This window comes from Urocitellus parryii, chromosome 1 (assembly GCF_045843805.1).
Source record: "Urocitellus parryii isolate mUroPar1 chromosome 1, mUroPar1.hap1, whole genome shotgun sequence".
Classification (NCBI taxonomy): domain Eukaryota; kingdom Metazoa; phylum Chordata; class Mammalia; order Rodentia; family Sciuridae; genus Urocitellus; species Urocitellus parryii.
In genome coordinates, this window is record NC_135531.1 from 194,804,228 (window position 1) to 194,876,316 (window position 72,089).

The window sequence follows — 72,089 nt, forward strand, 5'->3', positions numbered from 1 at the left end:
CTTCTATCCCAAGCATGTTGCATCCTAACTACATGAATAATACTGCCAAGTATTAAAGTGAGGGGTATCTGCCTGTTCTTAAACTCTAGTAATCTTTGAGTCAATTGTCCTTTCTAATCCTCGTTTTTTTCTGTAAGATGGGAGGAATTTCTACCATGAAGTCATATAGAAATTGAGAGGATTAAAGAGAATGATACATATATATGCTTTGTACAGTGCTTGTCATATAGTACTTAATTTTTTGTTCCTCTTCTCTTTTTAGGGAAGCTAGGTAAGTAATTCGTTGATTGATGCATAAAGTAAAAAGAGTTGAAATCTTTGAGTGAACTCCATGTCAGCACTGGCAAAACAGGAACTTGTGGTCCCTAAAACCTCTTTAGTGAGGTTGACTCCTGTCAGCTAGAAAAGTGTTTCGCCCCACGGGCGGGCTGAATAAAAAAGTTCTATTGTCACCCTTTTCTGTAAACTCTAAACGACTGAAGATACTACTTCTCTTCAGGCATCTGCTGAAGTACCAACGTCCAGTCCTGGGTTGCTCCAGGTCTTCAGCACGTCCCAACCATCTCCGCAGACCCTCTCTTCTGGCCCGAGACTTGCAACACATCTCCTCCAGCCGAAAACTGTAGAATTGTTTTGAATTGTCTACCCAGTGTTCTCGATTTTCCGTGGCTGTCTCTGTACAGCTGTCTTGTGTTAAGGTGGTTCCCAGAGTTCTAGGATCGCAACAGGAGCTCTCAAAAGTTGTACCTAGGCTTTCTAGAGACTGCTACAACCCCGTGGGAATCGTGCACAGGTTCCCTTCAGAGGATTAGACAAGTTAGGAGGCCTATATGAGTGGGCTTTTAAGCAAGGAAGTTTTCCTACTTGGAGAGAGTAGAGTGCCGGCAAAGCGAGGCCCGCCCTCTCTGGTGTATGGCTGCCGGGGCGGCTCCGTGCTCAGGGCCCGGCAGAGGCGGCGGCTTCCAAGACCCGGCGGCGGATCCGGGCCGCCCGGAAGTGCCAGGCTCAGGAAGGAGGCAGGAAGAGCCTCGCGAGCCGCCGCCGCGCACGCGCCTTCCCGGGCTGGGCTGGGACTGGAGTCGTAACTCGGAAGCCGGAGCCCGGACGGGCCCGGGGCGGGGTGGGGGGGCGCGCGGGGGCGGGAGCGGCGGAGGCGGCCGCCCCTGGCGGCGGGTTTGTTTATCCCGGAGAAGAAGTTTAGGAGCGGCAGATAGGGAAGGAGGGTGGACTGGGGCGGAGGGATGCGGCTCGGCAGAGGCTGCCGCCACAGGGACTCGCCGCCATCGCCCCCGCCGCCGCCGCCGCCGTCACAACCTCGGCTCCCGGGGCCCTCTCGGCCGCCGCCTCAGCCGGAGAGCAGCCGCCGCGAGGATTGCTCGCCGTCGCCCCGCAAGTCCTGGTAGGTGCCCCTCCCCCGTCGGGGTCCCAGCGCGGCCCGGGTCGCTCGCTCCTCCCCCTCCTTTCTCCAGGCCCGGCGGCCTTCTCCGGGCCCTTCGCTGCGCCCGCATCCCTCTTGGAACGGGAGCCCGGCTCTTGCGGCGCGCCTTCGGCCTTCACGGGGGTTGCCTCCAGCCCCATCCTCCGCCCCCCGGACCGCCCTCCATCCGGTGTTTCTTACTTCCTCTGGGGATGTCCTCGTCCCTGCTTGGTTTCCCAGCCTCCGCCTACCAATAGCCCCCTTAATTTTCTCCACGACCTCGCCCCTTTTACTCTTGCCGATCTCCCTTCTCTCATACCTGTGTATCTCCCCCTTTATACCTTCTTTTCTTGCCCGTCCTGCGTACTGCCCTGAGGGAGGAACTGGCCCCGCCGCCCCACAGCGTCCACCTCCATACCTCCTCATCCCAGGCACGGACCCTTGAAAGTATCGTTCTTTTAGCTCCTTTTAGAGTGCGTTCTCAGCTTTCCAGACCACTCAATGCCTCTACCCAGTGGTCTTGTCCTCAGTCTCCAAACACACATTTGCCATCTCATAAATTCTCACTTTTATAAGGGTACATTAAACTAACCGTGTGGTTCAGGGATCCAAGTCTTGAAGAACCAAATTTGACTCTGCTTTGCTCTCTTGCTGCTACCCTTTTCCCTAAATCTTCCTCTCGGATCTGTTTTTGTGCACTGACTAACATAAAGGAAAGGGGTAGTAGAATTTTCTCCCTCAAAGCAGTCATAGAGCCCAGCAGAAATAAGATTAATCTTCTGCTTATCTTAACTTTTTGCTTAATCTTCCAAAACCAAGACCGTGAACATTATCATTAAGCCCTCTGCCATCCTTTTGAAGCTCCTGATGCTTTTTTTTGGTCTGTATTTGCATAATCCTGGGCCTAGTTTGCCCCAATATAATACCCTTCTTCCTTATAATGGAATCTTGGTTCTTGGATAGGAAACTGAAGGAGTAAAAGGATTATACCTTAGAAAATTACATCTCTTCACCATGATGGAACTGGTGGGATATTTCAGATTATCCCATCATTCTTGAGAGAAATGTTGCCTGGTGGTTAAGGGCTCAGATTTTATAGTGTAATTGTCAGGATTTAAACCTCTACTCTACCACCTTCCAGCTCTGGCTTTGGGCAAATTATTTAACTTCTCAGGGCTTTAGTATCCTTGAACTGTAAAATGGGATGGTTCTCATAGGGCAGTAAGGATTGCACATGTTAATACAAATAAAGTACTTAGAACAGTGGCTCATTAATAAATATTAGCTTCTTAGCTTGACTGGATTTGGCTATTAGGTTAATTTTGAGAGGAAGGTGAGAATGGAATGCTGTTTTCTTACTCTTATTTGACACCCTTTCTGGTGTTACGATTAGATTATTTCATTACTGTATTAATTTCTCTTTATTTGAAAAAGGCAAGATTTTAGCTCCCTATTTTCTGTTTTTAATTTTGTACTGGGGAATTGAACCCAGGGGCACTTTACTACTGATCTACATCCCCAGCCCTTTTTATTTTTTTGTTTTGAGACTGGGTCTTTTTAGATTGCTGGCCTTGAACTTGTGATACTCCTGCCTTGGCCTCCCAAGTCTCTGGGATTATAGGCTTGCATTACCCAGTGGAGGGCTAGATCTTGGTTTTCAAGTGAATTGTCGGGCTACAGATAAGTCACTTCTTATTTTGTTTCTCTATTTGGAAGTTGTAAAATTTTAACTTCACTTTGAGAATAAGTGAGAAGTTGAAGTATGTAGCAGATTTATCATACTGGAAAATGAAGATTTTATGCATAGCAATTTTAGTATTGGAAGTGAAATATTCAAAGCTGGTGGGTATCTGTCTTTTATTTTGAATCATTGCAGGAGAAAGCTTTGTCTTCATTTAGAAGACTGGTACTTTTTCTCAAAACCTGTTATGTTCTTTGACATTCACATACTTTAGCTCAGTATTTATCAGATTTTATTAACTTGTTAAAATGCTGTATTGCCATATTTGCTTTCCTCATGTGCATCATTATTTACTTAATACATTTTTATATGATTTACTTAAAATCTAAGTAGGTATTATTTACTTCAGTGTTCTAAATAGTAAAATCTGAAATATCAATTTAGCATCCTAGTTACATGTAAAATGGGTACATAATTATCAAAATAAACATGTTTACCATTTATAACCTAAAATCATTTTTGTACTGCCTGGCGCTGTGTACTTTGGGTGATACTGCCTTTGCTAAGGCTGTTTCTTGGCCTAAAATATCCTTTGCTCTCTCCTGGGTATCCATATTCTACCTGTCTTCTACCTTGTACTACTGCATAATTCCTGCCAACATTGTTTTTTTTTGTTGTTATTGTTGTTGTAGTTGTTCCTTTGTTGCCTAGTGTCTGCATTCTGCATTTTTGGCTTTGAATGGTATGGGCAGCACAGCTTGAAGAAAATGACTTTCCTAGAAACGGACTCTTGAAGTTTATAGAAACTTTGAAGTGGTAGAATAAAATTGACCTTTAGTGCAGAATTGCATTTCATTAGTTTTTTGGTTTTGTAAATATACATTCTCTCCAAAAGTATTTAATGAGCATCTGCTGTATGCTAGGCACTAGGGATACAAGAGAGTGGCCCGTCTTAGTCATAGTCCCAGTAAAAATCAAGTTATATTACTTACTTTGCTATGTACCTTTCATGATACTAGTTGTATACCATTTTTGAGAGAAATGAGTAAATAGTAACCCAAATGAGTTTTCATAGTCCATAATTCCTGTGGGACCCTGGTGGGAAACAGCTCTATCAGGGAATAATAATAATACAAACTCTGCTTTTTTGTAATTTATATTCTAGTATGGCATTGACAAACAGAAAAAATTTAAGTGAGAACTGTTAATGATAATGATAACTGCTAACAGAACACTGCACCAAGCACTGTCAAATTTAAATATTCATTTAAACTCATAGTAAACTTTTAAAGAAGGCTTTGTTAATACCACCATTTTACAAATGAGGACTTTGGAAAACAGATTACTTAACTACCACAAAATCTTAAGTTCATTAAGCAATGCAGCCGGGCAGTATGGCTCTAGAGTCTATTACCCTTAGACCTGTCACTTTCTTGTCTGCTTTGTAAAATTCTTTACCTTTTTGAAAATCCTGTTTTTAATGGAACAATGGACCTTTCCTGTCTTTTTAGGTGTTTTTTTTTTTTTTAAGATCAATAAAGAAGATATAACTTTTCTAAAGCACTTGGTACCCAAGCCTTACATATGGCCAGATATTGAAGGCATTTATATTTCTTTCTTTCTTTTTTTTTTTTAAAGAGAGAGTGAGAGAGGAGAGAGAGAGAGAGAGAGAGAGAGAGAGAATTTTTAATATTTATTTTTTAGTTCTCGGCGGACACAACATCTTTGTTGGTATGTGGTGCTGAGGATCGAACCCGGGCCGCAGGCATGCCAGGCGAACGTGCTACCGCTTGAGCCACATCCCCAGCCCCGGCATTTATATTTCCTCTACTCACTGTTTCCTGAGTTGGATTTGCTTGCTTAGCAAAAATTATTGAACAATTCATCTGTTCCATGTACTTTGCTAGGTTCTAGTGACATATGATAATGAAAGAGGGCAACTGAATTCGTGGAGACAAAAGTCAGTGGGGAAATAAAGAAATTAAACAAAAAAATAATAATTAGATGATAACTGCTGTAAAGAAAATTATTTAAATAATGAAAGCCCACTCATCCTTAAGAGAATGTTTCTCTGAAGAGATGATTTTAGTCTGTAACCTAAAAGGTGAAGGGTAGTTACCCAAGTGATACTGGCTATTTCAATTTTCTAGAATTGGAAGGTTCAATAGAGACTGGACCTTACCACAGGGTGGTTTATCTGAAATGAGGCCAAAGCAGATCACAATGGCCAAAATCCATGGTAAGCATTTTGTACTTAACTCTAAGGGCAACAGGAAGCCACTGTTTAATAACTGACTAAATTACACAGATTTTTGCATGAAAAACATCACTTGACTGCTCTGCAGAGCACAGATTGGAGAGAAGCAAGTGTAAATGCAGAGACCCCAATTTAGACCTGTGCTTCTCAAACTTAACTGTGTGAAGGACCAATTCTGTTTGAATTTTCAGTTTGTACTAGTACTTTAGTGACCTATAAAATGTATGTTTTGATCTGTCAAATTGTTATATAAAGTTTCTAAAATTTGTGGGCCAGTATTAGTTCACAGACTACACTTTGAATAACATTGAGTTCAGCTATTAAAGAGTAATCTAGAGGACTGGGAATGTTTCTTAGAGCGCTTGCCTGTCATGCACAAGGACCTGTGTGTTCCATGTGTGGCACCACCATAAAAAAAGAAAATAGGTAGGAGATTATGATGGAATCTTTAGTCCAGGATGACAGTCATAGACTTAACAAATATTTGTGAGGTAAAATTGATAGAATTTGGTGATACTTAAGATTAGATTAGGAGCCTAGGGAAAGGAGAAGGCTGATTTCCATAGATGTTTTTTTTTTTTTTTTAACCTAAGTTAGGAAATATTGGAGGAGGTTGTATGGTAGTATCAAGAAAGGGGGGAAGTAAAACTCATGGAGTTTAAAAGAGGGAGACAGACAAGTGGAGATGTCTAGTAGCAAGCAGTTGCATATGCAAGTTTGGAGCTCAGGAAAGAGATTTGGACTTTAAGCTTGGGAAGTCAGCCTATAGTTTATCATTGAAGCCTTGAAGTAGGAAATGAGTTGCCTAAGGGGGGAAAAAAAAACAGAAGATAAGGCAGCTTTGGTCTAAACCCAGTGAATCTTCCACATTTAAACATAGGAAAAAGGAAATGAAACAAAGGATATTGAGAAGGAGTAGCTAGAGACTAGAGGAGATTTTCCTTTGCATTACTGAAGCTATGGCAGTAAACTGTTTGAAAGGGGCAAGAGTGGGCAGTCAACTATTTTGAACGCAGCTGAAAAATCACATAAATTTTGGACTCAAGAATATACATTGGATTTAGCAACATGGAGAAAATTTTGTATTTCTCATTAGCCCATCCATAAACCATTTGATGATGAATTTTGTTTTAATCTGCCAAAGCTACATCCTGAATTTAGAATAAAATTATCATATCTATAGCATGAGCTATATTTTCCTTCCTTAGCTCAGCCCCATGTTTTCTGTTTATAACCATCTGGATATTCTATAAGTATCTCAAACTTTTTTCCACACAATGTATTTATTCAGACTATCGTTTTTAAAGATTTCACTATCATACACTGGATTCTAGAGTTTTAGATATGTGATTAGAACTCAGAGTCTAGACAGTTAACTATTAGTTATTCTATTGCAAATAGTGCTATTATATCAATTTATTTGCATGGCCTCTTAGATGCAGAGAAGGGGCACTGGGGAAGACTTTCAAAGGAAAATGACACTAGGGCAGAGTATTTCTGAAAGGCAGTTTAAACTTAGGTGGAGACAGCAGTGCAGTACTAGAGGAACATAAAGAAATGATATTTCAGTTATTCTGAAAGCATGCACAGACAAGAATTGTGGATACTGTAAGTGACAAAACCTTAATTGGTATAGTTAAGTTCCCATAGAAAATAGTGAGATAGAAGGGAAAATGATGTTAATAATAGATTGTTACAGCATAGTAAATGAAAGTTCTAGAAGGAAGGTATAGGCTTTAAAGTAAAAGAAGAGTAGACTATCAAAACCTGCTACTGAAATGTTTTGTTGAGTTATTTTAGAAACATTTTTATATTATTCTAATCTAAGGTAGACTTCCTTAAATTTTATGTTAAAAAATTATAACTTTAAAAATTTTGTTTTACAAGTTATTTATTTATTTATTGCTGCTGGGAATTGAACCCAGGGGCACTTTAACCCTGAGATACATCTCAGCCCTTTGTTTTTTTTTTTTTTTTTTTTTTTTAGGGTTTTTTTTTTATTGGTTGTTCAAAACATTACAAAGCTCTTGACATATCATATTTCATACATTAGATTCAAGTGGGTTATGAACTCCCATTTTTACCCCAAATACAGATTGCAGAATCACATCAGTTACACATCCACATTTTTTTGTATTTAATTTATTTATTTATTTTTATTTATTTATTTTTTTTAAGAGAGAGTGAGAGAGGAGAGAGAGAGAGAGAGAGAATTTTTATTTATTTATTTTTTTTAGTTCTCGGCGGACACAACATCTTTGTTGGTATGTGGTGGTGAGGATCGAACCCGGGTCGCACGCATGCCAGGCGAGCGCGCTACCGCTTGAGCCACATCCCCAGCCCTGTATTTAATTTAATCTTAATTTTTGTTGTTGTTTTAAGATGGGGTTTCACTTAAGTTTTTAAGGTTGGTCTTCAACCTGTTGTTCCTGCCTCAGCCTCCCAAGTTGCTGAGATTGCAAGGCATGTACCACCCTGCCCAGCTCTTTGTGGTTCTTACTAGTTGTCAGTTTTTAATATTATATTCTAAATCATGTAATATAACTGAGATTGGACTTTACATAGGCAAAGGCTAGCAGATTTAAACAGTTTCTGATCCTAAATAAAATCTCATTACTTCAAACTATGATTGGAATTGGTCTGCATACACCTGAAGAAAAAAGTACAATGGAAAAATACATCTGTGCAATATGAGTGTATTTATAAAATATGTCTACCCTTCTTTGGATTATTGTGTTTGTTTACATTCTATATTAGATAAAAGATAAATATAGTTAAGTATAACAATTACAAAGGTTTCATTCTCTTAATAGTTAATGCAGATCTGAAAGGTTGTAGTGAACTAAAAAAGTACTAGCAAGCTTTTAAAATATAACTTGAGGTTTGTTAATAAAGAAGGAACCATTGTTATTTGGTCTGGGTGTATTTTCTGAAGCAGATTTATTTGTTTTTATCTTGTATCAAATACACTTATACCTCTCCTTCCTTGCCCTGTACTCCAAGTAATTGATTTTTTTTTTAAATAGACTTAATTATTTTAAAAGCTATGTTAGATTCATAGCAAACTTGAGTAAAAGCTACAAAGATTTCTCAAATAACTCTCTGTGCCCACACGTACATTACATCCCTCGTTATAACAATGACATACCAGAGTGGTACATTTGTTACAGTGATGAATCTATTGATGTATTGTTATCACCAGTCTATAGTTTACATTAGGATTCACTCTTGGTGTTATGTATTCTATGAATTTGGGCAGATTTATTATGGTATGTGTCATTCAAAGTAGTTTCCTGACCTAAAAGTCCTCTTTCTCCCATTACAATGGCCATAGGCCCCTAATACCTAATTACTATTTATGTTTTTTACTGTTTTGTGTTTTAACAAATGTGATAGAGATGAAGTCATAATTCATGTATCCTTTTCAGAGTAGCTTCTTAGTACAAGTTTTCTCCATATTTTTTTTTTATGGCTTGATAGTTTATTTCTTTTTAATGCTGAACAATATTCCATTACTGGATGTACCACAGTTTGTTTATTGTATTACAGAACATCTTGATTGCTTCAAAGTTTTAGCAGTTATGAATAAAGCTGCTGTGAACTAGCTGATCTTTTTTATGAAGACAGATTTTTGTCTCCTTTGATTGGATGGTATAGTAAGAATATATTTAGTTTTATAAGAAGCTGCTCAACTGTCGTCCAAAATAGTTGTGCCATTTGGCATTCCCACCAGCAATGTATGAGAGACTTTCTTTTGTTCCACATCTGCATCAGCAATTGGTGTTAGTGTTCTGGATTTGGCCACTATAATAGGTATATGGTATATCACATTGTTTTAATTTGCATCTCCTTGATGACAGATGAGGTGAAGCTTCTTTTCATGTGCTTGTTTTACTGTATTTATATCTTCTTTGGTGTAGTGTCTATTAAGGAAGTTCCTATTTTTCAGTTGATTTGTTTTCCTATTACTGAGATTGAAGATATATATATATATATATATATATATATATAGTCTTTTATCAGGTATGTCTTTTACTGTAAGTATTTTCTCCCAGTCTGTGGCTTGTCTTCATTCTTTTGCAGAGGAGGAAATTTTAATTTTTATAAAGATTAGCTTATCAATTAATTGATGTCTTGTGCTTTTAGTTTTATCTCTAAAAGTTACCACCAAATCCAAGTTCATTTGGATTTTCTCCTCTGTTGTCTTGTAGGAGTTTTATAGTTTTGCATTTTACAGTTAGGTGTATCTATGATCTGTTTTTTGAGTTAGTTTTTATGAAAGGTATAAAAAAGTCTGTGTCTGGATTTTTTTTTCTTATGTGAATGTTCAGTAGTTTTGTTATAGGGGAAAGGTGTCTCCAAGAGTTCCAGGAGAGAAAGGGGGAATTTGACAGAGGACTAGTGAGGGTTATTGGTTTACATGATAGAAAAGAATTTATTCATGTATCAGGTAGAGGAATAGACAGATTTAGGAAAGTAGATACATTTTCAAGGGAAAATGTTGGCATTCTCAATGCCTGTGAGGTAAAGCAAGGAATACACATTCATGGGAGAATATGGGCCATCTCAAAAGTGAGAGAAATGGTTTTGGGGTTCTCCAGTTGTCTTTTAAAGGAAACTTGGTGAGGGGTGGGTATGGGGAAGTATATAGGAATAATATCGGTTTGGTGATGTCAGGATGGTTTCTGTGGTCTGGTCAATCTCAGGATTCTGATATGGTGGTGTTCATCATCTTATTTCCTTGTTGTTTCTTTATGTCTCCTTTCTACTTATTTCTTTGGGTCCAGCACCATTTGTTGAAAGGACTATTGTGATATAATGTGAAATTTAGCTTCTTTGTCTCCTGTTTTGTCATATAGCTCCTAGAACACTTGAAATTTCCTGAGTGGTAGAATATCTTTTTTTTCCCCTCATAATGAGCCCCCTTTTTAAACTTCTGAATATATGCTAATGAGGTTACTGAGAGTGGGCTCCTTTAGATAGCCTAAGGATGGGGCCAGTCACCAAAAGAAGTACTGAGCAGATTGAATGATTAGAGTTTCAGCCTCATCCACTTGACCTCTGGGAAGTGTGTGTGAGATAGGCTGAAGATCAAGCTCTGAAAATTCCTTTTTTAAAAATTTTTAAAGTTTTTGAAAATTCTTGAATAATATTTGATCCCTTAACCCATGAGATCTGATGCTCTATTTAGATAGTGCCAGAATTGAATTATTTATAAAACATTGAGCTGTTGTCTACTGGTGAATTGGTGTCTGGGAGGTCACCTAAATAAATGTTTTTTGTTGAGCATGAGAGCATACAAGTTTGTTTTTTCCTCTTACAACTGTATTTGCTACATTGTATTTCCTACATTGTATTTCCTTTGGTTCTCTGTCAAAGATCAGTTGATCGTTTGTTCTATTTCTGGGATCACTGCTCTATTCCATTGATCTATATGTATTCTCTTCCACCAATATCACACTGTCCTGATTATTGTGAATTTATAGTAAATCTTAAAGTTGGTAGTGTCAGTCTTCCAACTAAGTTCTCGTAGTGTTGTGTTGACTGTTTTGGGTCTTTTGACTCTTGACATAAATTTTAGAGTCAGTATCCACAAAATAACTTGCTGGGATTTCAACAAGAATTCATTGAATCTGTAGATCAGTTGGAAAAAACTGACATTTTGACACTTTGTCTTTCTGCCCTTTGATATGGAATATCTCTCCATTTATATAGTTCTTTGATTTATTTCATCAGAATTTTGTGATTTCCACATAGATCTTGTACACATTTTGTTAGATATATATCTAACAAATATTTCAATTTTGGGGGTGCTAATGTACATGATACAGTATTTTTAATTTCAGATCCTACTTGTTTATTGCTGGGTATTTAGGAAGGTAATTGACTTTGGCATATTAACTTTATGTCCAGCAACATTGCTGTAGTCACTAATTAATTCCAGTAGGTTTTTACTGATTCATCTGTGAACAGTTTTATTTCCTTCTTCCCAATCTTTATCCCCTCTGCCCCAACCTTTTTCTTGTATTTTTGTATTAGCTAAGCCTCCCTGTACAGTGTAGAAAAAAAGCAGTGGTAAGAGGGGACATCTTTCCCTTCTTCCTGAATTTACTGGAAAGCTTCAATTTCTTGCCACCAAGTATGATGTTAACTAGGTTATTTTTTATTTTTTTTGTTTGGTTGGCTTTTTAAAAAAATCAAGCTGAGAAAGTTTCCCCTATTTCCTAGTGTTAAAGATGAAGGGGCATTTAATTTTGTCAAATATTTTTTCTGTATCTATTATATGATCATGAAATTTTCCTTATTTGGTCTTTTGATATATCAGGTGATAAATTATATTAATTAACCTCCAGATACTGAATTAGCCAGTATTCCCAGGATAAATTCCACTTAGTTGTGATATCCAAGTTTTTAAAATATATTTTTAGATTTGATTTGCTAATATTTTGTTGAGGAATTTTCTCTCTGTTCATGAGAGATATTTATTAGTACTTTTCTTGTTAATGTCTTTGGTTTTAATATTCATACAATAAATTAGGAAGTATTATCTTTCTTTCAATCTTCTAAAAGAGTTTGTAGGGAATTGATAAAAATTTCTTCTTTAAAAATCTGATGGAATTCACCAGTGAACCCATCTGAGTTTGGTGTTTTCTGTTTTGATAGGTTATTCATTATTTATTGAGTTTCTTTAGATTTAGACACATCTTCGTGGTCTATTTTTTCCTTTCTTTTTTTTTTTTTTTGGTAGTACTGAGGATTTAACCCAGGCCTTGTGCATGTCTCTCTCACTTTTTCTTGGTTAGCTTGGCTAGAAGCTTTTTGTTTTTTCAAACAAAACAAAACAAAACAAAAAAAACCATGAACAACTTTTGTTTTCATTGATTTTTTTTTCTCCTTTTGATTTCCTGTTTTTAATTTTAGTGATTTCTCCTCTAATCTTTATTTTTTTCTTCTACTACTTTTGTGTTTAATTTACTTCTAGTTTCCTAAGGTGGAAGTTTAGATGATTTATTAAATTATTTTCTTTTTTAATAACCATTGACCCTTGATATCCGGGGGATTCGTCTTAGGATCTACTGTGAATAACAGAATTGTGAATGCTCGTGTCCCTTATATAAAATAGCATAGTAATTTCAGATAATCTATACACATTCTTCTGTGTACTCTGCATCAACTCTAGATTACTTATAATACCTGATATGAGGTAAATCCTTTTTTTAATTCCATGCTAGGGATTGAAAGTTGGTGGTGCTGAACTAATGAGTGACAATCCCTAGACCTTTTTATTTTTTGTTTTGAGACAGGGTCTCCCTAAATTGCCGGGACTGTCCTTGAACTTGAAATCCTCCTGCCTTAGTCTCTTTGAGTTGCTGGGATTATAGGTGATGTGCCACCATGCACAATGTAAATCCTATATAAATAGTTGGTATACTGTATTGTTTAAGGGATAAATGACAATAAGAAAAAATACTATAATATTCAGTGTAGATGCAGTTTTTCCCCCCAATTTGTGATTGGTTAAGTCTACAAATTTGTGGAACCCATGGATGCAGAGAGCCAACTATATGCCTCTGTCATTACTAATTTCCCTCAAACTCTGCTTTTGCTGTACCTCACAATTTTAATAAGCTTTGTTTTCATTTTTCATTTAGTTTAAAATATTTTTATATTTCTCAGTTTCTTCTTTGACCCTTGTGTTATTTAGAAATGTGTTATTTAACCTCCAAGTATTTGTACATGTGTCTCTCACTACCTTTCTATTTTATTAATTTCTATTTTAATACTGTTGTTATTAAGTTATATTTAATAATATAATTTCTATTTTAATACTGTTGTGCTGAGAGCAGATGGTATTTCTTAAGGTGTGTTTTTGGCCCAGGATGTCATCTCTTGGCCATTGTTCCATGTGTGCTTGAGAAAAACATTTATTCTATTGTTTTTGGATAAAGTAGTCTATAGATACACATTATATTCCAGTTAATTGATGGTGCTGTTGAGTTCATCTTATTTCCTAACTAATTTCTTCCTGCTGGATCTGCTCATTTCTGTTAGCAGAGTCCTTGTGTGTTGATATATTTCTCTTTACAATTCTATCAATTTTTGCCTCCCATATTTTGATGCCCTGTTGTTAGATGCATTCATATTAAGGATCTAATTTTTTTATTTATTTGTGAGAATTGACTCCTTTATCATTATGTAATACCCCCCTTTTATGCCTAACAAAATAACTGATTTTAAAAGTAAATATTAAAGTACTCCAAGTATTTTTTCAACTGTCATTTGGATGCAACTTTTTTGGTTTAGGGCGAATTCCCTTGAAAGGTAAATAGTTTTCATGCTGCAAGACAAAAAATAAAAATAAATAACAGTGAATATAAACTTGTTTTGAAATTGCTAAGAAAAGTACAAATACAACAAACACTTAAATGAATTGCGTTTCATAAATTGAATTCAATTTTGGGTTGGCATCTCTCAGGATAAGTTTAAACTTTTAAGTTCACAAATTCAACATCACAATTAAGTTTAATATGTCTAGTTTTACTGGAAAAGCTTTAGTGGAGCATAGATACTTAAGTAGAGTAAGTCCATCTTTTAAAACATGAAAATTTTAATTTGAGCATTTTTATCAATGGCATTTGAGAACTGGCTTGAATTAAGTAGTATTGTGGTTTATGCTTTATTGTTCATTTTTATGTTCTAACTTGTCTGGTTTATTTTCATTGTTGTTTTATTTGCCTCCCCTTCCCAAGTCTTTTATGAACAAAAATGTCCTTCTCAACTTGTATGGTGAAATCAGTATTTTTTTCTTAAGAGTTTGTTTGAACATGATCCTGGTTTATCCTAACCAGGTTAACTTGAAAATGAGCCTGAGAAATTAATAACTTACTATAGTATAAATATAGCTTTGCACTAAATTTCCTCATAAATCATTTTAATTAAAAGGAAAGACATGTCCTTTTTATTTTTATTTGTTTTTTTAATATATATTTTTACAATACTAGGAATTGAACCCAGTTGCTCCCTACCACTGACCTATATTCCCAGCCCTTTTTTTCATACTGGGTATTTAACCCAGGGGTACTTTACTACTAAGCCACATCCACAGCCCTTTTTATTTTTTATTTTGAGGCAGGGTCTCACTAAGTTGCTGAAGGCCTTGCTAAATTGAAGAGACTCTCCTCAAACTTGATTCTCCAGTCGTGGCTTCTCAAGTTGGTAGGATTAAAGGCATGAACCACTGCTCCTGACTCCTTTTTATTTTTTATTTAAGACAGGGTCTCAGGCTGGAACTGTAACTCAGTGGCAGAGCACTTGCCCAGCATGCATGAAGCACTGTGTTCAAACCTCAGCACCACATAAAAATAAACAAATAAAGGCATACTGTCCATCTACAACTACAAAAAAAAAAAAAAAAAAAAAAAGACAGGGCCTCCTGAGGCTGGCCTTGGATTTGCGATCCTCCTGCCCCCTCCTAAATTCTAGGGATTATACATATGTGCCCTGATGCCCAGGAAAACACATATAAAATATCTTGAATTATAATTGCTTGTCAATTACCAGATGCATTATTATTTTATGGACCTAAATAGAGAACACTGTGAATTTCCAATTGTTAGATGCTATCTATTTCAGAAATGTTAAAATGTGACACAATAGTTGTCTTAGAATTGGTGAAACATAGAATTAATACTGCCTTATTTTAGGATTGTCACTCAAGATCTTCAGAACAACTAAACTCCCAATGTGGAGTGAAGACAGGACAAATTTTGCTCAAGAACTTTCCAAGCACCATATCATAGAGGTTAAGAGCATATGCAACCATCCTGCAATTTAACAGACTTTTGACTTTAGGCTGGTTATTTCGTCATGGTTTTCTCCTTTGTAAAATTGAAATGATGATTGTACCACCTCCTAAGGTTATGATAACTAAATGAATTATATTTATATTTAAACTAGTACATCCCATGCAGTTAAGTTTTTGTATATTTTGTTAATTAAAAATATTCATGCCCAAGGTATACAAGTAGATGATTACTTAAAGGAAGAGGAAAAGGATCTTATCAAATGGTTCTTTCATATTTTGTGCACACAATAAAATAATTTCTTGATATGTCTTTTAAAACTAATGTAAGATTGTAGCCTTTACAATTCTGACATCAAAGTTATATTTTTATTTTCATTAAAAATAATACTGTGAATGTTTTTTCTGATATAAAGAGGCTGATTCATAGTGGGGTTGGGAGGGGAAGCATGTGAAGATTAGACGAATTCTAGATAGGGCAAAGGAAGGGAGGGGGCGGGTAAGGGGAGGTGTAAGAAAGATGGTGGAATGAGATGGACATCATTTCCCTAAGTACATGTATAAAGACTGGAATGGTTTGAGTATACTTTGTATGCAACCAGAGATATAAAAAAAGTGCTCCATATGTATATTATGAATTATAATGCATTCTGTTGTCATAGGTAACAAATTAGAATAAAAAATTTAAAAAATAATATTATGTAAAGGTTCTGCTGAGATCTGGTTTCCTTTTTATCTCTGATAATACTGATTTAGTCAGAATATTAATGAGCTATGGTAGTAATCTTAACCTTGATTGGCTTAACTTAAGATTTTTGTCAACTTCATAAGGAACTCATTCGTGAGTAATTTTGAAGTGTTTCAATATTGCAGACATTTAGTTTTAGTTAAAACATACCACTTTGTCTTGTGGTATATGTGAAGAAAGGTATTACTGAGGCTGTTTTTATTTTAATGGTTTTCTATGCACATGACTTGGTTTGTCTTTAAGATTTAAAGTCTTGTCATATTCCTTGGTAACAAAAATAGCTTAAGTCCCTACTTTGAACTTCTTGATTTTTCCCCCATTCCTATTTTTTACTTTTCCCCCATGTGTTTTTTTTTTTTAATTGAGGGGTAATAGCATTAATTTACTTTACAGATATTTATTGACCAATTATTAAATTCCAATTTCTGTGTTTATAATGATGAATTCACTCTTTGGGCTTTATAAATAGTTTCTTAGTTAATGAGTACTTAGGCATGGTGCTGAGTAAAATACATACACATACATGCACACACCCACACACACTGCCTCTTTGTTTTAATCATCCTAACTACCCTACTAGGGTAGGTATGCTTCTCAACTGTTTCTGCAAAGTAAATGGCAGAGAAGAGAAACTGTTGGAGATGGAAAAGGAGGTATAGATCTTAGTGTGGTCAGGTTGGTGGGGGAAGGGAGACCTTTGATATTAAAATTCTTTTAAAATTTTTTCAAAAATGAAAAAAAAATTCACTTTTGCATTGTATTGTCTTAATATAGTCTTCTTGGTTTTAATACCAAAATGTTTTAAATTAGCATGAGAATAGACAAATGTGTTCAGTTTTACTGGGTAAGGTATAGGCAATGGGAACAAGAATTTATTATAAACTTCAAGGTATTGGGGTTGCTTATTTATTTATTAAATATGTCTACTTTTTTCAGTAAACTTTGAAATATAATATCCATTCAAAGACATGTACATCATAATATAGCATGTATAGTCTATTCTGGTTTCTTACCCTGATTATATGTCATTGTGATCAGCCATGTCGTGAGTAGCAGTAGCATATTCATTCTCCTTTTATAGTATTCCATTGTATGACTGTGTATATATGTCATAATTTATCCATTCTCTTGATGGATAATCTAGGTTGTTCCAGTTTGGAGCTGTAATGAATAGGGCATTATATAATATTTTTATATTCCTGTACCTGTCTTTGGGTGCACAGATATACATTTCTCTAGGGAATGTATCTAGTAGTATAATTGTTGGGCTGTATATATGCTTTTGTTCATTTTTAGTATATATTCCCCAATGATTATCAAAATTATAATCTTCTAAATAGTGGATTAGAGTTGTAATTGTCCCACACACTCTGCAACATTTGCTTGGTGTTGTGTCTGATTCTTTAGCTATTCTGGTGGGTGTTAAAAGGGTAGTACATGGTGAGTAGGCTGTTTTCTTTAAATAAACACCATATTCCTTTTCCCATGGACACTTCCCATGTACACACACAGTGAAAGTGGAATAGAGGTCTGTGTTTTTCACAAAACCTGTAAGATGATTCCAACCTTTCCAGTTGGTAAGATACAGAATATAAAGTAGTAAGTATTATTTAAGGGAAATAAGACTGCCATGAAAATTATAGTGTAGCTTACTTCTTTTTGACAAATAGTACATTTTTACCTAGCTTGCTACAAAAAGTTTTAAGATTTTGCAAGCTGGTGAAAAGTTTGTAGCCTGTTTCATTTTATTTAGTAAGTCTGCCACATTGTCCAAACATTTAATTACTGAATGCTTAAATGCACTTGATCTTACTTGAGTGACTACACAGATTGTAGGTTATGTTCATTCATAATCTTATGAGGTTTTGCTACCCTTTAAAGAAGGTAAATGCTACATAGCAGAATTTAACTCAGTTTTTAGAAATTGTAAGTAATGTTGAGAAAATAATCTACCATATGCTTACAGCATGCTGTATGTTGTTTTGTATTTTATTTTTTGTTATTTGTGGAATTTTAAAACACTAAAGGGAATGTTAATATGTATTTTTCAATATTATGTATTGAAAACGAGGAATGCAAAAAACGTTTCTGTGTTCTTTTCAGTGTTAGGACTGTGGCTAGACTTCTCATTTCTTGATGAGTGTAGATTACTAGAATTATATGTAGGGAAATGCCATTTCTGTACTTTTGGGGCATATGATTTCATTTATTGAAACTCTTGACTGCAGATAAGCTCGTTTTCTAACATTTTCATGTGACTTTATATTGCAAATATTTTTATATATGACTTCATTTCTTCCATCTGCAAAGTCCTATTCCAAGACAGAGCAGCCATTTGATGAATATCTGCTCTAGGTATTCATAAACAGTTACTGAATTTTGCTAGTCACCGGACTCTTAATTAACTTATCAGAAGAGCTACAATGCCATTCATGTCCTTAAAGTGCTCTCCTCCTCTTCTCCTCTCTTTTCCTTCTTCCCCTGCTTGTCCTTCATCTCTCCCTCTCCCTCTTTCACTTTCTTTCTGGTAAACTAAGGAGCTTTTCTTTAAGGAGAATTAAGCCATTTTAATGTCTGTGGATATGTAATGTGTAATTTCTATTATGCTTTAAGGTTTGCTGTTTTGCCCAATTTTCTCCCAGAACTTTTATAAACTTAAGAGTTCCCAAAAGTCTAGAAAAGTTTTTATAGGTCCTGCTTTAGTGTGAGGCAGCCAGTTTGTCTTTTGCCCCAGTGTTACAGGGTCCTAGAAATACTCGATTTTGTGTTCTCCAAGGAAAGATTTCAGATGAGGCACAGAAGCAGTGCATTTTGGGAGCAAGATTATATTAACCAAGAAGTGAAAGTATACTCAGAATATGAGAGTAGGTCATCTTAGCAGGAGCAACTCAGGATTTGGGTTCAGTCTTTTATTGCCCAGTCTTGTTTGAGTTTCGTTCTTACCCATTCCCTAAGTCACATGATTGGCAGCTGTGATTGACAGGCTTGTGTTATAACTCCTGGGCCAAGGGCACATGTACTGTCCCAGCATTCCCTTCGAAAGCCAACAATGGGATTCAAAAAAGTATTGTTAGTGATATTACAATTTGCCATGGTTTACTACCTTCAGATGTATTGCAGTTTATTACTCCTGCTCTGGGGACATGTTTGAACTAGTTTGAGGTGGTGAGAGGTTTCCTGATAAAAACATTTCCTTCTGGCTGCAGCTGAGCTTGGTTTTCGTGTTACCTGGTGTTGAGACTCTTCTCTTGGCCTGCCCCTTATTTCTCCTTTTACACCCCTTTCCTTGACGCTGCTCATATATCCACTAACACCAACATCCTGCTTGATTAAATAGTTGTACTAATATTTATTTTTTAATGAAATGCTTTTATTGATAATTGCATTATGATAAGCCTGAGTGGGTTTGGGTAGACTTGACTTACACCTTCTAAGATAGTCTAATCTAGTAAGATGTGAGGTATATGTGCAGTGGTAAGAATTTACTCTAGTAAAACATGAAAGGTACTTACTGAGGACATGTCTCTTTCCCTCTTTCAAGGTACAATGTAGCCAACACTTTCCTTTAATGACAATATAGGATGAATCTCCATGATTAGAAGTGAATTAGGAAACTAATAATTAGGGGCAGCTAACTCCTGTCTGTCTTGAGTGATGGCAAGAGAGACATTTGATGCTTCTGCCCTTATTGGCCACTTTGGATGTATGAACATAGAACATATTCATTGCTGCTCCCTTGAAGGATTCCTGAAGTCACCAAGATAGCAGTAGACAAGAACATTCGGAAATTATAGGTTATGTGAACAGGAATTTTGACCAAGCAGTCTTCCCATAGAATATGTTGAGTAGCTCTGTTGAATAGAGGTTTGTACCATGAAGGAAATGTTCTATAATCTCTGCTTTCCAGTATGATAGCCACTAGCTACATGTGTCTACTGAATACTTAAAAATTTGAGTCAAATACAGCTGAGGCACTAAATTTTTATTTAATTTAAATTTTAATAGGTACATTCCTGATTACTGTATTAGAAAGAGTGGTCTAAAAGTTCTTGCTACAGTGTTTTTAGGTATAAATTTACAACTAATTATTTCATTATTTGGTATGATTTTTATTTGGGACAGCTGTTAAACAGAAGTACATGTTTAGTGAAAGCATATGCTTATAAAGCTGCTGTTCTGCTTCTTTTTAAGATCCTCTACATCAGAATGTGGGTCATTAGGTTAATATGGGATGGAGGGATTACAGAATGGTTGTGGTAAAGATCAGTGAAGTGTTAAGAATGCCTGCTAGGGAGTATTTGAAATGTTTCATTGTGTGCTTGGGTTTGGTAAGCAAGGAAACAAAGACATAATAGGGATTAATAAGAATAATGGGAAGAGGTCAAGGAATATTGGCAATTAAGTATGGATGACAGAAAAGTTCTGTTGTAAAAAGATCAACTGAGGTTCATTTTGAGAAAATATTTTTTAAAAAATAAGAGAAAATGTTAAATGGGCAAGATTATTCAGAAAGGTCAAGACAGTTTGATGCTGGTAAATCAAAAGATTGCAAGTATGAAATCATTGCAGGTAATGAAGGGAGTAGTGAAGAAGATGAAGTAGGGGAATAAGTGCTGAAGTCTTCAACAAGGGAGCCCAATTGGAAGAGAGGTGACTAGATGGTAGCAAGGGAGAAGAACATAAGAAAGTATGCTCATGCAAGTTGGCAAACAGTTTCGGTAGAAGTGAAAAATAGGGAGCTGGAAAAAGTAATTGCTCCCAGGTCTGTTTTCTGGACTCTTCACAAATGTAATTTCTTACATTTGTGGGATATTATTTCAGCAGTTCTGCTTCATCTTCTTTAGTATTTGCGTCTCTAACCTTATCTTTGTTTCACCAGTGCCTGACCTTTTTAGGTATTTAATAAGTGTTTGTTCAGTAAATGCTAGACAAATGTAAAAATGTAAATTCTAGAACAAGGAGTATTGTTGAGATATTTTAAAGTGATTTGAACTCTAGGAAAGGAACTGTTACTTTGACACCATTATATTTTCAAAGTATGGAGTTAACTACCATAATTGTAATGAAACATTTGTCTTCAGAGAGCTAATAAATTAATTTATAGAATAAATTCTATAAATGAATTCTATAAATGTTTACATAAATGGATGAATAGTCATTTCTTGATAGATTTCCAAGAGTAGTGGAGATGTTGGAAGGACTATTCTTAATTTTTTGAGATTGGCAGGATATTGCAGAATTAATGAATACCTTTTATAACTTTCAGCAGTTATTACAAGTGGAATATTTGATAACTGTTTAGTTTCCTTTCATTGGAGCATTAGACTTTTGAGCAAATTACAGCAGGTTAGTTTTGGGACAGATGAGTAAAGACGATGTCAGCAATTTAAGGTCAAAGATTATGACTATCTTTATTTTTTTATTTCTTTTTCTTTTTTTAATTGTTGGTTGTTCAAAACATTACATAGTTCTTGATATATCATATTTCACACTTTGATTCAAGTGGGTTATGAACTCCCATTTTTACCCCGTATACAGATTGCAGAATCACATCAGTTACACTTCCATTGATTTACATATTGCCATATATGACTATCTTTAAATGAAGCAGGAGAAGAAATAAGAAATCAAAAGACTCATGATTTTATAAAAATTTGTGTGGGTTCTTGGGTATGTCACACTAAGGAAATAAGGTCCATACAATAACCATACAATGGAATCAGTTGTGGTTCCCCTCAACAAATGAATGAATAAAGAAAATATCATATATCTACATAGTAGATTATTATTCAGCCATAAAGAATATTAAATCATGTCATTTGCAGGAAAGTAGAAGTAGTTGGATATGGCAGTGTATGCCTATAATCCCATTGATTTGGAAGGCTTACTCAGGAAGATTGCAAATTCAATCCCAACATAGGTAATTCAGCAAGACCCTATTTCAAAGTAAAAAGGGTTGGGGCTGTAGCTCAGTGATACAGCATACCAGGTTTTCATTCCTAGTATTAAAAAAATAAATAAAAAAGATGGAATTGGAAAGTATCATGTTAAGTGAAATAAGACAGAAAAAGACAAGTATCTCCTGTTTTTTCATATGTGTAATCTGGGGGCGGGGAGAGACCACCTGAAAGTAGTAGAGGGATTACTAGGGAAGGGGAGGTGGAAGGAGTGAGTAAAAGAGGATACTATCAAGCATCGTATATACATGTATTGAAAGGTAATTAAATTTGTAAGCATGAATTTGAACATACCCATTAATTTGTATGGTTGAACTGTTGGGGTTTAATTAAATATTTAGCCACATTTTCCTGGAACAGAAAAGGTTTGGGAAGGGTATGAGGGGAGAGGAAGAAAACATAATTTTTCTTTTAATGACTGTTTGGTAGTCAGGTGGGTTTGAAAAATGCCTATATTTAATATTAGTGAATCCTGAATTGTCAACTAATTGTGCAGGAATTGTCCTAAATACTTCGTAGATCTTATGTCCTTTAATACTCAAATGTAATCTTTCTGTGAGGAAATTATTCCCTTTTTGAAAATGAGAAAGCTGAGGGCCAGAAAAGGATAAAGTTGTAAAACTATTTTAAAAACGTTTTAAAAAACTTTTCAAAGTTTATACACATATCTATCTAATAGGTATATTTTAATGAGTTTTCAAGGGGTATTTGACTGTCTTAGCAATAGCCCAATCAAAATATAAATTATTTTTCTTACTCCAGGAAGTTCCTTCAAAGGTTACACAGCTCCCAAGATGTTTTGGGTATCAGTCTTTTCCCAACTATACCTCACATCACTTGCACTGAAAGTGAATGGAAGCTGTTAGAGAGATGCAGTATGAGAGCAGCAGCAGTAATGGCAGATGTAATATCTGATGGAGAGTCCAAATGATAAAAAATTTAAAAGGCAAGAAAAATCTCAAAAACTGTATTTAGGCAAGGTTAATTCTGCTATCCTTCATAGTTCCAGAGATAATATTACTATTTTGTAAACTAGTTTTATCTCTGAGTTTTCATATTGATATTAATAAAACTAATTTATGGAATGCTTCCTTCATACCAGCCACTACTAGGTGTTTTCTGTACATTCCTATTCCATATATTAATCGTTGTAGATAATTACCATTTATTATTCCCGTTTTATTGATAAGAAAATTAAGGCCCAGAGACTTATCGTTAAACCTACTTCTAATATCAGAAACTAACCTCTTAGCCGTGATGTTCTCTAGATCATTCTATAAAAGTAAATTAGTTTGGGTACTTTGTCTTTGAAGGCAATGAGTGAAAATTATGTACTTTTTAAAAAACATGTAATTCATTATCAGTGATTAACTTAAAATCCAGTCAGTCTTTGCATACTATCTGCCATGTTCTGTACTTGGCAGTAATAGATAGAGACGCCATCTAGATGAAAATATAGTAATCAGAAAGAGTTTAGAATTGGAAAAGTAGTATTTTCAATTAAAAATTCTGGATTCAATTTCTGATTTGCTGGGATTTAAAAAAATTATTTTAAACCTCTGTAACTGTAGACCATATTGTTTGGTGCTTAAATTTCTTTATCTGTAAAGTACACCACTTCACAGGACATTTTAGAAGATCAAATAAAATAACATGTAAAAGTAAACTTCTAAAGATTGAAGGAAAATCTTATGACTATTGTACTAATTACAGTAAATTCTGGTCTGAATTAGAGGCATGCACCTAGGGAGTTAAATCCTTTTACCAATGAAAGTTACAAAAAAGGATATATTTAAAATGGGCATATACCTGTAATCCTAGCTACTCAGGAAGATGAAAAACAGAAGGATCACAAGTTCAAGGCTGGCCTGGGCAATTAGTGAGACCCTGTCTCAAGATGAAATTATTTTATAAAAGGGCAGGGGATGTAGCTTAGTGGTAGAGCACTTGGCTAGTATGTTTGAGATCCTGGGTTTAATCCAGTACTGTAATAAGTAAATGAATAAATAAAGATGGGCGGATTAAGATGCTGCATAAGGAGAAAAGAGTAAATGGTTATTACTCTTTAAATGAAATAACTTATTTCTTTCCGAGCTAGATAAAGTATTATTATAATTTACAAATTAGAGAATGAATTACGTTGACTTTAAAAACTTAAAATTGTATCAAAATTTGTGTAGTGTATTACTTACAGTTTAGCCAGAAAGAAAAAAAAAATGTACAGAGAATTTCTTATTTCTGTTTTCTTAGAACTTTAAACCATTGCTGAAATTTGCAAAATTTTGTATGCCATTGCAGAAGTAAATTTGCTCTTAAAGGAAATAGTGAAATTGAATGTAATACTTTGTTAAGAGTATCTGAATTATTCTGTTCCATCATACTTGTGCTTCTTATTTACATATACATATATACAGATATGTATATATGGGTGACAATATTTTGTTTTAGCAATTTGAAGCTTTTGGGGGGTGCTGGGGATTGCACTCAGGGACACTCAACCACTGTGCCATACCCCCAGCCCTATTTTTGTATTTTAGAGACAGGGTCTGAGTTGCTTAATGTCTCACTTTTTCTGAGACTGGCTTTGAACTCATGATCCTCCTGCATCAGCCTCCTGAGCCGTTGGGATTAGAGACGTGTGCCACTGCACCCCACTGATTTGAAGCTTTACCAGCAAAAGTTATGGTTTTGCTTATTCTCTTGAACACATTTGAAGTTATCAGAAAATTTTACGTAGAGGACCTCTGAGAACTAGGTCAAATTATGAGGTCAGGGATTTGTGCCTTGCACATATGTTAACATGTAAGTAATAAAGCAATTAGCCTTCTAGCAACTGGCAGGATATAAATGTAGTTATTTGCAAATGATGACTTTTAAAAATGGTTCTCAGATACCTAGTATGTCTATAATTTATTTTGCTATAGGATATGCAGTCAGTCTGGAATGACCTGTAATTGATTTTTTTGTTAAAGAAGTTAACTGCATAGTCAAGATATTATTTGATGGTATTAAATAAATCTTAGTCTATAAACCTTTATTAATGTACCATAAAACTGGACCAGACTTAGTAATTTCTTTCTTTTTTCTTTTAATGGTACTGGGGATTGAACCCAGGTTGTTTACCACTGAGCTATATCCCCAGACCTTTTCTTTTTTCATTTTCAGACAGAATTTCACTAAGTAGTTTATTGCCTTGATAAATTGCTGAGGCTAGCCTTGAATTTGGCCATACTCCTGCCTTAGCATCCTAAATCACTGGGATTACAGGATTACAGATGTAAGACAATAAATAAAGGGGAGGAGATGGAAGGAGAGTTTATTATGAGCTGATTATGGCAACTAGAAACTGGTTTCATTTTTCTAAATGGATGTACTCTTTTTTTCCCCTGCTTATAATACTTTTTTAAAAATAAAGTTGTATCATTTTTCACATTACATAAGAGTGAAGAGAGTTAATCACCATCTGACTCTGAGTTTCACTCCCCATTCTAAATTGTATCTGCTCATAGTTTTGCTCCTGGTTTCTACTGATGTTTTTTTTTATGTTAATCAACTCTAAATATTACCTATCTCTGAATGATAGTCTTGTTCTTCTTATCCCCTGAATCTACCAGTTATTAGTTGCTAATTTTACATCATCAAGGTATTTGCATATTGTACTATAATTTCTTTTTTAGTTTGCTTTGGAATCAATTCTAAAAACTGAATCTAGAAATATAATGTGATTATAGAAATGCTTACTGTAGAACAAAGTGGAATGACCCCACAGCGAAGGAAATATAATTCTATCTACATGAAAACTTCACCAGTTGACCAATTTGGGGTGGGGCGGGGAAGCCTTCACCAGTTAAGTTTCCTAGGTGACAAATTCTAGTAGATGCTTTTGATTTCTTTTTTTCTTTTTTAGTTTCTTTTCCTTCCTCTGAGCTTTTCTTTTTCATTTAGTTAGAGCCCTGCTTTTCAAAATGAGGCATCCACATTAAAAAGCTACCCAACATAATTTTGGGAGATACTAGAAATTATCTGTTAAGTTTTATCTAATTATTTTAGAATGCTTTACAAATCTATCTACTAGCATAATATGTGTGTTAATGTATAAATAAATGTTAATGTATAGATTTACTGAGAGTATATTCTTTTTTTTTTTTTAACTCAAGGGTGTGCTATATGAGAACGTTCGGAGAATTCATTGGGTTTAGTAATTTTCAGTATAGGGTAACAACAAAGTATTCATTGCCCGAAAATGTTCTTTGTCACTCATTTGTGAATAAATTTGAGTACAGAGTTCTAAGTTAAAATTTTTTTCCCTGAAGACCTTAAAAACACTTATGCTTGTCTTAACAGCATTCAGACTTGAGTCTGATGTTTTCCTTTGTAGATAAGAAGATAAATTTTACAATTTCCCTTTTTTCAAAAATTCTGACCTTTTACCAGGAGTTGTATAAGTATAGGTCTTTTTTCAGTTATCATTCTTGGCAGTTGGTAAGGCCTGTCTATGAACTTGTGTCTTCCTTCAGATCATGGAAATAATCTTATTTTTCCTCTTATCTCTTTCATATTTTGACTCTCTTCAGGAACACCTGTTAGATGAATATTGGACTCTCAGAATCTGACTTCCTGGTTCCTAATTTCTCATATTTCCTGTATTCCTAAGTTTTTATTCTGTCTCATCAAAGATAACCTTTACCTTTTTTCTTTCAATTTCATGCTATAGCCATTTTATTATTTATCTTGCACATTCAGTTTATCTTGCCTTTTGTTTTTAGTCAAGAATTCTTGTTTCTGAATCACTTTTTTTTCTTATGTTTTATTCAAGTGTATTTTATAAGAAAGAATTTGTAAGTGCATCATTCTGTTCCGTGAATTGTCTCTATTTCTATAAAGTTATTATTTGGGGTTCCCCCCACTACTACCATTTTGGGCCTTCTCTTGTATGCCATTAATTTTTCCCAAATGTGTGTTGGCCTTAGTTTTCTGTTTATATTTTAGGATAAAGGACTATGTTGTTAAGTAATGTTATCTGGCTGGCATTGTTTCTCTGCAGTGGTACAGATCTGTTTGCCCAGCAGTCCTCTGGTAAGGCTATGTATATGTTCAGTATAAGTAAGAAAGTATCTCAAAATGATGACTTCCCTCTAGATTTATTGGATAGTTTAGTGACCCCTGACACACATGCCAAAGTAAGGAGGCCTTTATTTTGCATGGAAAAGTCCTTTAATATTTAATTTGTATTAGTTATCTTTTCTCCCCTTCTCATCTCTAATGTGTGTTATGCTATTCAGAGTAAGTTCCATTTGTATCCTATTTGTCTCTGAGGAATTGACATTCTCACAAGAAACATACCCAGACAAATGTTTCACTTTTAGAGGGCGGTTCTTGGACTTTGGCATGAGGTAAAAGCCAAAACCTGCAAGCTTGGGAAAGGCCAGCTGTCTCAGGTAGCCTAAATAATGTTTCTAAAGTAATTATCTTGATGATTGCCACTTGGCCTTTTCCTGCTCTTTGTGTTTAGTAAAAGGTTGGTTTATCTTTGTGTTTCCTTGAAATAATTGTGGATATATCTAATATCTTGGAGTGTGATTTTTCTTCTTTTATTTGTCTGATTTTTTCCCATTCCTTGGTCTTGAATTTCTCAAATTTCTGATGTACTAGTATCACTCTTTTCACTTTACAGCCGTGATCTGTCTTCATTGTTTTTTAGTATACTAGGAAATAAATGTTCACTTCACTGCCTTGAACCATATACTGTTTTTAAGTTCCATTGTGGATACAGTGTCTGATCCAGGTATCAAGAAATTAGAAAATGGATAGAAGCCTCTATACCTTAGTCCCATAGGAATTGAGAAGAGAACATGGAACACCATGGTTCTGGGTCTTTTAAATCAGGCATTGTTTTTGTTAATGACAGAAAGGATATAGTTTTCAAGAAGTTAGCGTAAGCTTGGGCTCAACCCAGGCAAGCACTGCCACATTTTAGATCTATGACCTTGGACTTGTTACTTAGGTTTTTTTTTTTTTTTTAACACTCTTAGCTTACTTTTCTATAACACTGGCAGTAATGATTACCTTCTTAATAGAGTTATTTTGAGGATAAAATAAAAATTGAAATCTAGCATAAAAGTTCTTTCAAAAATTTGTTATTTTAAAATTTTCTCTCTTCAAGAAAATGTTAGCTGCAAATTTTAACCCTTTACTTAAAGAATAGATTTACTTTCAGAAGAAAGGTTGGCCTTGCAGCAAGTTCTTGCAAAGTATATTTTCATAATGTGCTTCTTTGTTAATATTAAAAAATGCACATGTAGAGAAAAATTCCCTTGTTATAGAAGATGAAAAATTTAGGTGAAGAAGTTTGTTGGTGGCTTGCTGGAATCAGTAGCAAACATACTTGGAGAAGTTAGCTATTCGAGGTTTGTCACTTTTAGTCAGCAACTGGGATTAATAGAGCTCTTTGCATGATTGAGTTTATAGGAAGTTGTCAGTAATCTTCATCTCATTGTATCATTTTTCTGTGCGTGCATTTCTGTATAGCCACTTAGAATATGTTGATAATTTCCCTCTCCCATTGATTAATATGGCAGGCAGTAAAGTTGGCCCTACACCCAACTTCTTATTCTGTTACATTGAATTCCCTTTGTTAATTCTCAGTTTTCTGAACTACAGATGTTGATACCACCTTTAATCCTTCAAAGTCTTGTCACTTCTGCCATATGATATCTGTGATATCTAACTTTTTATAGCATAAATTAATTTTACCTGTTTTAAAACTTTGTGCATATGTCTTTTACAAAGTCTGGCTTTTTTAGTTCAGTGTTTTGTCTGTGACATATTTCCATGGACATATTTCTGAAAATAGTGATACCACCTCAGTAAGAAGTTCAGGCAGGTCCTTCAGGAGTTATTCAGAAGAAAGCATTTTCAATAGAAGACGACAGTTCCATGCATTACTGCCCCTGAAAATGTAGTGGAACAAGTTGTGGAAGGCACAGACATCAAATGATTCTTACTCTGTGTAGGTCTAGGCTAATATGTGTACCTGTATCCTAGTTTTAAACAAAATAAGTTTTAAAAGCAAAAAATGAGGTAAAAATTTTAAATGGAAAAAGCTTTTAGAATAAGACTATTAAAAAAAAGCAAATGCTTTTGAACAGCTTTAATAGTACACTTTTGTTTTAAGCTGAGTGTTACTACCAAAGTCATAAAATGTTAAGTATCTTAAGTGAAACTAGAATTATAGTAAACTAGAATTTATTATTGAACAAAGAATTATATTTGTTTATAAATCTATTGTAGCCCAATTTATAGAATTTATAGTCTACAGTAGTGTGTAATAATATCCCAGGCCTCCACTTTCATTCAGTGATTCACTCAGATTAACCTCCAGTTCTAGAAGCTCTGTTCATTATAAGTGCCCTATAAAGTATGCCATGTTTTATCTCTTTATTGAATTTTTACCATATCTTTTTGTGTGTGTTTAGATAGAGAAGGACTTGCCATTGTCTTATAATTGCCTGTAGTATTCAGTTCTGTAACATGCTCTATAGGATTATAGCCTAAAGCAATAGGCTGTACCATTTAGCTAAGGTATATAGTAGGCTTTACCATCTAGGTATGTGTAAATACCTTCAGCGATATTTGCACAATGACAAAATTGCCTAACTTTAACACTTTTTTTAAGAACACATCTCAGTTGTTAAGCAACATATGACCATATATGTGTATGACTGTTACTGGGCTCTATTTTTTCCTCATTGTTCCATTTCTATTTTTTCTTTTTAATGCCAGCAACACTCTTAATTTCAGTTGTTACCTTTTATATTGATATTGATAAGTTGAAATTTTATACTGAGTCCTTCAGCTTTTCAAATATTGTATCTCTTTTCCTTCTGTGACTCCACTTACATATATGTTTGATTCTCACTGTATCTTAGGTTCTTTTTCTGTATTTTCCTTTACTTTACTTAAAGTTTTCTAGCCCTACCTTTTACTGTTAAGGCTGCTATTATTATATTGTTTCTAATTTCATTATTTTTTAGTCCAAAAATTTCTATTTTTTAATTTAATTCTCGATAAAACTTGCCTGTTTTTTTTTTTTTTCTCCTAGTGTTCATTCATATGTAGCTGTCTTTTGACAACTTGGTAGTTATTGACTGAATGTCAATTAGTAGGAAAATTGTAAAGGCTTCCAAAGATACCTTTTTTTCATAGAGAATTCATCCTAGATGTAATATGGAAACTGATAACTTTTATTCAGTTAGGAACTAAAGTGAATCAAGGCTAATTTAAATTTGTGTGTGCGTTTGATTTGTCCTTCAACTATAGTTTAGCTTCTCAGGCTTTCCTATTAAAAACAAGATGTTCTTACCTGAGTCCCTTTCTATGTCAGATCCTGAACTTTATCTTCTTTGCAATATAAGTTTTCTGAAAACTTTGCTGTACTTTAGAGACCTGCTTCAAGAAGGGTCAGACATCTTCAAAGGTACTTTTCACCAGAACTTAGCCTGTCAGGCATCCTGTTTTTATCTCCAGCCCCATAAAGCCAGCAGAATATTTGCTGATAATTTCCTGCACTGGCGGTGACTCTCAGTCTGGGCAAAGCATGAAATCTCAATCTTGTATTATGGCTAGAATCAGCAAATGATTTCTGATAGAAAAAAAGTAACTATCATCTGTTAGCTCACCTTCAGAGTGTTCCCTTTTTGGAATCTTGGAACCATTTACTTGGAACCCTAATTACTTGAGCAGTTCAAAATTTCTTTCAACATATATACATTTATTTTTATCCAGGTTTTCTTTTTTCTCTTTTCTTTTTTTTACTTCTCAGTAGAACTTAGTTCTTCTTAGCTATTCTGTCATATTTGGAAACAGCACTCCATGATCATCTTTTTGTCTATTTTAATTATTTGTCTTGGTAATTACTACCCTTAACTGTCTGCACCTAAATTATTTATCCTCAGATGTCACCAGTGAAATTTTGCTTACTATGCTTACTCCAGTACAGCTGTCCATCATGTTATGATGGGATTCTGTCCAGATAAACCCATTGTAAAGTTTGAAAATAAATAAGCATTTAAGTAAAAATGCATTTAAAATATCTGTAGAATATTGGTTGTTTACCCTCACTATTGTGTGGCTGACTGAGAGCTGTGGATCACTGCTACTGCACAGCCTCATGAAAAAATATTTTACTATAATCGCTAGCTTAGAAAAAAATCAAAATTCAAAACACAGTTTCTATTGAATGCTTATCACTTTCACACCTTACTGAAGTTGAAAATCCTAAAGAAGACTATCTTTATGTCCGGTACCCTCTGTATTCACATTGTGTTTTTTTTGTGTGTGTGTGTTTGTGTGTGTATGTCTTTGTGTCTATAATTTCATGTCACCAACTATGGAAGAGTGAGTAGACAAAAGGAAAGTTTAGTCTCTGAGATCACAGAATTCCTGATAAAAGCAATAATTCACACTGGTCTCAGCATAGAACTCTTGCTATTAAAATTTATCTTGTTTGTAATCATCCTATAAACTTGTAGACTCTAGCTTACTGTAGTCATCCTATAAACTTGTGGAATCTAGCTCAGTGACTCTCCTTGGGACATTCTTCCTGCTGTGAAAGTAAATCATTGTCAGTCTGTTCATCCCTCCCTCATCATATTGAAAGTATCTTAGTGGGGTCTGTCTCTACTGCTTTATTATGATCTTCAGAGTAGGAAATGTACTCCCTCCCCTATGTTAGTTAGTTTTCTGTTTTGTTGCTGTAACTAATGCAATAACTAAATGCTTGAAGATAGTTTTTTTGTTTGCTTTTATTTTTTGGAGACATAATTCTTTTGTGTCATCTAGGCTGGTCTCAAACTCGTGGACTCAATTGATCTTCCTGCTTCAGCCTCTCAAGTAACTAAGACTATAGGCACACAACTATCATGCCTGGCTCCTGAGGCTGGGTAATTTATAATGAAAAGAGGCTTATTTAGCTCACCATTTAGAAGGCTGAAAATTCAAGATCAAGTGTTTCTAGCTGTTCAGCCTTACCTTTAGCTATCTGGTTTTGGATCATTTTGCATTTACACTGTTTGGAGTTCATTTAACCTCCTAAATGTATGTGTTTTGTTGTTGTTGTTTGTTTTTTTCTTCATTTTTCGAATTTTAATTTGTTATATGACAGCAGAATGCATTACAATTTATATTATACATATAGAGCACAATTTTTCATATCTCTGGTTGTACACAAAGTAGAGTCACACCATTCATGTCTTCATACATGTACTTAGGGTAATGATGTCCATCTCATTCCACCGTCTTTCTTACCCCCATACCCCATCCCTTCCCCTTCCCCCCCTTTTCCCCTTTGCCTATCTAGAGTTCATCTAATCCTCCCATGCCCCAACCCCCCACCACATTATGAATTAGCAACCTTAAATCAGAGAAAACATTCAGCACTTGGTTTGGGGGATTGGCTAACTTCACTTAGCATTATATTCTCCAACTCCATCCATTTACCTGAAATGCCATGATTTTATTCTCTCAATGCTGAAAAATATTCCATTGTGTATGTATACCACATTTTCTTTATCCATTCATCTACTGAAGGGCATCTAGGTTGGTTCCACAGTTTAGCTATTGTGAATTGTGGCTGTGTCCCTGTAGTGTGCTGTTTTTAAGTCCTTTGGGTGTAGACTGAGGAGTGGTCAAATGGTGGTTTCATTCCCAGTTTTCCAAGGAATCTCCATATTGGCTGCACCAATTTGCAGTCCCACCAGCAATGTATGAGTGTGCCTTTTTCCCTACATTCTTATCAGCACTTATTGTTGCTTGTATTCTTAACAGCTGCCATTCTGATTGGAGTGAGATGAAATCTTAGAGTGGTTTTGGTTGACATTTCTCTAATTGATAGAGATGTTGAACATTTTTTCATATATCTTTTTGATTGATTATGTATATTCTTCTGAGAAATGTCTGTTTAGTTCATTGGCCCATTTATTGATCGGGTTATTTGTTTTTTTGGTGTTAAGATTTTTGAGTTCTTTATATATCCTAGAGAATAGTGCTCTATCTGATGTGCATGTGTTTCCAATTGTAGGCTCTCTGTTCACTTCACTGATTGTTCTTTTGCCGAGAAGAAGCTTTTTAGTTTGAATCCACCCCATTTATTGATTCTTGATGTTAATTCTTGTGCTATAGGAGTCTTATTAGGGAAGTTGGGGCCTAATACAACATGATGGAGATTTAGGCCTACTTTTCCTTCAAATAGACACAGTGTCTCTGGTTTAATTTCTAGGTCCTTGGTCCACTTTGAGCTGAGTTTTATGCATGGTGAGAGATAGGGCTTATATGTTGTTTTTTAATAAATGTATAAAATGTGTGTTGATTTTAAAATAAATTTGGAGGATTTTTAGACTCTTATTTCTTTTTTTTAATTTTAACTTTTTAAAAAATTTCTTACATGATATTAGTGGAATGCATTACAATCATAATTATCCACTCACAACACCATTTTTCATAACTCTGTATATAAAGTATGTTCACGCCAAATTATGCCATTATACATGAGCTCTCTATTATTATTATTTTTTTGCATTACAATTAATACACCTTTATACCACAATTTATCATATCTCTGAATGTATTTAAGGTATGTTGACCCCAAATTCTCATCTTCATACATGTATTTTGTATAAAGATGAGGGTCTCCTTTTACCATGCATGCTATTCCCCTTCTCCTTCCCTTTCCCTCCCACCCCTATTCCCTATCTAGAGTCAGACATTATTTCTTTAAATATTTTTTCTACCTTTTTTGGTTTCTTTTTCTCTTATTCCTATTGGGTAGTGTCTTCCCAGGCTCTTCTGTTTGGCTATTGCTTGTGGCAGCTCCTATTGCTCTAGCAGGCTGTACATAATGTAGTTAATTCTAAATCCTTTTGATAAATGTCAGATCCCAAAGTCAGGCCTCAGTGGCACAGTGTTTGCTGAGCATGTAAAAGACTCTGGGTTCAATTCCCAGCACTGCAGATATAAAATAAAATAGATGTCAGAGCCCAAACTAGTCCTTCAAGAGAGTTTCTAGACTGTCCAAGCACACAACCACAATTCTTTTAGAATAAGGTCTATATTGTTCTCTCTGGTACCAACACCTTCTACCAAAATTGTTGAAATGATTTTGTGGCTGAACACTGAACTGGGGAGAGGCTATAGTAAGCAGGTGTGTTAAAATGCCATAATGCTTTCTCACTGAAATTCAGTAGCTTCTTTCTTCATTAAGAATATACCAGTGGCCATAAGTTTTTTATTAGATTTCAGAGTTCCAAAAAAAGTTGATTCTGACTTTTTTTTTTTTTTTTTTTGCCTGCTTACTCATTGATTTTTGCAGAGGGATAGAGTTTTGGAATTCTCCACCATTTTTTATCACATCTGTGTGCATATTTATTACATCTCTGTGAACTTCTACCTAGAAAGTTAGGGACTCAACTGTATATAGAAAGAATATGAATTCATTTATTGATATAGTAATCAGTGAAATCTTCTGGGAAGGAGAGGAAATTTGATGGTGTGTGTATGTATGACATGTTTCTATTTTCGAATTATTTGAAATTTTTCTAATAAGATTAGGTAGCTTGTATGTGTATGACGTATATTTGCAGAACATTAATTCTAACATATAAGATAGAAAATCTTGTATATTCTTGATTTTCTTTAATAAAAGCAGGCAATATCACACCTAAAATTCTTAAAACATGTATAGGTAGTCCCTGACTTAGGATGCTTTAAGTTATGATTTTTCAACTTTATAATATTGTGAAAGTGATATACATTCAATACTAATCATGCTGTGTACATTTAGTAGTAACCATTTTGAATTTTGATCTTTTCCTGGGATAGCGAAACACAATAAGATACCCTCATGATGTTGGGCTGTGGCAGCAAGCCACTGTTTCCATTCAGCCATGCAGGTAAATAACTGTTACTCTAGAGTATACTGTGTAATTAAGCTGTCATGTTCAGTAGCTTAGATATTATTTTCAGTAGTATCACACGCATTTTCAAAAAGTCTATAATATTTTCAATATTTGATAGATTTATCAGGATGTAATCCTATTATAAGTCAAGGAGCATCTATATATACAATAGAATATTGAAGCAACCCTTTTTTGTTGATGTGCAGATTGATTAATAGGGGAAAAATACCAGAAATGATCACTGAAACAGACATTGGGAGATCATTTCTTTATTCTTTATACTATTATTTACCTAAACCGTTCATTTTCTGTTAAGTCCATTTCTGTTTTCTTGATCCTCATTTATAAAATTCAGGCTTGGACAGATACGTAAGGCCTGCTTAAGCCCTATAATATCTGAAGAGCAGCATGATTCTGTGGAAAAAGCATTGCCAGATAAATTGTGTTGAACCACTTTTTAATTATCTTACTGCTTAAAATAAGCTTTTGGAACGGTCTAAATCTATTTCCTTATAATTGAGATTATCACCAACCATCCCATAAAATTACCAAAGAATAAAGAAAGTTCCTAATACTTTATAATACAGTGGCCAAAATGTAGTTTGTTCACCATCATTCTTCATACCCTATCTTTGCAACCTTTTTATTCAGTTTGCTTTTTGTGGTTGATTCTGTCTTGCCTCTTTTGAATAGTGCTGCAGTAAACATGTGAGTGCTTCTAAGAATATCCCCATGTCATCACCCTGTCCGTTTTTGTTTTGTTTGTGTTTTTTTTGCCTGTCTGCTTGCTGATTATCCTATGGATCGATCCCCCTGTTCATTGTATTGTGCTGCAAGCATATCACATGATAGGAACTCTTTAGTATTTGAGTTGTAAATACATTTGGGTGAGTGCATTAGTGTAGAAGCCATTATTAAAAAGGGAAGGGACAAACAATCTAATTATAAAGAAGTAATTTAAAAATTGTTCCACTTGAAGTTTTCTTTGATGTTGTACCTAACACTATTGAAACCAGTCCCCCAGTCAGTCCCTAGTATTCTTATACTTAACATTCTCCATTTTAGTATATGGCATTGTCATCCTCCCAATTCCTTAGGTCTCAAACTAGGATCTATCTTTGATTTCCCCTTCTTTTAATTTTATTCATTAAAAATTTTGTTAATCTAAAATATTTGCTTCAATTGAGGGGAACCTTTCCCTATCTTTTCTGGTATACCATTCATTATCTCCTCAGAATACTACTGTTAACTTCCTAATTAGTTTTCCTGCTTTTATTCCTCCCTATCCTTTATTTTCATGAATCCTTTGTTCTGAATTAATACTATATAAATTACAGGGTTTTTTCCTGTTTTTCTTTTGATACTAGGGATTGAACTTAAGAGTGATTAACCATTGAGCTACATCCCTAGCCCTTTTTGAGGCAGGGTCTCGCTGAGTTACTTAGGGCCTCTGTAAGAGGCTGAGACTGGCCATGAACTTTCGATCCTTTTACCTCAGCCTCCTGAGTCTCTGGGATGACAGGTGTGCACTGCCATGCCTGGCTAAATTGCACTGTTTTTCCCCTGAGTGAAATTTTTCTGTGAAATCAACGACATTGGACTCCTTTTTCTTGAAGTATTCTCAAATCCTTTCCTGCCCCAGGGCATTTGTACTTGCTGTTCTTTTTTCTCAGTTACAGTCATCTCTTGGCATTTCTACCTATTCTTATTTTTGGTTCTTCAAAGAAACCTTGTTACCCTATCTGAAGTAGCCTCTGTGCTATTTAATTGAAAAATTTTTAGCCATTTCATAGCAATTGCACCATCCTCTTTTAATTTACTAGTTTCTTATCTAAATCAGGTTTTGAATCAGCTGTTTTCTTGTTTATAAGAATCAGATGAATATGTTTTCCTCACTTATGTATTTCAAAACTAAGTCCTGGGCCCACTGATTTTGTGCCTTAAAAATAACTTATTTCAGCCAGGCAGGCGCAGTGGCAAATGCCTATATTCCCATCAGCTTGGGAGGCTGAGGCAAGAGGATCATAAGTTCAAAGCCAGCCTCAGCTAAAGTGAGGGTGCTAAGCAACTCAGTGAGATTCTGTCACTAAATAATACAAAATAGGGCTGGGAATGTGTCTCAGTGGTTGCATATCCCTAAGTTCAATCCCCAGTACCCTCCCCACCTCTGCCCAGGTTTCATACTTTTACTTAGTATTTTATCCAGTTGACTTATTTTGTCACACTCTTGTAAGAGTTGTTTTGACCTGCAAATTCAGTTTTAAGACGTGAATTTTTTTTGCACATACTGAAGTGCTATAAAATTCAGAACCATTATATAGAGGTTTTTGTTTTTCCTCTTGATTCATGTGTCTTTGGCTAAAAAGTAACTCGAGTGAACTTATCTCCTCCACTCAACAGTTATGAGGGAAGCATACATATTTTACACATCTGGAAATGAAATTTTACCTTTAAAAAGATGAGCAAAAACATGATTTATTGTAAAACTCTTGTGCTATAGCCTTTTCCCCACTTAGAATTCTATAGTGATTATTTTATTTTTCTTAAGGCTTTTAGCAGTTAGTAGAAATATGAGGCCATCTTGATTTTCTTTTTAAAGAATACATATTTGTAATTTTTTCTCATTTGAATTTCATAAAAATGTATTTCAGTGGTGGTTTCTGATTTTATTTGATTATTGAGGAGTTCAATTATACCAACCAACTTCTTTATTCAGCTTGAGAGTATGCTTCTTTAATATTGGATTTATTACTGCTTTTCCATTTGCTTTTGATAAAATAATTACTTGCTGAGTAATTCTGATTTTGTTCTGTCTTCAATATTTTTTATTGTTTTATCATTTTCTCTGGGTTTTATACTGATGTGATGTTTTTCCCCAATGTTGAATTTCTTTACATACAGATTTTTAATATGCTTCTTTGTTCATAGTTTTACATGTTTTTATATTTTCTTTAGCTCTTTTATTTCTGAGTGTCTTTCAGACAGCTTTTTTCAGTCTTGGTTTTTTAATCTTATATTTTTCAGTAGAATAAAGAGAAAGCAAAACTTTCTCTGCATTTTGGTTGATGTCCTTTTTTTCTTTTCCTAATATTTTCCCCTCATTGGAGGCATGTTATTTCCTTCACTTAGTTAAAAGCAGGTTCTTCAGTCTTAAATCCTTTGGTAGGAACGTAATCTTGAAACACTATTACTTCTATAAAGTATGGTATTTATGTAGCTCTTTAGTAGACTTTTCAAGTTGCAAAACTTCATCTTTTCAGTAATATTCTGACCAGGTTATAAGAAAACTTTATGATATAGTACATCTCAGTGAGAAGCACTCTGATAGAGGCAGTCTTATCAATGAGCCTGTTTGTCAGAGATAGATGTAGACTTTTGTAGAAATCTTCATGAAAACTGGAATCTGACAGATGAGTAACTATATATAATGATAACTTTGTAACTCCTTTGGTTTTCATAAATAGCTCAAGGAAAAGGTGAATCAGATATCAATATCATTAAAGTTTCGTGATGTGATCTTAACTCTTAAGCTATGTGGGCCTTGTTTTGTGAATTGTGTGTATATATATATATATATATATATATATATATATATGACATATATATTTATATAAATGCACATATATTTGGAAAACTTTCTTGAAAAAATAATGTCTTATCTATAAAAGGTTTGTAGATTTCAAGTGTCATATATTACAAGGCCTTATGATTTCAATTCTCAAAAATTATTAAAATTATTTGAAATCCTTAATCCTCCAAATCTAATTTTGAATTATTACTTATGTATCTTTCTTCTTGATTCTGTCAAACTTTTAAGAATTTATTTTCTTTGTAGGTAGAGTACTCAGCTGTGTGGGTTACTGCATAAATCATAAAAGACTATAATAAGGTGATAATGTCTCGGGAACCCAGCCCACCTCTGCCTGGAGATATGTCCACTGGTCCTATAGCAGAAAGCTGGTGTTACACACAGGTATATGCTCTTAAAAAAAAAAAAAATTACGTCTTTTATAAATGTTATAGTATCTTAAGAACATTAGTATAAAACACTCTGGCATAGTTATTAGAAGGGATGGAAGAGTGAATCATATTATATTTAACATGTGACGAGTTAAAAGCATAGAATCATTATAAAAAGTGACTTTCTGAATCTCTAGGTTAAAGTAGTAAAGTTTTCCTACATGTGGACCATTAATAACTTCAGTTTTTGTCGAGAGGAAATGGGTGAAGTGTTAAAAAGTTCAACATTTTCATCTGGCCCAAGTGACAAAATGAAATGGTAAGATTTTTGTTTAGTTTGGATTGTTTTTTGTTTTTGATATGATTATCAGCTCATTATAGTTTCTTGTTATTGTTGCTTTTAAGGGGGTGGCTATTAGTATGATGTTATATTAAATTGGTAATAAGTTCCTAATGGTATGGAGAAATGTAAATAACTGAATATTTACAGGAGTGTTATTTGTAATGTTAACAGATGACTTCAGTATTGCCTCTCTTTTGCATGCTTCAAGTATAATATTCCTCCAAGTGAGCCTATTGTTTTATTTTAGGTGCCTGAGGGTAAACCCAAAGGGATTAGATGATGAAAGTAAAGACTACTTGTCCTTATATTTGCTTTTAGTCAGCTGCCCCAAAAGTGAAGTTCGAGCAAAATTCAAATTTTCTCTTCTGAATGCTAAAAGGGAAGAAACAAAAGCAATGGGTAAGTGATTTGCAAATCGAGTGAAGAAGTCTCTGTAGGGCCCCCTCCCCTGACTAAAATCTACCTAGCCCAAAACATTTAATGTTCATTTTTAAGTTTTAGCACAAAGCCGTAGTTGTTTTGCTAAGTCTTATACTTCATAAGACCTAAAAGGGCAGTTAATATTTTTACTTCTTCATGTCTTGAAATTACATTAACTTGTCATTTGAAAATATAGTTGGCTGTTAAGAAAAAGTGCCTTGTTCAGTACCTGGCAGATACAATAAAGTGTTCAAGAAATACTTCTCCCATTTCTTTTTTTTGCCAGGTAATAAAATCTGGAGAACAATGCAGAAGAGATGGAATGCCCCAGTATTTTGTCAATAGAATTTTTTTGAGCAGTGAACTCAATACTGACCAAAAGAAAATCAGTTCTTAGAATCAGGAACTATTAAATTCAGTCCAGGATCCACATATGGTCACCTGGAGCTTCATAATAAAATAATAATAGAATATTATAGAAAATGTAGTATGTGTAATAGGAAAATATCTCATGAATTGACACATTAAATTTTAAATATTTTCTGAAGTGAACCATAGTGAGTTACTTGTAATTTACTCAAGAAAATGTACACCTTTTAAATAGTATCTTTTATTGTTGAAGGAACATATATTTTCACAAATGTCTGCATTTAAGATAGTGGAGTATTTTGGTTATTAGATTACTGGTTTTCTGCCTTGATTTTTTTTCTCCATACAAGATGATGAATACTTTCTATAAAGGATCTTGTTTTTTCATAGTACATACTTGTTGTACAGTACTGTAGGCACTTGAAACATTTATTTTGGATATTTATTCGTAAAATTATACTAAAATCATCTTTTGAACTTCAAAAGTTTTTTTATGGGATGAGATAGTTATGTCTAAAGACTTAGTAAATACTACTTTTATCTTTTTTCACCAGTTTATGGTTTTTTTTCTGTAGTTTAGTAAAGCTTAAATCAATGGGATGGATATGCCAGGAAAGCTTAAAAGATTTTGAGTGATGTAGAGTATACGTTTTTAAGGGGAGAAGCAGAAACGAGAAATATATTTCTAATAAAGTTCTGATATTAGATAATGAATAGTATGCTTTTCCAACATATTTGGTTCTATTTTAATTTAGGCTCAAGATTGTTAAAAAGATCTCCATGAGATTTTATTTCCTTTATTCTTAAGAGATTCAGAGTCTGAAATTGAGCTCACTAATCATGACCAAAATTTGAGTAGCAATGTGATCTGTTTTCTCAGACTCAATACTTAATGTATGAACACATATCTAGAATTTTTATGATGTATGTATTAGCCAAGTGCTATGTTTGTATATTTCATTTACCTTTGCTATCATTAAAAAAATGTCTCTTGGATACTTATTTTATTTAAATTTCTGTTTTCCACCAGAAAGCCAAAGAGCATATCGATTTGTGCAAGGGAAGGACTGGGGATTTAAAAAATTCATTAGAAGGGATTTTTTGCTTGATGAAGCTAATGGTCTTTTACCAGATGACAAGCTTACATTATTTTGTGAGGTGGGTATATTTTATATTACAAGAAACTCCATGGTTATATTTGGTGATGTGGTAAATATGTAAACTAGATTTATATTGGGTACTTAAAAATTAAGTAATTGATATAAGGTTTCATTTGTAAATGCTTGATCAGAAAATGGGAATTAAATTATCTTAGAAATCACTTTGGGTGCCCCAGTCTGAAAAAATTCTTTCATATCACTAGCTGCGAATTGTATATGTATATGTATATTAAATTTTTCTTCGTTTTGAAGAAAGGACATGCATATTTATCATAGTTTGAAAGTTTTCAGGGTTTTGCTGTCAGTAATTTATACTTATGATTTGTCTTAATGTGAGATTAGAGTTTGCTTCCCTCATTATTATCATTAAGTAGTTTTGTCTATATGAATTTCTGAAGTTCATCTTCAGAGTGAATTCATGGGTGATATTGTTACTAGTATAGTTTATTGAAATATTTAAAGCAATTGATAATTTGTATTAGAAAGCCAAAAGTACATATATATGTAAAGTAGGGATTGAATCCATGGGTTCTCTACCCCTGAGCTACATCCCCAGCCCTTTTTATTTTTTATTTTGGACAGGGTCTCTTCAGGTTGCAAAGACTTGAACTTGCAATCTTCTTGCCTCATCCTCCCAAGATGCTGGGATTATCATTAAATGTGTTAATAAATTAATGTGGACAGCTGAGTGTCTTAGAATGACAATAACTTCCTTAATTGATATGTTAGTTTTTACCTCTTTATAGTGAAGGTGCAAAATTTCTTGGTAAGATTATAATTAAGTGTGTGTCAAGTTGTATCATAATCAAATATGTGTCACAGTTGAAATCTGGCTTTAGACATGATATAATTTGACTTATTTTCACTTGGATAAGGTAAATAAACTATATAATTAGTTACAAATGAATCTTGTAGTTGATATAGCACATACCACAGTCTCTTGAGCAAGATTTATCATTAAATTATTTGAAGGGAAAAATAAACTAAAACATTTGCTACCAATAGGCAGGTATTCTAAGTAGCATTCTAAATAAATATGGTTTACAGAATTTAAAAATTTTAACACCCTTAATGTAGAACCTTCCAGAATTTTAGCATTTTCTTAAATTTGAATGTGTTAATTTTTTAAAATGTCATCTTAAAATTTAAGGGTCCTTAGGCTATTTAATCCAATTTAAACTAAAAGTTTGGTACATGCTAAGCAAATACTCTATGTCTTCTGTGAATGACTCTTTTTAGAAAATAATCCTTTTTTGAGAATTGAAATATTATTTGCAGATTTTTCCTAATTGTATTATACTGGAACCTAGACAACCAAGAAATTCAGAATTAAGGCTGAAATTAAGTTTATGACTTTTTGATATATTTTTTGAAATATGCTTGGTATCCAGATTTTTAATAATACATGCTAGTAACCCCCTAAAAGTAGAACTCACTGTTACAGCATTTTTTAAGTTGGCATTGATCAGATCCCATTTTACATTCTGAAATATGCACGTTAAAAAAAAAACTAATTTAGATATTTATAGTCTGGGCATCATAATTGGCATAGGTGGGCAAAAAAGTGCTTTAAAATAACATTCTTCATGCCCTCTATCATTTCTTCTACCCCTCTCATGGATGCCCTTCCTTCTACAGCATCTCCAGCACTGCTTGCAGAAGAGGAGGAAGCATTGCACTGCCCCACCTAAAGAACTGCCTCCTCTCCCTCCCCTGCAAGTGGTGCTGTAGACAGGTAAGGCAGGTGGGGCTAACCTTTACGTGCAAGACATAGCTTAATCTTACAAGGTCCATATAGTGGCTCTACTGGCCAGAGGTAGGTGGATATTTCTGTATCCTCTCTCCAGAAGTGATGCAGAATGCAGGAATTGATGAATAAAAAGGGAAAATAGAGAGCTGGTTGGATTAATCTTTGAAACCTAAAAGATTTTAACTACTCTTATAATCTATGGACCCAAGCAATTCCATAATATACAGAAAAATATATGGATAAAATAGATATGCAAGGAGCTTTCCATAAAGTTAAACTAATTTTTTGTTTGTTTGTTGTTGGTTGATTGGCTGACTTTTTGTTTTTGTGGTACTGAGGATCAAACCCAGGTCCTTGTACATGCTAAGTAAACACTTTTTTGCACATGCTAGGCAAATACTCTACCACTGAGCCACATCCCTAGCACAAACTAATTTATTTTTAAGAACACATCAGGGTTTTTTTTTTTTTATCTTATTTTTTCCCTAGGATATAAGGTGCCTTTCTATTTAAGAATACTTATGGTTGTGGGTGGGAATTGGGTATTTATTTTATTTTATTGGTAAAATGAAAAGTTGACTACACTATTTCTGTTTCCTGAAGGTTAAAAACTCTTAAGACCCACTGTTCTAGAAAACAATATAAAGTTGGACTGTTAAAGGTTTCTTGCTTTGGAACCAGTGTGGAGTGGGTTGTAGGTAGTTGATTAGAGTGCAATATTGTAGTATTGTGCAGCTTTGGAAAATCCTATTTTAGGATTAATTTGAAGAATTCAGATTTTCAAAAACTGTTATTGGTATTCACTTTACATACTGGAGAACAATCAGAGTTTCAGGAGAATCACACAGGAGATTAGATACCTCAAATGTCCACATTCAGTCTAAATTATATTTCAGGGTTGAGCCAGATGCATGTTTGAAAAATGACTATCAAATGAATTAAATCAGAAAAGAGTCTCAGCCTTCTTCCTGAATTTTTAATCTAGGTTCCATATCTAGGTCAATATCTTGACCTGCCCATATTTAGAAAAACATCTATAAGATTATTGTAATAATTGCTTTTGATCATACTTATGTTATAAAGCATTACCACTAATTTTAAATAATATGTAAAAGTATTGTTTAGCATAAGAGCTATAAAAAAGGAATCTGGAGATTTAGGTCTAGTTTTTTTCTAATATAAACTAGCAATGTGATTTAGGCTACTTCATTAGTTTGTCTTGATCTGACTTCGAAATCTCTGTAAAATAAGGTGAACGGATTAGCTGATTTCCTATGATAGATAAGGTTCCAAAAGATGAATATGTCATGAGAAAAAGTGTTAGTAAAAGTATTTTCTGGGAAATAAGAGTCTTCTAATTTTTTTTTTTTTTAGAATTGTTCATTAATTCATGCAAGATATGTGTTTCCACATCTGAGTGGATCATGACTTCAGACTTTTTACACTGGACTTTTGTTACGCTTTGTATGCTAATATGTTGTTAGTAGTCTGATCCAATTTATCCATTTCTAATTTATATTTTCTGCATAGGTTGTACTATGTATATGTGTCCTTAATTATAACTTATAAAAAATGAGTACAGCTATCACTATATAACAAATGACCCTAAAATATAGCATCTTAAAACAATAGATATCTAATATAGGACCTTTTATTTAATTTAAAATAATGGTTCATTTACTTTGAAACATTTGCTTTATTAGTTGAACTAGTATTTTCTTTACTTTGTTAATTATAAGTTGAAATTTCCAGTGTAACATAATAAAATACCTTTTCTTAAGAGTGTTGTAAAACAGTTCGGTGTGGTGGCCCACAAGTATTAATACCCAGACTTGGGAGGCTGAGGTGGGAGGATCACAAGCTCAAAGCCAGTCTTAACAACTTAGTGAGACCCTGTTTCAAAATAAAAAATAAAAAGAGCTGGGGATGTAACTCAGTGGTAAAGCACCCCTGGATCTAACTCCCAGGAAGAGAGAAAGAAAAGAAAAAATGTGGTGTGGAAGTCTGAGTTAATAGTGTTTTAGGATTTTGGTCCAAATGTAGTCATCTTTATTGGAGGTAATTTAGCATATATTATGTTGAAATTTACATAAAAGCAATGTTGTAATCATACCAACTTTTATTTACTGGTTATTTCATAGGTAAATATATTTAACAGTCTGCAAATTGAACTAAATTATGTTTGTATTGCTCTTGCTGTTGATTTTCTGTAGAAAACTTCCATGGACTTGAATAGTTAACAATTATTTTTTTGGAGTTATTTAAATCAGTTCTGCTATACTTGAAACTTATAGGAACCACACGTTAAAAACTTCCCAGTTTGTATATAATAAACTATAAGTTTGTAACTTTTACTGTAAAAGTCATTATATTTTTTACATATATTTTACTTTTAAATATATTTTACTGTAAAACATTATATATTATATTTCATACATATAATACATCCATTGTATGTATAAAATATGTGAAAAAGTAATATCTTCTTCCACCTCCCCAAAATATCATCTCCTTTGAATTGGACATCATACTGTGGCTATTATGTTGAGAAATAGTTTTTGTAATTATAATAAGCTTTCCAGTTAATTGATAAACTATTCATTTGCATAAAATGTCACTATTGACAAAGCTCTAGTTTGTTTCTAATATATCCGGTATTATCTCTCTCCTTTATATTCTTAAATTCAGTTCCACAGTATTAGTGTTTTGATCAGAAGTACACTGGATTATCCAAATGATTTTTAAGATAAATATTTTAAGCATAGACATAGTAACTCATTATTCACACTAATTTCTTAAAGTGTTTTTCTTGCTGTCTCTTTTTTAATTAGGTTAGTGTGGTCCAAGATTCAGTAAACATATCAGGACATACGAATACAAATACTTTGAAGGTGCCTGAATGTCGATTAGCAGAAGATTTAGGTAATCTCTGGGAAAACACAAGATTTACAGATTGCAGTTTTTTTGTGAGAGGACAAGAATTTAAAGCTCATAAATCTGTGCTTGCAGGTACTTTCTACTTTTGGAAATTTTGTTAGTATATTTTTAAAATAAATTTGTGCACTGAATAATGATGCTTAATCTTTTTACAGCTCGATCCCCAGTTTTTAATGCAATGTTTGAACATGAAATGGAAGAAAGCAAAAAGGTAAACATGACTTAAAGGCTTAATATTTAATTTATACTCATGTAAAATAAGGGAATGTATATTTTTAAAATTAACAGTGCACTGTGCATTCCTCATTGCTATACTATGGTAAGTAGGGAAATTTTTAGAAACAAATAGATTGGAGAGGAGATATCTGCTGTAATAGAACAAAAGATGTAGCTTAATGTGAATTGTTCAGTGTATTCCAGAAAATCGCTATCATGATGCCCATGTGGGTAATCGTTATCGTGAAGAACTTTTCAGTAACTGGGGACATAGCTCAGTGGTAGAACCCTTACTAAGCATGCACAAGGCCCAGGGTTTGCTTTCCAGCACAACAAGGGATGAGGGAAGAAAAAAAGATTCTTTTTCTGGTCCATAATAGAAAGGTCTCTGGTTAAGATGGATATGACCCCTTTCTAGACTTTTCAGGTTAATTTTGCAATTTGTTTTCTAGCAACAAAAATATCTGCATTCTGTTCACCACTAGAATATTTATTTGATTTAATAAAAAGGTCATAGGACTTCCACTAGACATGTGGCCCACCTTTGTTCTTTATGCAGAACTGGAAGCTGCAGTGAAATAATAGCTTTCTTTCCTCTCATGGTTAACCTAGGGAGACACTCTGATCAACATTCTGATCACTTCTAAAGTGAGGAAATAACAGTGGTGTCAAGTATTGTTGGCAGCAAGGGTCAGGAAAGTTTGGTATTGTTTAGTGTTAGATGTTTAACTTTATTGATGTCAGGAGACAAATGAAATATGAAGATTCATAAATGAAAAAGCAACTAGTCCTCTTTGGATGTAAGTGTCTCAAGTAAGCAAGGAAATGCCAGTAGATAATATATGTCATTTTTGCAAAAGGGAAAGTTATGAGGTAGTGTGCTCTCTTTTTATATCAAAAACCTGCTGTCCCTGCTTTTGCTTAATGTTGGTTATATGATCTTAGGCATTGTATTAGGACCCAGAAATTCAACAGGGAAAAAGTTACTAAAGGGCAGAAATTGTACACAGATGTATTTTGTTTGGCTTAAGATTTTATTTGTTTGTTTTTAATTATTGAGAAACTGGTATAAGCTTACTGCCATACCCTCATGGCAGTGCATGACTTGGTCTATCAGGGTATGGGCTTTCCAACTGGTCATGGTTCCCACCCACTTCTCACACAGTATATTCTTTTCTCTTAAACTTGCCTGATTAGTTTGGCTGATTACCTTACTGAAGATTTACTTAGTTTTAGAAATATCTGTATATGTATAAGTGATAAAGTACTTTTATACAAATTTGAAGTTTTAAAATTACTGTCAGAGATTCATTTATATTTATGTATTCTTTAACTTTTTTTGTGTGTTGTTTTCAATATTAGAATCGAGTGGAAATAAATGATTTAGACCCTGAGGTTTTTAAAGAAATGATGAGATTCGTTTACACAGGGAAAGCACCAAATCTTGATAAAATGGCTGACAACTTGTTGGCAGCTGCAGACAAAGTAAGTAATTAGGCTTTAAGGAGCTGAAAAATATCCTCAAGCTTGATGTATATAGAAAGCTATCATCAAATGAAAATTCCAAACATCTTGAAATATTGAGTTAATTTATACTCAAGATGGCTCTTGAGAGTTTTATGAAATAGCATACAGTGGGATAATATGGAAATTAGATTGTTTGGAAAATCAATAAGATAATAATACCTTGATTCAAGAAGAACCAGGTTTTTTTTTGTTTGTTTTTGTTTTTCAGGGAAGATTAAACTTTAAACACAACTCTTTTGAGTGTATATTTATTCCCTTTAGAAGAACACACAATACTTTATAGATTTTATTGCAGTTTTTAGGTAGTCTTAAGATTTTGCATATGACCTTTGTTTTTTACAAAACTTGAGAGAATATTGTCAATTTAATTCTCCATATTTGTAGATTTGTTTTTTTATTATGACAGCATAGGAGGAGGAAAAATAAAGTTTACAATATGATGATTTTCTGTTGTAAAGATGATTACTTGAAGGTAAGGGAACTGCAAATACATCAGAAGATCTGAAAGCCAGTGCTTCTCAATCTGAAAAATCACATTCAATATATATCTGACTTTTGTATTCATACTATGTAAAGAACTCTTCAAATTCAATTATAAAGAAAACATTATTTCTATAAGTGGACAAAATGTTTGAACAGACACATTGAAATAAAATAATGAAGTATATTATATATGCCCAATGCCATTAGGAAAATATAAATAAAGTCATGGTGTATTGACATATGTGTTGTAATGGCTAAAAATACCAAGTATTATCAAGAATATGGAAGAATTAGGATTCTCAAATACTGCTCATCAAAGTATCAAATGATACAACCACTTTGGAAAATTGGGACTTTCTTCAAAAGTTAAATATAAACCTACCTATGATCCAGTAAGTCCTCTCTTAGGGTTTTACTCTAGAAAAATGAAAACATAAGTCCATGTAAGACTTGTATATTCACGTGCATACCAGCTGTGTTTGAAATAGCTAAGACTGGAAACAACCCAAATGTTCATCAACAGTTGAATATATAAATTCTGGTAAAATATTCAATAGAATACTATTTAGCAATAAAAGTGAATGAACTACTGATTTATAGCCATTGACATGCATGAATCTGAAAATAGTTGCACCAAGTGGTAGGAGCCAGACCACTCTGGCTCTTACTGTCTGATTTCATTTATTGAAAACTTGAGAATATGCAGTCTAATAGAAATAGTGATAGAAAGCATATCAAGAGGTATTGCCCTGGGGTACAGTGAGAGGGAAGGACTACAAAGAGGTAGTGGGAAACGTTGGGGGATGATAGGCATATTCTCTGTCAGAAATGGTTGATGGTTTTATGGCTGAGTATAAAGCTGCAGTAAAATGTTATATTACATGTCCACTAATAATTTTTTAAAGAATTTTTAGTGGTAGCGAATATGATTTCTTTGACATTTAATGAATTCATTATGTAAGTTTGAGTAGTGGCACAATGCAATGTACTGAATGGCACACTCTAGGTATGAAATAGTAGAGAAGTAAAATATACTCATTAGGAATATTGAATAATAAGGCAGCTTGTAGCATAACTCCTACTTTGAAAACACTGTATTTTGCATTTAGGTAGATTGAAATTGCCTAAAGCAAACTGGTCTTTCTCCTAAATGGATGCATTTGTTCATATTTTCTTCATTTTAATGAAAACAGTGACTTAATGACTTTTCAAATAACTTTAATTCAAATAATAATCTGCTTTATTTTCTAAGTTACAGATATCATGCATTTGAAAACCTAGTAGCTGAAGTAAATGTTTAATGATTATTTTTCTTTTGAATAGTATGCACTGGAACGACTGAAGGTCATGTGTGAAGAAGCTTTGTGTAGTAACCTCTCAGTAGAAAATGTTGCTGATACCCTTGTCCTTGCAGATTTGCACAGTGCAGAACAGTTGAAAGCACAAGCCATAGACTTTATTAATAGGTGAGGTATGCTTGTATTTCATTGGGCATGACACCTTCAACATTTTATCACTGGACTTTTTTTTAAGTGTGTTTAAATCTTCAATGCAGGTGCAGTGTACTTCGACAACTTGGGTGTAAAGATGGGAAAAACTGGAACAGCAAGTAAGATGACATCAGTTTCTGATCTGCATAATGAAATTAAGTGTTTGCATAGCCTTTTGTTCTTCTACCTTAAGTATGAATCCAGATGTTAGTTATAAGAAGCAAATCTGCTAGTTATTTTTTAAAAAATATTTAATCACTTAGTGGATTCCTGAGGCTATGCTCCCTTGTAGATCAGCTTCTAATGCACACTGAAATGGATGCCCTAATTTCTTAAGCACATATGCCACATGGTATATACTGAGTCCAAGTATTACTAAGGACTGCTAGAGATTAGCCTCTGCCCCTTCAGAAAGCATTGCTAAAAATTGTGAGAAATATTCACTTAGTCCAATTAAGAGTATATCCTTCATATTTGCTTTGAAAGGTTTCACATTTAGTGCGAACTCACTGTTCCTTAGGTTAGTCAGTCAAGTATCTTGAATCATATGCTAGTAGGTTGAGCTTCCTAATATTCCCAAACTGGTAGCAATTTGATTTTTCTTTTCCCTGGTAAATGTATAAGGGGATGAAGGCTTATCATGTTCTTCTAAGCATAGATCTTTGAATATGAACTCTTGGAACTTATTATACCCTACTTCTTAAAAACTTTCTTATTTTTAAGGTAACTTTTCTATATCTTTGCAATTTTTGAAATCAAAAAGGGAAAGTAGCTGATAGTTTGAAGATTCTGCGTTTGTTTTGATTAGTTTTACCTACGAACCCTTAAATTCTATTTTTTTTAAATTATCAAGAGATGGTATATAAAAGCAAAAAAGAGGACAGTGTTAGACATTTAAATGAACTTGTTTGTTCACTTAATTATTTCCCAATACATCCATATACTTTGATATATATGAAATTGATTAGCTGAAATCCTATTAGTTTCTGAATTTTGTTTCCTGGAAGTAAGAAGTAGTTGACTATTTTTAAATCATTGGTTGTCCTGTATATTGCTCAGTTCATAATTCAATTTCAACATGATATATGTCCCTAGGGGGCAAAATAATTTTGAATTTTGGATTTAGAATGTCTGTATTAGCAGCAAATGACAATTCTTTGATCCTTTCTACTTATACGTTTTCAAGCTTTAGTTTTACTCTGTTAATAAAATACATTTTATAACTTTTTTGATGTCAAAATTATTGGCATATTTAATACTCCATGGAAAAGTCATATTGTATGTACAGACCTCCAATAGATTTTTATGAAATTAATGAATGAAAAGCTCAGGTATATTAAAAATTTTCTGTGGTTACAAACAATTAGGTTTTAGACATAATGACACACTAGTAACTTGATTTTGACAAGTAAAAATTTGTTTTTTGATATCTGCTAATTTTAGTTTAACATTTACCTAGCATTTTTTGTCTCAAGCACCATGCTTATGTGCTACAGATAAAAAGGCCTTTGAGGGAAAAATCTTGGTTCTTTAGAAATTTATCCATTGGAGATAGATACACAAATATATCATTTCATTATAATATGGTAAGTAATATAGAAGAGGATGTGTACAGACATTGAAATTTAGGGATGGTTTTCCAGAGTTGAGTTTTAAAAAAAATGAACTAGAGTTAGCAGAACTAAGAAGGAAGTAGTATACATTAATTAAAGACAGAAAGTATAGTGTGGACTAAAGTATAGAAGTATGAAGTAGTTGATCGTTTGACAGATTCTTTTATTATTCAATAAATATCCAATTCTCTATGCTTAGTACAGAGAATATAGTGGTGAACATGACAAGATGTTTTTCCTGACTTCAAGGAGTTAGTGGCAGATTAAATAATTAAACATGTAATTGCAATAAAGTGTGATGATAAAGAATGTACCCCATAGCAGAATATGCCAAAGGGTCCTAATCTCATCTAGGTGACAGAAAACATCTTTAAGGAATTATAAAAATAAGGACCTAAAATATTGATAGGAATGGTGAAGAAAAGAACAAGGAAAAGTATAGCCCCCAAAAGGGAAATAAAAATGTTCAAAGTTTTAGTGATGAGAGAGAGAGAGAGAGAGAGAGAGAGAGAACGCGCGCGCGAGAGAGAGAGAACGCACACGTGCGCAGTATAGAGTTTGTATGTATGTGTAAGGTAGGGTAGGTAATGAGAAAAAAGCTGAGGCAACACACAAGAGCCATGTAACATTAGGATTTTCAGACATTATTTCAAGACCAAAGAGTAATGAGCATACAGAAAAGGTTATTACCTAGAGTAGGGCATGATCTGGTTTGCACTTCCAACAATCTCTGCATGCGCATTGGAGAATGGATTTTGGAGAATTTGGAATGATAGTGGTAGTAAAAGGAACACATTTAAATACAGGTGGACCATTTGGAAAGTTATTAAGTAGTTCAAGCAAAAAGATGAAGGGTAAAATTAGACTTGATTAGTTGACAGTGTGACTTGTGAGAAATGAAAGTATAAAAGAAATACCCTGGGGGCTGGGGATGTGGCTCAAGCGGTAGCACGCTCGCCTGGCATGCCTGCGGCCCGGGTTCGATCCTCAGCACCACATACCAACAAAGCTGTTGTGTCCGCCGAGAACTAAAAAATAAATATTAAAAAATTTCTCTCTCTCTCTCTCTCTCTCTCTCTCTCTCTCTCTCTCTCCTCTCTTACTCTCTCTTTAAAAAAAAAAAAAGAAAAAGAAAAAGAAATACCCTGAAGGGAGAATCCATAATAGTTTTTGGTTGGTTGAAGAGAGTGAAAAGAGGAGGAAAGGAAGGGTTACTAAATTTGTTACTTGAGCAGTTATTTACTGTGATTGCTCAGTGAGATCATATTATATAAGCAATTTAGTACCTGAGTACAAGAAGCTAGAACATAAATTTGGGAGTGGAAAGGTACAGAGAGGAAATACGGGACTAGTAATAAGGAGCCATTTTTCTCTTTTTAAAACTTAGAAACAGGGAATAATAAGAGAGAGAATGATATAGTCATATTTATGTTAATAAGAGTCATGGTACTAAGGCAGCAGTATGGAGGCTGGATTGAAAGAAGAGCAAAATAGGAGACAGAAGACAAATAAGGAGACTTTTATAATAATCCAAATGTGAGATGATGAAGGCCTTAACCAGGGATTCAAGACATTTTTATGAATTAACATAGGACTTTAATGATTTAAATTAGAAAAGACAGACTTTGAGATGACTCTCGGTTTTTAATTTGAATTACTGGTGTTGGTGGGAGCTGTAGCTGATTAAAAATGAAGGAGGAAGAATTTGGAGTTTGAGGGGAGAGATGATAAGTGATAGTCCTGAACTTGTGCAACATGAGGCACATGCAAATAAAAAGAGCAGGTGAGGGCTAGGTTGTGGCTAGAGTGCTTGCCTAGCATGCACAAGACCCTTGATTCAATCCCCAACACCACTAAATAAATAAATAAATAAATAAAAGAGCAAGTAATTGAGAACAAACCTTGTGGAGAGGCCTAGCGTTTAGCAGAACAGTGATTATCATTGATAATTGTCATTGACAGCAGTCATTGAATATGATTGTTAAAATTGTGAAGAGTGGATGGAGTAGAACAGATAATGCACATTAAAAGACAAAAGCAGATGGCAAAAATCAGAACTTGAGAAAACCTGCCTGTAAGAGGCAAGTTAAAAAGAGAAAGGGGCTCTTCAAAGAGCTGGTACAGAATGATAGCATAGGTTACAATAGGACTATGGAGACCGTGTTGCATATACTTTAGGGTTAGGGTGTCAGTCTTCCAAAAAAATAGAATAATTACATCTGCAACAGAAAATACCAGTAAGATGAAGATGATATTTTAATAAATTTAAATAACTTGAGTAGATAAAGAGAGAGTTTGAACATTTCAAAATTCACCAATTAGGGCTTGGGATATAGCTCAGTTGATAGAGTGCTTGCGTCACATGCACAAGACCCTGGGTTCAATCCCAGCACCACAAAAACAAAAAACAAACAAAAAAACACCAATTGAAAAAAGAAATGACAATACAAAAGTGCATTTTGAAAAGTATTCTTTAGTAAACGTCACTTTATTTTCTTTTTCAGCCAAGCAACCGACATAATGGAAACATCAGGGTGGAAGTCCATGATTCAGTCTCACCCTCACTTAGTAGCAGAAGCCTTCCGGGCATTAGCATCTGCACAGTGTCCACAGTTTGGCATTCCACGCAAACGGCTAAAGCAGTCCTGAAATCTTCCATGAACAGTAGGAAAAAAAAGGAATTGACTTTTACTCCTCCAGGTCCAGAAGGATTCTAATACACAAACCATAAGCAAGAGTTGTTTCTGTTTTCTTGTCCACAGAACAGAAGCTGAAAAAGCATACTGCTTGCATTTCAGGTGGATAATTTATGGTTTATACTTCAGCTTTAAATTAGACTGATTACTTCACTTCAAGGCCTTAAATTATCTTCAATGACTTCTCTTGTTCATATAATAACTTTAATTTTTTTATTGTGCCTTGTCATTTTGACCAAGGCTATGCAGGATTGCACTAGCTCCATAATGCAGTAATATTGATAACTGAAGATATTAAGTTTCAAAAGGATCTTCCATTATTTTGGGGAAAAGAAAATGAATTTTATAAAGTTTGTCCTATGCTATCTCAAAGTTTAAAACTAGATTCTCCTTAAAAAGCACTTCTATTGGAGGTTATCAGTAATGTCTCCAGTTTAAGTTCTATAAATATAGGAGAACCTGCTTACCTGCAAGGTAAGTTATGGCAATACACTGCTTCGATTCTAATTTATTTTTCATTTCAGGGGGCAAATATGCAGTGAGTTGGCCCAGATTTTTAGTAAAATTTGTTTGTCTGTATGTTAGCTGTCCAAGAAACTGTGGGTTTATCCAAGTTTACAATGATTGAAAACTGATTGAGGTTAAGATTTCAATAAGCAGAAAGTATGTATTGTGCTGAAGTAATTTTTTCTTAATTTATAATGACCTACCTATATGAAGAATTCTGTACATGTTAAAAGTAAGGATGACCAAATGTAAATTTAATGAGTGGGCCAATTAAGGAAGATATATATGCACTTTTAATGTGTAACTTTTGTATGTTGAATGGTACATATATTTTTTGCTTTGGGGGGATTATTTAGGTATAATTAATTGTGTTTCAATTTTTCAAAGAAATTTGTAAGACGGAGGCAACTGAGATGTTTGATATTAATAGATAAGAAAGATATCCACTATAGATAAATTGGTTTGGATTTCAGATATTCATTATTGGATTTATCCTTGTTTTATCACACTTTGGAAAAAGCAACTGAAAAATAAATGAATCCTGGACAGTCTACTCTCCACACAATTAACAGATATTTGTCTTATAGCGATTTGTCTGTGGGAGATGCATAGTAAAGAAGGGAGCCCTTAGACTATGTCAGGCCACACTTTGAGCTTTTTCCCCCTTATTATTTTCTTCTTTGTATTTCAGTTACTGTACTAACATTGTGGATGATTGAAATTCTGCATAATGTGAACAGGATAAACTATTTATAAACTGCTTTTCATGGGCCAGTTCTTTATTATACATGAATCTTAGCTTTAAACACACAGAAATGTCAGTGTTTGATAGTTGTGAGGTCTGTTCTGGTGTATTGTCCTAGAGAAAGAAGCAGGAGTGATCAGTGTCAGAGCACCACATCTGACTTACTGTAGCAGTGACAGTGTGCTTTTTAGGCAAGATTTTTATTTGACAACAAGGGGAAAAGTGTGTCACTGGAAAAAAATTGCATATACCTATATGTTTGCATATATAATTTTATTCTCAAGATTAAATTTCTGTAATTTGTTTATTTAGTTTTTGAATTCAGGACAAAGGAAAAAAAATGAAGCTTGAGCTTTTAAAATAGATTTTATTTTTGCTATCTCTGTTAGATTTTGACTGAAGCAATCCTAATATATAAAGAGTGATTCCTAATTGCATTGAACAAACACTATCAAATAAGCATTTGTTATCCACAACAAACCACAGTTTGAAAAGATCATATTTTTCACGTCTTAGTTTCTTTCTGCATATCTTGATTGAGTCTTTGTTGTGGTAACTTAAAATTAGAAGAATTCCTTGGAATACAAGCAATGGACTTCATCCTATTTAAGAATATTATGGCAAGTAGAAATTCACTTCCCTAACTCCACCATAAGATTGAGCCTGTTAAATTTATAATGTGCAATTTTAAAAATACACACACACACACACACACACAAACAAACACACTTTTAATTTTAAGATTTTACCAGGATCTTAGAAGAAAACAAAAATTCCCTCCAGTTATAGAATTATGTTGTCATATATTAAAATATCTCTGGTGTATCCCTTTATATCAAATGTACACCACCCCAGCACATTGTGAATTAATTTACTGCTTCAATCTGCACTTCTTACCATAGTGACTAATACCTTATAGTGAACATTTCAGCTTGCCCTTATTCTAGTGTTTGTTGCAAATCCTAAGAATTTTATTATAAGGATTTTTTTTAGTTTGTTAGCACATTTTGTACCAAAAATGTCAAACACTGTGCTGTAAAAATATCCATGTTTGTAGAAATGTCCACTTTTCAAATAATATAATGCCTACCATTATACTAACAGAATCATATGGTAGTTGATTTATTTTTTTATTTATTATGTATATTTTTGGTATGGGTTCTTAAGGCAATGATTTAAAAAAAAGTATTCTTATGTTAGTGCTCTAAAAGCCTTTCCCCACCCACTGCCCCATTTCTAGACTGCATACATTTTATTCATAATAGGCACAGTTTTTTGTCCAGAGCAGTCTTGCCTTTTAAACTATCAGCCTGCTCCCGTTTCCCTTTTGACACTTTTCCATATAAAGTATTGAGTGGTTTCAAATATTACTTATTATAAAAAGAACCATTGGATAACTGTTCTTTAGACTAAGATTTAAAGACACTATATTTGTGCCTTTTTCATTTTTTAATTTTAACATGTATTGGTATTTGGAGCACAAATATGAAGGTGCCATAATATGGCTTGCCAATTTTACCTCCTTGAATACTCATGTCATTGTCTTCAAATAGTGATTAGAGAACCTTGCATGAATTACGTGGTCATTTATGTGGAATGCGTGTGTGCGCGCGCGCGCGCACGCTTACGCTTGTGTATCTGTACTCGGGCTTGTGTGGAGATATGTTCAGAAAGTGAACCTCTGAAAATAGGACTCAGTTAAATGTCAAAAATTCAGGTTAGTTGAAATCTTACATTTAAGTGTGCTTTATTTTGGAGGATAATTTATTTGACAGGAAATTTTCATTCTCAAAAATGTGTCCAATGTACTGCATGATGAAATGTGAAAACAGTGCCTTTTTAGGACATCAATTGTAAGTGTTAAAATATTAACAAAGATGTCTGAAAAGTTAAGAACAATATTAACTTTTAAGCCAGATCTGAGAGCTTAAATTGTCAAAAGTGTAATTATTAATTTACCCATATAACATTTTATGCATAAATTTAATATTCAAGCAGAATTCTTTAGAAAATTATAGACAAGGGCTGGGGGTGTAGCCCAGTGCTATGGTGCTTGCTAGCATGAGGCCCTGGGTTCAATCCCTAGCACCACCAAAAATCAAAAAAGTTTGGATCACCTTGTTGCTAAAACACAACAGGTATTTTCTTCAGTAAGTTTTGTGAAAGTTCAACTCAACAAGCTTTGCTCACAGCCATGTATAAAGAGGTGAACTAGTCTGACGTGGACATGCATGCTCTTTGTTGGATAAAATAAATATTCACTGTACTCTTGTAAAAGGAGGTGGGTGGGTAAATGGGTTTGTCTTAGTGTTCTCAGATTATAAAGACAGCACTTTCAGCACACATAAGAGTATTTTGCAAACCTTTTTTATACAGATTATGAGCTCTACTTTATTTAAATGTTCATGGAATGATGTAAATTTTAGGTCCAGTTGAACAAATATTGAGTGCCTACCATATGCAAGACTTCCTCTCACTGGGAATGAAATCACACAGTGTCTTCTGTTTGTAGTATGTGAACTTTATGTTTGAAAAGGAATTCTTATATTATAAATCTTTTTCTGTTATTAGAGTTTATCATTGTATACTGTAACCCAGTTAATTTTGCATTCAGATTTAAAAATGAAGATACAAAAGTCCCATTTTGAAAATATTTCTGCTGAAATTATTTAAATGTTAGTTCTGAGGGAAGTTGACTTTCAAGATTCAAATGTATAAGATCTTATTGGACTTTCAGCCTCATTTTTAATCAGTTGATGTTAATGATAAGATACTACTTGTATCTTGTTGCTGAAAATATTTTTTGCATTTCAGCACGTTGAGTTAAAATAAAGTTGTTACTACTTATTCAGAATTAATTGACTTATTTTGTGTTTATTTGAAAAATACCATCTTCTCTCTTTAGTGTATTACTTTGCAAAAGAGCCATGCATTTGATAAAAACAAATTATGTGTAGTATTTGACTGTTCTACTTGGCAGAGCTAGTATTTTAGGGAACCTACTAAAGACCCTTTAACTCTGCGATATTACACATATTTATTTTTAACATGTGCATGCCATCCATATTGAATGACTTACTCAAATACCATGTATGGTAATATAAATTTAAAGATCGCCTTTTCTCTGGCACTTCTGTCCCTTTTTAATTTCAGTTATCCCAGACAACTTCATTATTTGCTTCTATGAAAAGTTATATTTGGGGCAGACTATTCTGAACCAGCCGAGTAGCAGTAACACAGTTAGGTGTCATTTAGAAAAGCATAGTGAAAGTCTTTAATATACCAGCAACACATCTGCACATTCAGTAATTGCCCTTAAAAGAATAACAAGTTGTGAACCTTAAAACATTTTCTGTGCAAGTATAATAAATAGGACAAGGGGCTGGGGTTATGGGCTCAGTGGTGGAGCACTTGCTAGCATGTGTGGGGCACTGGGTTTGATTCTCAGCACCACATACAAATAAATGAATAAAATAAAGATCCATCAACATCTAAAAGTAAATAAACAGAAAAAATGGTAGATCATATTGAAAACTTTTCTAGTGAACTCCATATATTATCTTCCTCTCTGCAGCAGCTAGCCTCATTAATTTTTTGCTTTATAACTCTGGAATGTGTTTTTCCTTCACCTACTACCTCAAAATGCTTTTGTTTCCAAGAGAAGGCCAAAAGTGGCATTTGCTTAGATCACTGTTTTTAAATAGAAGACAGATTAGTAGGAACTTTCACAAAATGTCAACTGCTGCCTTTTTGTGGTACAAGGAAGATTTTCTTAAAAAAAAAAAAAAAAGTTTGACATTCCTATTTCTTCCTCGCCTTCCGGTCCCCACCCCTTTGTTCTTTTTATCAAGAATTCCGATGTAGTCTTGTGTCAGTCTGTGACATAACAGCCAAACAATTTCAGTATTATCTAATCTTACAGTTTTCCTTAAATACAAATTAGACCTTAATAGGTATGAGGCATGAGAAAGATTGCAAAATATATGAGTAACAATTATAGAACGTGCACATACACACAGTGCCCTGAAGGCTCTTATGCTCACTTTGTTCTAACATAGATTTACTGCTATAAGCAAAAAGTTTTTAGAATGTAAAAAATTTTGAGGGTCATTATGAAAGTATTATAGGCAAAGGTATAAAATGACACAATTGAAAGAGTGGTAAATTTAGGTGCATTAAATGAGAAATAATCAGAAATGATAAAGGGGACACTTTTGAAAAGTTTGAGAACTTGCCCCCATATCACAAGGACAAGAATAGGTATATAAAAATAAAGATGATAAGTAGTTCAGATTCAATCAAGGCATTAAATAGAGTACTGAACACTGTGTTGAACTCTCTTTATGGTGATAAAGTAGAAATGGTCTGTGTCCTCATGAACTGTTTTCTTGAAGAAAGCATTTGTACTGATAGGAATACAAGAGGAATGCCTAACCTGGGGTGCGGGGTGGAAGTCCCAGTTAGTCTTCCTGAGGAATTGATGTCTAAATTGAGACTGAGAATTAGGCAGCTTTATGGGAGCGTCATCTAACCCACTATGTGAAGTCCCAGAGGTTGACTAAGGTTCATAAGGAACATTAATGGATGTGAAAATGAATATGGCTATTTCCTAGGGCGTCAAGAGATGGGGCAACTAATGTTAACCAATAAGCTAGAGTCTTGGTTTTTAATAGGCCATATTGAAGGAGTTAGACTTAACCTGTATGCATTGAAGGACTTTAAAATGGAAAAGGAGGTGTGTCATGATCAACAATCTATCAATCTTCACATAGATTAGGAAGCTAAGAAGAGGGTAGAAACCCTCTTGAGGTTAAAGATGCCTGTGTTCTATGTAAGGTTTGAGAACATCACAATGGATCAATAGGAAATCTGAGAGGAAATATTGAAAGGATTTGAAAATAAATGGCATTTGATAGAAGGGAAAGAATGACTCTCAGGTTTTGCATTTGGATACCCGGTGGAGGACATTGCCATTTGCTAATAGAATGGTCACAAGGGTGTGCTCAGTTTGGAAAGCAAAATCATTTCTGAGCTTAAGGTTCCTATGGGGCATTCTGTTTGGCTACATGAAATGTGAAAATGGTATCACTTATAAAAGTTAGGAATCATTAATATGTAGATGATAATTTGTATGTAGACTGAAGAGAAGGCAGCTCGGACAGAAACAAACACAAGAAAGAGAATCCTACAAAAGAGGATGATTTAATGTCCCTCCCAGAAGCCTGAGATAGAACGTTTCAGGAGAAGAAATGACTAATAGTGTCACACGCTGCTGAAGTATAAGTGAGATTTTTTCCAGCAGGAAATGAAAGGATTTTTCAGAATGAGGAAAGTAGTAGAATTGGAGTAAGGAAATGGATGTTCTAAGTGTACAACATAGGATGTTAGGTGAAGAAGGCAAATAAGAAACTGTAGCTACAGGATGGGGTTTAAATTGAGTTCTTTATTTAAATAGTTTTGTTTTCCTTTGATGGGATAGGGGAATAGAATAGTGTCAGTGTATTAAGGTGAGAATTAGGAGTCAGGGAATATAATACAGATGAGATAGTTACTGAGATCCTGGTCAGAAGAGGAACATATCTCAGATGGGGAGAATGCCCACAGGAGGGAAAAATACATAGGTACAGAATCTGATTTTTGTACCTCTTTTTTTCCTTTAAGCTTATATTATACTCATATTTTATATTCTTTGTAACCGAGTAAAGGGAATAGGTGATAATAGGTTTAGAGGAGAGGTCTGTAAACCTATTTTGTAAAAGATGAGATAGTAAATATTTTAGTTTGCTGGTCCCTCATACTTAAGTGTGCCATGGAAGGATAAAAGCAGCTATAGTCAATATACAAACAAATGAATATGTCTGTGTTCCATTAGAACCATTTACAAAAGCAGGCAGCAAGCTAGATTTGACCCTTGTACCATGGTTTTTCAAGTTGATAGGTTTGAGGTGAGCACAGGAGCTTTGAAATAAAAACAAATGCCGAGTATCTTCTCTGATATAAGGGGGGTAACTCAAAATGGGATAGGGAGGAAGAGCATGGGAGGAAGATTACCTCTAGATAGGGAAGAGGGGTGGGAGGGAAAGGGAGGGAGAAGGGGAGTTGCATGGATGATGAAAGAAGACCCTCATCATTATACAAAATACATGTATGAAGATGTGAATTTGGTGTCAATATATCTTATATACAGAAATGTAATAAATTGTGGTATAAAGGTGTATTAAGAATTTTAATGCAAATAATAATAATAATACTCATGTAAAAAATAAATAAATAAAAAATTTAAAAAAAACGGATGTGGAGAAAAGCACCTTCATGACCCAGATGAGATTGGAGGTCATTACAGGGAATGAGCTGAGACCCAGTGTTTGTATAACTGATGTTTCCAAAGAACTGGAATAGAAGCAATGGTAAAATGTGGAAAGTCATTTCTCTTTTTAAAATGAATTTTAGAAATGGAAATATTCATAGCACACAGAAATCTAAACATAGACTACTATGTGATTTTAAGATTGGAAAAATAAATTATTCGAGCAACCTAGTGAAATAAATTTATTTATTTATTTATTTCAGATATACATGACAGTACAGTGTATTCTGACATACATACATGAAGTATAATTTACTCTAATTAGGATCCCATTCTTGTGGTTGTACATGATGGAGTTTCATTGAACCTAGTAAAATTTAAAAGTCCTATTTCTCTCATAATACTTTATTTGAACTGAAAAAGTATTGACCCCAAAACATTTATCTATGTAATGATTCATTTTTAAAGTTAACATACAAACTATATAGAGGTAGTTTTCAAGTTTATTAACATGGTACCAAAAACATAGGGGATGCTAAAATTAATCCAAGTTTAGGAAGATGAATGTTAAAAGGAATGGCACTGAGTATTAAACTATTGGTAGGAAGTCTAATTTATTGTAATATTTGTTCATAAATATAAATTAAAAGAAAAATGATCACCTGTTATAAATAAAAAGGAAAGCAGGCAAGAAGAAAAGAAGTAGCTGGGGTAGGGAAATAAAAATACACAATTCTTCCTTTGCCATTAATGATGTTTTAAACAGATCATTATAAACATTTAAGGATTTTTATAAATAATTAGGAAACTTCATCCCTTTGTAGAATTTAAAATGTAGTATATATTCTCAAAAGAACAAATACTATTGCATGTGCAGCAAAGTGACACTATGTGTTTCAAGGACAAATAAAAATAGACACTTAAAGAAGGCAAAGGTAACATTGTAAAGATTTAGCAGAATAACAAATTCAAGAGGTTGAACGCACCTACAGCATAAGAAACTTACTCAGCAATGATCTTATTTGTTAGATTGTACTAGGTAGATATGACCTATTTTGATGAAATTTGATAAAATAATAATATCAACAACAAAAAGCTTGCTGGATGGTAAATTAGAGGGTGTTTGTTGTATAGCACATGCTAGCCAGGCATAGAAGAAAACAACTATTTCTAAGAAAAAAAAACTACTATTTCTAAGGAGAGGATGGGGTGATTCCAGTAACAAATTGAGCAGAGCTGAAAGGCAGTGCTTTCTTTGTTGATTTGTGTGCACACACATGCATCCCTGGGCATGAGTGTTCTTTTTTTCTCTCTGCCGGGTGGGGTCTTGCTAGGTTGCCAAGTCTGGTCTCAAAACTTATGGGCTCAAGTGATCCTAGTAGCTGGGAGTAGCTGGGACTAGAGGTATGCACCACCACATGGAGCTGAGAGATCTTTTTAAATGAAAGTAGGGATCCACATGAGAAAACTAATATATTAGTAATAGGACTAAGTCAGGAAAACTCCTTTAAGCTCTAAATTGCCCAAACTGACTAAAGGAAGAAATTGAAACAATTATCAGGTAATTACCTCCACAAAAGGCCTGGAAAGGTGGCTTTTCTTTCTTTCTTTTTTTTTTTTTAGACTTTTATTTTTTTATTTGTGCATTATAGTTGTACATGTTGATGGGATTTGTTACATTTTTGTGTATGCACACAATATAGCAACATAATTTGGCCAATATCACTCCCCAGCATTTGCCCTCTAAAGATGGCTTTTATATTACAATTATTTTAAACATTCTTAGATACTGATAATTCCCATGATATGTGAATTGAAATAAGTTCAGAAAACAAATACTTAGAAACAAGTATTTAAGTACTTTAAATCAAGCTACTATACATTATATAATCTAAGAAAAATACAAAAAATAAATGAAGTTGTATAAAACTCAACACAATGTCCTAGAGATAGCAGTAACCTAGTAAATACTGTGATAGTAGGAGCAAATGTGACTCCATTTTGTTTTATGACTTCATCCTGTAAAACAACCATGCCAAGTAGAAGAGTCATGACTGGAGCAAGATGTTCTTTTCCTTTTGCTATAGAAACCTTTAAGAACACGGAACTACCTAATGGGGTATTGTTTCTGTAACTAGGGTGACGGGGCTCTGTTTCTGTAACTGGGGTGACTGGGCTAACTGTGATTGGTTAGGCTTCCCTCCGATTGACTGCACTGTCCCGCTTCTGTAACCTGGCTTGCTTGCATTGGCTAGACCCCCTGAACATCCCTTTTGTGGTTTTCAGGCTTATAAGGAGTGCCCTTGCAATTGTTGGGGCTGATCAGGGGAACAGCTTTATGTTCTGGTCAGCCGCCACCGGTGTGCTTCAATAAAGCCTTGATTCCATTATACGTGAGTGGTCTGGAAGTCAGTTTATGCAACCCTGGGACAAAGGTTTAACTATAACAATACTAGTTCCCAGTCTCTTTACCCGTTTACTAAGAGAATATTCAAAAAGACTCAGACATTTCTGTATTATAAATATGACTGTTAGAATCCTACATACAATGCTAATAACTAGAAATCAGTAATACTAAGGAAAACAAATCACCTAAGGTTAACCTAGGACTCAGGATGGTTTGATATTAAGATTGGTTTTACTCTATTATCAAAAATAAATTAAAAGTTATGATCAGTTAAATTCTATAAAATTCTACTTCCATTTCTCACAAGAAGTTCTTATAAATCAAAAATGAAAAAAATTCTTCATAAAACATAAAGGATACACTTTAATACTAGTACTCAAAAACATCAATGATGGCATGCTAGAGGTATTTCTGTTAAAATCAAGGCCAGAATTGGGCACTTGTAAGCCCAGCTACTCTGGTGGCTGAGACAGCATCTAGGCCAGCCTGGGCAACTTCAGGAGACATAGTTTGAAATTTTAAAAAATATAAAAGGCTGGAGATGTAGCCCAGTGACAGCTTGCCTAGCATGCAGGAGGCCCTGGTTCAATTCTCAATACCTCAAAGTAAAATAAAACAGAACCAAAACACAGGGAACTTGATAATATGTTTATTACCTGAAATTATTATAGAAATTTTAATCTATTAAACATACTTTTAATAAATAAGCAATATACATGTGGAAAAGGAGGTCATTATATATAATTCTGAGAAGAAACAAATAGAACTTAGTATTTGACATTAGTTTGTAACAGGAAAATCTAGACAATTTACAAGGTACATCACTAGCAGAAACCATTCTTCTCAATATAGTATTCCATAGGCAGAAAATAAAATAGGAAAGGCTTGGAATGGTCTTGAGATATATGGATTCTACAAGAGGGAAAATACCTTACAAAATTATAGTGGCAGGGAAAAAAATGAATAGTACATAAAGTAAAAGGAAAAACCATACTATTATGTACCAATATTTAATAAAAATATGCTTGAGGGAAATATAAGGAAAAAACTGATAATAGATTTTGTCTTCAGATTACATATTGGGAATCATTTTTTCCTACGTATTATGTTTTCTGAGCTTTTTAGAAAATAAATGTGTATTACATTACTAATAAGAAAAGATTAAATATTTTAAAAATGTGTTCTCTGGGACAGTCAATAAACTATTTTTTAAAAGCTATCCAGAGTAGTCAAGGTATTAAAATCATGAACAATACATTAGACCAACCACTACCCAGCCTGGGGAAGGTAATCTTATAGTTCATTTGGTTGATTTGTAGTTGATTTGCCAATTTGTATTTTACTGTCCTGCAGACCACCATTACTAATGAGATTCTTAATCATTTGGAAGTGAAGTGAAAAGCAATGCTAGGAAAATATAGATTCTTCTTATTTTAAAAAAGATTTTCTATAAAATGAATAATAACTAAATGCTGCTATTTTCATGTGTGTGAGAGAATTTAGTGCATGAGACTTTTAAAAAAATTAGTGCCTTATTGTACATTATAGTGGGGTTTATTTTCTCATTCATAAATGCACATAGCATAGTTAGCACATCAATCTCTTGATCTGATCCATTCCTCTTGGGCTGAAAGGTTTTAAGCAGAATAAACTGATGTTTCTTGTTAGTTACAGTTGCAAAATTGAGCCTTTATTTGGTACCAGATGCTGGGGATACAATGTTGGCAAAATAAAACAACAAACACAAAGACATCTACTCCTTTCTCTTACCTTGCTCTGACAGATTAGAGGAATAGTCATTGACAGTGCCAAATCTTGCTAGGTGCTTATTAAAAAAAAAAAAAAAAAAAAAAAAAGGTGTGGATTTCCTCTGTTGTTGAATCATTTTCTATTTCACTGATGTTTCTGTTGTTTTTCGTTGTTGTTTCTTATTCTTGTTTTTATATATTCTTCATTTCCTACTTTCTTAGCTCATCAATTTTTAAATTTCTCCATTTCTGATAAACATGTGAAGGCATTGTCTTCTCAAACTACTATCTTAACTACATTCCACAATATTTTGTCTGTTGTATGTTCATTATCACCATTTGGAAATATTTTCTGATATTCCTTGTAGTTTCATTTGGCCTATGGATTTACTTTCTATATTTGGGAGGATTTTTCTAGGTATCACATTTTTATCTGTTTCTTCTTTAAATCCATGGTGGTCAGAGAATATACATAATATATGTCTCTTTCCAATCAGTTAACATTTAGTTATACTTCCTTTATGGCACAGAACCTGGTCTGTCTTGGTGAAAGTTCTACATGTATCTGAACATGTTTTCTGCGGTTGTTTCATGACATAAATGACAAGTAGAGCTGATTGATAGTGCTGTTTAAATCTTCTATATGGTTATTCATAGTTGTCTACTTTCTAGCAATTGCTGAAAATGTTAAAATTTTCAACTTTATATATGTTTTGGTCTGCTTGTTCCTTTATTTTTATTTTTTATTTTAAAATTCTGTTATTAAATTCTGTTATTTTTTATTTTGAAATTCTGTTATTTCTTTTTATCCTCTTTTTTATTAAGGCCACACATAGGGTTATGTTTTGATAAGTTGATCCATTTATCTTCATAAAATCTTCATGATGATACTCATTTTGAAGTCACTAATGATTTATGTAGTCACATCTGTTTTGTATTGTTTTCAAATGTATCTTTTCCCATCCTTTTATTTTCTGTCTCTATCTTTATATTTAAAGTGTGTTTCTTACAAATAGCATATAACTTGAATCTTGCTTCTTATCCATTGTGAACATCTACATTTTACTTGAGGTATTTAGCACATTTCTAATTAATTCGATTATTGATAAGCTTGGGTTCAATTCTTCCCTCCTGATGTCTGCTTTTTATTTATCTGATGCATTCTTTTTCTTCTTTTCCAGACTAAATAATGAGTGAATCCTACTTTAATGTCCTATTTTATCTTTCATATTGAAATTTTTGTTATAATTTTATCTGTTTTTGAATGGACAAACTATTTGTCTTTATCACATCTACCTTCAACTAATATCCTAATGTTTCACACATAGTAGTATTCCATTCCACGTTATGTGCTTTTTTTTAATGATTTACTTCTATTCATGATACTAACTCCATAGTACTTATATTTTTCTTTATTTTAAACAGGCAATATTATTTTAAATACATTTAAATTATTACATATATTTATATGGATAAAGAATTTTTTTACCAAAAAAAAATTATTTGCATTTACCCAGGTATTTGCGCTTTTAATGTTCTTTGTTTTTTTCCCCCCTCAGATCTCTATTTCCATGTACTATAATTTCCAGTTTGCCTAAAGAACTTCTATTAACATTTCTTCTAATATAATTATGATGGAGAAAAATTCAGCTATTCTTTCTCTGAAAATGTCATTGTTTCTCCTTTATTTTCAAATGACTATTTCACTGAAGTAAAATACTAAATTGATGACTCTGGTTTTTTTTCAGCATTTTAACCATGTTGTTCATTGTGTCTTGGCCACTGTTGTTTTTTATGATTTGTATTATTCCCCTGTGTGTACTATATGTCCTAACCCACCTCCCTGCACTTTGGTTGCTTTAAAAGCTTGTTTTTTAATTTTTGCATTTCAGCAATTTGTCTCTAGGTATGTTTTTGTCTGAATTAATCCTCCTTGGAGATTCTTAAAATTTTTGGATGTATAAGTTGATGTCTTTCATCAATTTTGAAAAAATTCCTAGACATTATTTCTTTAAATATTTTTCCTTTCCTATTTGCTCTCTTCTTTCCTTCTGTGACTTCAATTATGTATGTGTTAGGTAATTTGGTATTGCATCACATATCTCAGATGCTCTTTTTTTTTCTTTTTATCCTCTTTTTTAGTATATTATCTGTTGACCTGTTTCAAAAAGTTCATGGATTCTTGAGCTGGTGATATAACTTGGTAGAATGCTTGCTTTGTATACACAAGGCCCTAGATTCTATCTCCAGCACACCCCCCCAAAATAAATAAATAAAAAATTACGGATTGTTTCCTAAATAAAGTTCAGTTTGCTGCTAATTTCACCTTACATAGTATAGTTTTCATTTTCCAAATTTCTATTGAATATTTCATTTTCAGTTGAAATTTCTTATTCTTTTTAAGCATATTGTTTATCTTCCCACTACATTCTTGAGGATTTTAGTTATAATTTCTGGTCCATTACTAAATCTGATTCTATTGACTATTTCTGGTTTTTTGAGGGGGGAGGTGCCAGGGATTGAACTCAGAAGCACTCAACCACTGAGCCACATCCCCCAGCCATATTTTGTATTTTATTTAGAGACAGGGTCTCACTGAATTGCTTTGTGCCTAGCCACATTGCTGAGGCTGGCTTTGAACTCCCAATCCGCCTGTCTCAGCCTTCTGAGCCACTGGGATTTCAGTACACCGTGCACAGTTATTGACTATTTCTGTTCTTGAATGTGGGTCACATTTTTTTCCTTCTTAAGTTTTCTTATAATGTTTTATTTTATACCACATATGAATTAAAAAAGAAATAGAAACTCAAGTGAATGATATTTCCTTCCAAAAAAGTATATGCTCTATCGTGGTCATACCCTAAAGTGGGGCTGAGTCTATATGATTTGTAATGATTCATTTCTGGGTTTTGTTGGAGCTTTGGGTTAATGTTAGCCTTTAAATCTTATAGTCACATAGTATATATCCTCCTCACCCCAATTCACTTTCAAATTACTGGTGTTTTTATATCTATAATGCATCTTTATAGACAACAATATGTGGATCTTACTTCTTTATCCAGTATCCAGTCTAACAAGCTCTACTTTTTAATTGGTGTGCATACACTGTAAATATATTACATATATTAATGATGTGTTTAAATTCTCACCTAGTATCTTTTTTTTTTTCCTATTTCCCTTCAGTTTTTCATTCTTTCCTTGCTCCTTTCCTGGTTTTAAGTGTCTTTTTTTAAAAATATTTTTCATATTGTTTCCTCTTTTTTTGTGTGATATATCTTTTGGATTTTTAATGGTTTTTCTGAATACTGCAGTATGTCCTTAACAGAAAAAAATTACGGTCCACTTTAATTAATGTTGCATTATATTTCAAATAAACTATAAAAAATACACAACTTTCAACTTCATTTATCTCTTCTCCACCCTTTGTGCTTTTCTCATCACATACTCTATTTCTACTTAAATTAGAAGACATAAAACATCAGGTTGCAGTTATTATTTGAAGGTAGTATCTTTTTAAAATTAAAAATTAATGAAAAAATATTTTCTATTTTCCCACATACTTACCATTTCAATAAACTTTATCTGTTCTTATGAACCTGAGTTTCCAAACCATGTTTTTGCAGATATTTAAGAGAGCCTGGCAGAGAGTTTATAGAAACTTAATGACTGCTAATAAGAAAACTAAGCAAATACATAGGCAAAAGCATTTGCTAACTCCAGCAAACTAAAAGGGTTAAACAGAGATTAAATGCAATGGAAGCATATCATGTAGCTCAGCTGGGAACAGTACTACCTTAACATTATTGTAAATACTGAACATCACCATAGCCAAAAGTTGTGGTTTCATACTCTTATTTAATCTTTTCTTGGATTTATGTCTACCCCCCCCCCAAAAAAAAAAAGCTGACGAAAAAGAAGAAATTACATTAAAAATCAAGAAATAGCCAGATCATAAATTTGGAGTTTGGAAAGAGAAAGGTAAGTTCTAAAGGGAAGAATTGAGGGATTGCAGGATTTGCCTCTGGGAATCAGAAAGAAACAGTAATGTAGGAGGCTACTCTTTCACAAAATAAGTTTAGTTTTACTGCCTGACTTTTTATTACATAGATGTATTACTCTTTAGAGAAACAAAAGTTAAGATAATGAGACTATCCCAGTGAGAGCGAAAGCATGGGTACACAAGAAACAGGCCATGGGCAGATGGGTTATGTGAGATTTCTAAATATGCACAGCTGGATGGTATTCAATACAGTAAGTAATATCCTTAAAGAGAAGAAGGGACAGTTAAAGGCCTATTTTCACAGAAACAAAGAAGTAAGATCTGAGCAGATGATGGTGCATTTACCATGAAATGAATTAAACTTCAGCTTCAGAGTCCATTATTGCATAGATGTTTGGTGAGAGATTCTAGTAATGCAAATATAAATTTACATGTTTCCATAAAATATGCAAAATCAGATATTTTGACTGCAGTTGATTAAGACTGCTCCCACTTAACACTCCAAATTTTTCTGTGTCACTCCCTAGTGTTTGAAGTAACCACAAGCATTTTGAGGCTCCAAATAGGGACGCTGAGTTTGGAATGTATATTTCTATGAAATCTATGTACATGAGTAATAGAAATGTCCATGTAGAGTTATTCCTATATGTTCTGGTATTATATAGCATGGCTTCTTGGCATAATCCTGTCCACCATTCCAACTTCCTGAAATCATGTTAAAAAGATGTAGGGCTAGATTTTATATTGACATAAACAACTGACACTGAAGTATATAACTAATGATGAAGTAATGTTTGAAATGTATGAAGTCAAACAGCTTATGGAATAGTCTTTCAACCCTCAGTTATGTAAAATATCAGGAGGTAAATTAATTTCTCATTAATACCTAGACAAACTGGAATTTGTTCTATAAGAATACATGCAATAATGAATCATATGTAATTATTGATGCATGATCACTTTTTCTTTTTTGATAGAAATTGTGTGAAATTTGTCGAAATTGCTTTACTAGAGAGCATGAAACCTGTAGAAGTACTGTCAACTGAAATCCAACTTGATGTGAAGTCATGTTTTATGCATCCTAACATAGCTCATCTCATTACCAGTAACAAGTTGTGAAAATGAATGTTTTTACAAAACAGTCAGTACTACAACCCAAATTTGATCAGCCAAATTTTAGAGTGGATTTTGTTTCTATTACCTCTTTAGAGACAATATTTTACAGAATTATCCAGATGAAAAAGTTTTCAAAGGTTATGCAGCCAAAAGATACTGTAGGAAGGAAAGGGTAATATGTGTCAGACAAGTAATAAAAATGTTATGTTGTTTCCAATGATTCTGTGATGTCTGTTTTTATCTGCTTTTAAAAGCTTGCAATTTATTGTAATTTCTCAAAGTAATCCAATTTTCTAACAAATACTAATTTTGTTCTTTTCTTCTTAGAGTTCTACTCAAATTGTATCAACTTCAAACCTCACAAACCCTGTAACGGCCCCCGACAGAGAGATAATGCAGGATAGAACAGTGTTTTCTTGAGGGGGACATTAGTTCACCCCTAATGCTGCTGAGGACTTCCAGTTAATCAGTAAACTGGAATGAATCATTCCACAGATAAGACTGCTTTCAGAAATTGACTTCTTTGCTTTTCCTACCTAGCTATGGAATCTTAATTCACCATAATGGATCAGCTGCATCCTATAGCAGATGTTGGCCAAAGCCTTTGGGTGTCCTTGTGCTTAATAACTTTCTCTTTGAAATGAGTCTGAGAACGCTCAAGCCTTCCTATTTCCTCCAAGCAATATGGGGCATAGGATCTTAAGATACCAAAAGAAAAGTTTATGGTGTTCTCTCTGTTATTGTTCCAAGGACACAGTTAACCTTAATTTTTCTCTTCTTTTTAATAAAAGGTACACCTAAGGGATTGTTACATTTGTTATTTTAAAAATCAGAAATTGGGCTTGAATGGTTTTTGAGGTACAGACAGGGGCACTCTGCAACAGTGATCATATGTGAAATATTAAAATTGTGGATTCTTATAAGGTAACATTTTACTGCAAATGCCTAAGACTTTCCTCAACTAATTTTGTGTTGCTAGCCTTTAAGAGTCTCTAAACTTCTATAGGTCTTGTCATTAATTACACATTGAAAATTAAAAGCAAACAATCAAGTTTTCACTTTTTATTCTCATGCAGTCATAAACAGTAAGCCAGCCCAATAGACCAATTTATAATAGGATCTGTTCTCATTTAAGGGGCAGTTGTCATCCTGCAGTAAGTAGTTTTCAGTGATCTTTATTCAAAGTTTTGCAGGTATCAATGTCTTTGTTTCTTAGAGCAAGTACCTTGGTACTTTCCTGGGAGAAAAATGACTTCAACACATAGATAACAAAGAAAAGGTGAACCAGAGCAAATCAGTTTAAGGAAGATTAGTTATTTTAAATTCAGCTCAAATCTCTTCTATCATAGTTGAAACAATCTGGCCCTTTAATAAGAAAATTTACGCTTTCTTTCTCAACTCTTAAAAATAATGTTGAACCAACTTCCTGAGCTAGAAGGCACGGGAATGACAAGCCAGGTCAGCCAACATGAACTGCAGAATC

The 72,089-nt window shown here is 33.8% G+C and overlaps 1 protein-coding gene across 2 annotated transcripts; it reads left to right on the plus strand.

Moving 5' to 3' along the window:
- Window positions 1–1,131: 1,131 nt before the first annotated feature.
- On the plus strand, window positions 1,132–57,876 carry Spopl (speckle type BTB/POZ protein like). Of its 2 annotated transcripts, XM_026388310.2 has the most exons (11): window positions 1,132–1,399; window positions 38,648–38,785; window positions 38,970–39,091; window positions 39,363–39,514; window positions 40,935–41,062; window positions 45,646–45,823; window positions 45,907–45,962; window positions 47,330–47,452; window positions 49,301–49,443; window positions 49,533–49,586; window positions 53,585–57,876. In XM_026388310.2, exons 2-11 carry the CDS (start codon window positions 38,708–38,710, stop codon window positions 53,727–53,729), a joined length of 1,179 nt encoding a protein of 392 aa, XP_026244095.1. In that variant the 5' UTR covers window positions 1,132–1,399; window positions 38,648–38,707; the 3' UTR covers window positions 53,730–57,876. The 2 variants fall into 2 exon arrangements, with proteins under 2 accessions (XP_026244095.1, XP_026244104.1); XM_026388319.2 differs by lacking the exons at window positions 1,132–1,399; window positions 38,648–38,785 and adding an exon at window positions 42,703–42,799 and having other exon boundaries at window positions 39,008–39,091; window positions 39,434–39,514.
- The last annotated feature ends 14,213 nt before the right edge of the window (window positions 57,877–72,089 follow it).

Bases quoted from the DNA above. Each gene is read 5' to 3' on its own strand.
- Spopl (XM_026388310.2), top strand. From the start codon at position 38,708: ATGTCTCGGGAACCCAGCCCACCTCTGCCTGGAGATATGTCCACTGGT. The intron at 47,453-49,300 runs GTAAGTAATTAG...TCTTTTGAATAG, and splicing joins TGTTGGCAGCTGCAGACAAA to TATGCACTGGAACGACTGAA. The intron at 49,444-49,532 runs GTGAGGTATGCT...TCTTCAATGCAG, and splicing joins GCCATAGACTTTATTAATAG to GTGCAGTGTACTTCGACAAC.